Below are 72,089 nucleotides of genomic sequence, written 5' to 3'. Positions count from 1 at the left end.
TATTCTGATGCAGGCATAGGTATTTATCTGCCTTCAAAGGTGCCACTGTCATGGTGGTCAAGCATAATATTATGGGATATGCCTGATATCAGGACATCAACACTGCCTGATGATAATGGCACTCTGCACATGGCACATTCACCCAATGCAGTGACAGTGTTGACAATGGAGTGTGTACTACCAACAAAACAGTACAGTTGTGTAAATAAACTTAACATAACAGTAGATACTCTAGAAGATCAGTTTTGCAGTAGCCTATGCTATTTCAGTTATACCCTGCAAAGGATGCAACCACCAGGCAGCTTTTAAAACTTCAGGACACCTTCTACACACCATGACTGTCAGGAGCTCAAGCAAACCCCCATATAAAAGGTAGGTTGGGAGACAAAGCTTCAGAACTTTTCTGCCTAAAAATGGGAGTTTATAACCCTGAAAGGAAAAATGCAAGGAAAGGAAAACCCATGAGTAAAACTGCATACACAAGGGTATTTACATCCACACTCTGACAATACATCCAAAAACAAAACAAGGGGAATGGAGGACAGCTGCTGTAATAGTGAACTACTAGAACATCTACTTTTATGGTAAGTTTACTTATACAACTGTAATATGTTCATCAGTAGGTCAATGTTGTAGTAGCCAAAGCTATTTGTGTAGACTACAACACCTTAGGATTATATATGGAGGAAGAAGGAATTCAAGAATCCAGGGGCCCTGGAGAATTGTCCTAACAAAGGTAGTTATATACCTGCAAAAGTAATATAGTTTATAATGCTTTGTAAAAGTATGAACAGAGGACCCAACTGCTGCCCCTAGAATAGTTCTAGAGTACACACCTTTCCAAAAAGCCTTAAAATAATTCAAAGCCCTAGTACAATGAGCCCTGATCTGCCTGGAAGTGACTTGTTATGGTGAAAATTGCTCATAAACATAATATGAGACAACCATCTATAAACTTTATGCTTTAACACTGGTTGTACTTTCTTCTCAGTTCACAGGAAACAAACAACTGATTGGCTTTGCTGATGGATTTTCCCCTATCCAAGTAGTATCTAAGCTATAGGCGAACATCCAGAGTATGTAATAGTCTTTCTTGTAAGAGTACAGCGAGATTGATAAATTGGCTCAAGCTAAACACTGGAATCATTTTAGGCATAAAATAATGATTTGTTCTCAAGACACCCTGCCCTTGAGGTAAAATGAAATAAGCTTGACTCACCATAAAAGCTTGCAACTCAAATACCTTTCTGACAAAAGCCAGAACAATAAGTAATGCAGTTTTTCATGTTAAAACATTTTAATTCAACCTGGTGAGCTGATTCAGATGAAAGAAGCATTAACCTTTCAAGCACAAAGTTAAGATCCCAAGTAGAAGCCATCTGTTTTCAAGGGGTACAAACACATAAATCCCCTTTCAAGAACTGCATGACGAAGACAGGAAGAAAGAGGGATCCAAGGGCAGACAACCAGAAATGGCCAAAAGATGAACCTTTACAGAAGAGTAAAACAGGCCAGAGGATAGTAAGCCACACAAATATTGTAGAAGCAGAGACATCCTGGCCTTAAATGAGTCTGGGTTCTTAGTACTGCCAACATCTATTTGACTGTCCTGTTTATTCTACAGACATTGAACATTCTCAGTAATGGATACAGCCCTCCAAGCAAAGTCTGAGGCATCTGTTGTGACAGTCTGAAAAGGAGTCAGAAGAAAAAAAGCGATTAGGACTGAGAAATAACTGGTTCTCCCATCACAGTAACTCCCTTCTTACAAATTCCAGCAGTGGGATATGAAAATATATAGGGTGATAATGATGAAGAGACCAGAATGATCTGATGTACTACTGTATTTTTCTCATGTGAAGTCTAGCCAAGGGAATAATGATAATCATAAAAACCACGAAACACAGAATCCTGAGAAGTGCCACTGCAGAAATCATGGATTAGTTGAAGGTTAGAAGTTTTCTCTGTGGAGTTCTGCTCTGCTCTAGGGGAAAAAAGTCATCCAGAAGACATCCAAGAAAACAAATTCTATGAGATGGGATGAGACAAGATTTCTGTATGTTCAGCTGAAATCCCAGACTAAGGAGTTTCTTGACATACCTCAGAGAGTCTTGACAATTGAAATAAAAATCTGCAAAAATAAGAGAATAATCCTTATATGAAAAGATGCGCATTAGCTGAAATCTGCTGTTAACAATTACTAGTGCTAGACACTTTGTAAATACCTTTGGTACAGTAGATAGCCAAAGGTAACTGATAATGTAAGCCAGATACAGAGAATCTTTTAAATAAGTCTGAATTCCTTGCCTATATGAATCAACCTTTATATCTAATGTTATCATGAAACTGGGAGTGGAGTGGATGGAAGCTACCAAGGTTTGGAGGGATAACATTTTGAACTTTGGAACCTTGATTTAGAGATTCAGAGAGGAAAGGTCTTAAACTGTTCTCTAAATTCCCTCGTCCTTTGGCACCCAAAAAATCCTTGAATAAATGTATTTGCTTCTCTGACTCAGTGATGCCTCTGAAGAGAAAAGGTTAATGGTTAACTTTCTCATGTTCTCAAAAGAATCCAGTAAATCATTCAACAAATAAGCCCACTAATTCAAAACCCAGAAAGTTAAAGTATCAGAAGAATAAACTTTCTTTTTAAAGCTACCAAAAGCTTTCTCATCCTTATCAGAGGGAGAGTTGTTAGCATTTACCATCTGTCTAACAGCAGAGAGTTTAGATAAAGGCATGACTGCAGGGTCTGCTTTAGTATTAGGAAACAAATATTTGTAAGTTTGATGTAATTTGTATAACCTATTAGGCTTTTCAGGAGCAGGTAGTTGACTGCCAGACATGCTACAAGATGTCAATAAAACATCCTCTAAAACCGATTAAACAGGAGGGATGTCTGTAGGCTGTGGCATATTTAGTTGCGACAAATCATAATACTTTAGTGGGGAAATAGGGATTTCACCATGTTCCCACTGAAATAAATCTTTAATTTTTGGATAATGTCTCAGAAACAGACAAGCTGTTCTAGAAGCAGATTTGAAAAAAGAAAAAAGCAAAACGCTTTACTCAGAATCGCAGTCTTCACCTTGAGGAGAATTTACTGAAGGAAAACACTCTCTCTGTATTCCCTACACTTCTGATCGGGAATCGCTGTCAGAAAGTGAGTGATTCTTTTTTTCTTTTGCTATTGCTATTTCTAGTCAATGAAGAAACAAGATTTAAAACATTAAACGCATAAAGTAATTATTTAGCAAATCCCAGTTAGTCTCCCTGTCTATAGTTAAAGAAACAGGAAAAGAAACATTCTTAATTTTGGTTTTCTTTTCCTGGGAGACTCCCTGAATAAAGACCAACATATGGCAAAGGCACTGTCCCAAGAATCAAGCACCCTAGCCAAGCTCTGTGATAAACCTTCACCTGTTCCTTTTCCCAAGACTGACAAGAGTGGCTCTCACTTGCCTGGAGAGGATAACCCTATTGCTAGTCATTAGCGTTACCCCAAGGAACTACACTAGAGCACCAAAACACATTGATGAGAGGTCTGTTGAACCAAATCCAGTAACAGCAAAGTTACCCATTGATGGTAGTAATGAAGCCTGCCTGATACCAGAACATTTATTTTTCTTGCAGATAGGAGAAGGAAAATCAGAGAAGACCTAAAACTGAAGTTTAGCAGAAAAGGAAGCTTGAATAAAGGGTAATGGAAACCCTGAGAGCTGTAACCCTCATGATAGAAAAGTAATTCAAAGCGAAATTCACTCAATTCATAAAATGAATTTATTCAGCAAATGGATAAAAATGGCAAGCTCTTTCACCCGACTGGGCTTCAGGCCAATACAAAACTGCACTTTTAAAAAATACTATTTATACTCTGTAAAACTGATATCATATCCTGTGTTACAATAAATTAATGAGCAATTAAATAACAAATGATTCCTAACCATTGCATACTCATTAATTAACAGCATAAAAAAACAACATAAAAAAATATAAGTGATTTAAAACCTCTATTGTCATGTTAAAAGCATAACTATATTAAAGGTGCAAAACAATATTTCTGAGAAACATAAACAATATCGCACCTTAATGTATAGAAACAAAGTGTATGTGTATATTAACACTATACTAAATTTTTAATCGCCTGCCTTTTAACATAGGTCTGATTGGTACTCTGTCATTCAAATCAGTTTTGTATTGGCTTGAAGAAGCCCAGTCGGGTGAAAGCACTTGCCATTTTTATCCATTTGCTGAATAAATTCATTTTATGAATTGAGTGAATTTCGCTTTGTCTTTATACGAGAGACTGTATCTACTGACCGGTGAAGTGAAAACTGCCTGCCTTTTGCCTTGGTTTAGCATAGAGATCAGTCTATGTGGATTTTGTTCTGCCGATTTGTACTCCTGTTTTTTTATATTGTTTTATTCGTACCTTTATACAGGAGTCTTCACCTTTGGGTAGCAGTTTTTGACTTATAGAAAACTAATTTTTTTTTTTAAAAAAGAACCATCTTCATTAAATTATCATTTATGACATAGACAATTGTACATTTATATAAATAAAAACAAACCATATTAACACAATCTTAGCTGCAAGCATTTTACATCATAAACTATATTGACATTTGTAGTTGCAAACATTATACGTCACTTATAATCTACCCAATCATTGTCAGTCTAACATTACATAGCTCATTCAGATTCTGCCTTCTTTTAAACTTCATTCCTCCTCTATATGTATTGTCCCACAATTCCCATTTTTCCTATGTAATTTGCTCCCTCCCTTTTCTAAAAATCCAAATTCCATTTGTTTTATCTGTGTTACCATATTCACTACTTCTAGTACATTTGGTTTAGACTTTGATTTCCATATCCTAGTAATTGCTTTTTGGGCAGTCACCATAATTAGACTCAGCAAGGCCTTACTATGTCTAAGCAATTTTGACTCTGTATCATAGCTCAGGAAAAATCATTTCCCTAGTTACAGCAATTTGCTCACCCAGTATATCTGATATAGTTGTCTGCAGGAAATCTTTAAATTTTGCCAACTCATTGCACTCCCAGAAAATATGTTCCCAATTACCTCTTTCTTCCTCATGACACCTCCAACATTTGTTATCTACCTGAGGAAAAATTCTCTGGAGTATACTTGGGGTATAAAAATATATATGTAAATATTTCCAAGCAAAAATCTTAATCTTCTAGATTTTGTTGCATATTTGGGAGACAAACCTATATCTCAGCATTGTTTGTTTGTGAATTGCTTATCCAGTCTCTCTTACCATTCCTTTCTAACCTGCTCTGATTAATTATTATAGTTATGCAATATTTTATGTACTGTACTAATTATTCATTTTTAACAGTAGCTTCTGTTCTAGATTCTACTAAAAACTCTACCAATGCTGGTCTTTCATTTAGGACCCCCTATTTATTTCTCTTTGCCAATACTCTGATATGAACCCCTGATAGGGAAGGCAATCTCTAGCCTGCAGTCCAAATAAATTCTTGGCATCTTCCCATTCTATTTCCCTTCCCTCTCTAGTTATTTGCTCACAATACCTTGGTTCCTTTACCAGTTTTCTTCAATAACTTCCAGCCCTCTATTGGATATTGTCTGTATCCCTAATTGCAGTCATTCCTATCAGCACGGTTGCCTTTCTCCATTCCTGTGTTGGCTTAGTTCTTACAATACATTCTGCTACTTTATGAACATTTGAATACAATATTCTTTATGGTTATTGTTATTCTCCTTAAAGGTCTACATCCAAAATCTCAGTCTCTCCTTGTTTCTTGAGCGTCCTCTTTGTTTCATCATCATTATCACTTTCCACTTTGAATTGTAGGTTTCTGCTTGTGCTATGGGAGCCTTAACTGTGTAGCTCTGAAATGCTGCTTGGGTAATTGGGTAATCCCAATCTGCCCTGTTCTATTGGAAGAATCAACTTATCCCACTTGATTCTTGCCATCTTCCTCTCCCAGATAAAATCCTTCAGCTCTTTATTAATTGTTTTCCACAACTTCTCCTCTGGTTGATAAAAATATGCCTGACGTGTGTATAAGATTAAAAGGGATTAAAAACGTATTAACTACTTGTATATTATTATCCATATCCATTTTCTCAAATTTTGCATTATCTTTTGTTTAGTCTGTTCCCCATATTCTTAGCTGTCACGCCAGAATCATTTTTAATCCATACTCCTACATACTTTATTTTATTATGTCCCCATAAATATGGATATTGCTGAACCAATTTGTGCATGGGTACATAATTTACAGCTATTGCCTTTGTTTTAGCTTCATTCATTTTGTATCCCGAAAAGATCTGAAATAGTCTCAAAATGTTCCACAACACTGTAATGTCCTTTTTTGGTTTCATCAGGTATAACATAATATCATTTGCAAATAGAACTAGCTTTCCTTGATGACCATAGCAATTACATCCTTGAATTTCTGAGTCCCATATTTTCTTTGCCAATGGTTCTAAATATAATGCAAATAACAAAGGGGAAAGAGGACACCCCTGCCTGGTTCCTCTGCTCAAGCAGAAATTATCAGTGAGGAACCCACTCACTTTAATTTTCACCTCTGATCCCTCATATCTCCTCCTAATCACCCCTATAATTTTATCAGGGAATGCAAATGCTTCCACTGCCCTGCTCATAAAGTCACAGTTTACTCTGTCAAATGCTTCCTCTGCATCAAGACTCGAAGCATCAAGACTCACCAACAACAGTGGTATTTTCTTACATTCTGCTTCCTTCTGGATCATCAGTGCCCTGTTAATGTTGTTGAATGTTTGCCTTCCCTCCACCAAACCACATTAATGTCTATCAATTTTGGCATCACTTTTGCCATTCTTTTAGCCATTATAGACATAAACACTTTATAATAATCATGGTTTAGTACTGAAATGGACATGCAGAAAGCTGGATCTGATGGACCTTTACCTTCTTTAGGTATGACAGCTAGCACCGCTTTCTTCCAGAATGTTGGTAATTATCCTCCTCTTAAAATACTGTAAAACAAAACCTTCCAGAACTTTATCAGTTTTTTTCCCTCCTAGCTTCCAAACTTCTGTAAGAATACCATCTGTTCCTGGGGACTATCCTATAGATTTGTTATACATCACCATGTTTATCTCATCTCATTCTATCCTAACTGTTAGTAATTAAGCCTTGTCTACCTCTAACTTTGACATATTTAATTCTTTCTTTTTTTTCTTTTAATTTAATTTCTCTGCTTTATACAGACTTTCATAGACTTTCCAAAATATTTCTAATACTTCTTCAGGATCTCTTGTTATCTTCCTTGTTATAGGCTCCCTAAGTCTGTTGCCTGAGTTGTTATGCTAAAAGTTTTTGTGCTCTAGCGTTATCAAAAAACAGTTGCTTACCAGCAATCTTTCTAAACACAAGCATATTATGGAGGTAATCCCTTATTTTCTGTTTAGCATTCTGCAGTTGCTTCTCTTCTTGTTCTGTAAGATCCCCTCTATTTTGAAATACTTTAACATTTGTCAGTCCCTCTAAATAATTCTTGTTATTTCTAAACCATAGCTCCCTTTCTTTTATTTCCACTCTATTGTTAAACTCCACCTTAATTTTATCCCACTCCCTAGCTATATTTTCAGAAGAAATTTCTATCCTCTCTAACAGCTCCTGAATAATTTCCACTACCCATTCCTTAAATTCCTCTCTTTTCGACAACTAGGTGGGAAAATGCCAATGTATAATTTTTATTTCATTATCCTGTGCTTTTATTTTAGCCATTATTGGTGCATGATTTGAAATATTTATTGGGTGCATATCAAGTCCTTCAATTAAATGACTATGCAATGCATGCATGAAGGGGAATTAGCTCAAATGGTAACGCGCTTGCTTCTTATGCAAGAGGTAGAAGGATCAATACTCTCATTTCTGCTTTTAATTGCATATTAAACCTTAAAAAGAGACCACAGCTGTGTCTCTTGTTAGTCAGACAGAAATTAGAACAGGTCAATTAAGGAGTCACACAGAAGTTAGAACAGGTTAAGGTTAATCATTAACAACAAAATCTTAGACTTTCATGCATGGGTCACACACCAACAACCCGATATTATTGCTATTACTGAAACTTGGCTAAAACCACATGTCAAAGACACTGAACTCCTCCCTCCAGGTTATCAAACAATTAGGCTAGACAGGATCCACAAAAAAGGAGGCGGAATTGCTATCCTTTTCTCCAATTCATATAACCTTGTCTCTTTTACCAACCCCTTACCACATTTCTCCAATGCAGAACTTCTTATAACTTTCTTAGATATGAACAACAATAAAAAAACTCTGCATAGTTGCCCTATACATACCCCCTGGAAACAACATTCCTATACTGGAGAACATCCTAGCATGGATGTCATTCAATATTAAGAACAAAACCATCATACCTGACAACTTAAATATCAATTGGCTAGACCTCAACTCAGCACATCCTTCAAATATCAATCTCTTCAACTTCACCAGCTCATAAAAACCCCTACCAGACCCACCAAAATGAATGATATGGGATCCATTCTAGACTGGATCCTGGTCACTAACCCTAACAAGATATCCTCTGCAGGAAGTCTCCCCAATATGCTCCGAGACCACCTCCCAACCCTTCTCAACCGAGCCTCCTCCCCCTGTCACTATGAGCACATATGCAAGCAGACCAGGAATCTTACCTCTTTCAATCCTGCCACCTTTAACAATATCCTAAACTCTACAGACTGGCATTCACTAAAAACCATCCCACTAGATGATGCTGTTGTTTACTTCAGCACAACCTTTTTGAATGTACTAAATAGCTTAGCCTCACTCTGTGTAAAAAGGGTAAAAAATAACCACACCCCCTGGCTATCCAAACCCACCAAACTTCTCATACATGGCAGAGACAAAGCTTGGAAACTATGGCAGGAATATAAAAACTCCCATGACCTACAAAAATTGAAAGAACTTTGTAACCTGGTCATCAAAGACAAAAAACAACATTACCTTAGGCTCCAGTCTAATCACCAACAAAACCCCCCAAAAATTCTGGAGCTCCATTACATCATTACTTATCCAGGTAAAAAGAATAATCCCTGCCCCTTCCCTGAAAAATCCCCTGAAGAACTACATGTCCACTTTTAAACTGCAAACCTACCCCAACCTCCTACATAAGAAAACTAGTATCCCAGCTGAAACTCACAACACTAGGAGCAGATTCCCTCCCCAATGAATTTCTAAAACTGGCAGCAGCAGAAATAGCTGTACCAGTTTCTATACTAATCAATAGATCAATCGCTGAAGCTACAGTGCCCCTGATTTGGAACACTTCCTATATCATACCTCTTCACAGAGTCTATATTGCAACATCGAATGCTTAAAACAGCGAACGATGTTACATCGACACATTTTCAGCAAAAGTTGAAAATGTCGAATCCAAAGAACAGTGATTTCTTTCCTAGGGAAAGAAATCACTGCTCCAACCCCCGCAAAAAAAAAAAAAAAACACATTACACACTTCCAAACACATACACACATACCCAATCCTAATTATACCCCCCCAAAAAACAGTAAACAACTAAATACACATATGCACATAACCCAAACATACATTTAACGAAAAAAAAAACAGTAAACATTTTAAACCATATGCACTTACCTTAACCCGCACCCAAACCCTAAGGTCAGTAACTCTCGCACATTTACATAAACAGCTCCAAACACATACACACTTACCTTAACCCTAATTCTACCCCCCAAAACAAAAGTAAACAACTGAAAACACATACACATGTAACTCAACCATACATTTAACACAAAATATAAAACAGTAAACACTTTCATACATATGCACTTACCTTAACCCGCACCCTAACCCTAAGGTCAGTAACTGTTGCACAATCACGCTCGGAAGCTATACTGGGCAAGGGACCACACTGCACTTCAGAACACAGCAAAACAACAAAGTGGTCAAGTGACTTCTTTCCAGGGAAAGAATTTGCTGAACAGCCACTTTGCTGTTTTGCCTGTTCGCTCTACATGTGTCGACGAAAACGCATTTGACATAATGCATTTTCGTTGTACTCATAGGAACCCCTCTTCACAAAGGGGGCACTTCCTATGACATATCCAACTACCAACCAATCACAATTCTATCTCCATTGGCTAAAATATTAGAAAAATGCATCCACCATCAACTAATGTCCCACCTTATAAATCAGGAACTTGTATCTCCAGCTCAACATGGTTTCTATCCAGGTCATAGTACCACCACAGCTCTGTTAACATTCACAGATACCATAAACCATAACAGGAAAAATGGTAAATTTACTTCTGCCCTTTTCTTAGACCTACCAAAAGCCTTTGATATGGTTAGCCATGACAAACTCATCAGCCACCTCAAAAACCTAGGCTTAGACAACCAATCAATCTCCTGGTTCGAAAACTATCTTAGGAACAGGCGACAAGCAGTATGGTTGAACAATAACTTGTCTCCACTTTTACCAGTCACTCTTGGGGTATCTCAGGGATCAATACTTATTGGTCATCCCACTGTATTCCATAGTACTGCTTGATTTCTAACTTCAGAATATCTGCCTAAATACTTCATCCTTAAATTTTCAGGTTCTACGTATTAGTTTTGCCTCAAGTGTTTGGCAGTGCTCTGTGTAGACTCAGACACCTTAAGTGACATTTTTCCTGTAAAAGTACAATTGAAATTTCTCCAATACCTAGTTGCACTCAGGACAATTAGTTTGCAGTGACAAGCACTGTCCTCATAGTTGCAAACCAGATACTCCTGACAGTGATTGATATTCTCACTCCAACTGTCTAAGCAACAAAAAAAGGATCTGTTTCTGTGGATATGATCTTTTCTGCTGTCTCTGTTACTGGCTTGGTGGATATGGGCATCCTGAGGCAATGTAGAAATTGCCTCATGTTTACTGACAACCATTTAATTCTCAAACAAATGAATATGGTATGTGAGAGATGTTTTTATATGATGTCACTGGAGGCAAAGCTCTCACATAAAAGTACTCCTAATGTCAATAAGGTTGTCAGTAGTACACACGCTGCACCCATCATGCATAATTCAAAGCAGACATATTGACCCACATACGCTGAGGCACTTAAATGTAACCTTCCTAAACCAGAAAGATGAAGTACACATAGCAAATACCCTCACCAGCCCCCTCTACCTCTAAGCCCATAAGGCAAGCCACCACACAATCCAACATTTTAGTCATTGGAGACTCCATCATGAGGCACACCAATGTCTCTCTCACCAGGCTGAGCAAGGAGAAGTCATGGTCAGTTGCTTATCAGGGGCTAGTATCCACCACATTACGCAGGCACTCAGGTCATTGGACCACAATTACAATGTGACTCAGTCATAGTTCATGTAGGAGTAAATCACCTGAGATGTACCTCCCTAGACTATATGAAGAAAGGCATCATGGAGCTCTTGGAATGTGTCTCAAGCTGGTATGAGCCTAGCATTGAGCAGCATTTTACCTTCTCCAAGGATGATGCCACAATACGAACAAAAGATGATTGACTTTAACATTTGTCTTGGTTTCTGGTGTCATTCTAAGGGGGTGCAATATTTGTCAGCATGGAAGGAGATGGTCAACAGGCCATGCTGCTTTGCCAGGGATGGTCTGCACCTCTCCCCTCTAGGCTTTCGAATATTAGCTAAACAGTCCCCCATAGTGCCTTTTTAGGCAATGCCAAACTGAAAGTACTTCTGACATAGCAAATCAAAACCAAGAAAATCTAAAGGTATTACTGCTCAGTGCTGGGAGACTAAACAAAAAAACTCCACTACCTAGAAGCTCTCTTTACCCTGGAGAATGGTGATGTCTGTGCGGTCACTGAGACATGATTTAAAGCCGCAGAGAGCACACCAACAGTGCTAAGTTATAACTCCTTCCACACATTTAGGCCAACTACTTCACAGGCATGGACTAAAGGTGGAGGTGTCTCTATTTACATCAAAGATAAATATAGTTCAAGGCTGGTCAAATAGGACAATGGACTTGAGCTGCTCCATGTTCAAATCACCATAGGCAAAATTAAATACCACTTTCTTGCAAGCTCTAGGTCCCACTCTATGACCCAGGAAACCCATACCATATATTTAAACGTATTAGAAACACTAACCATCCAACCCAATACCATATTCATGGGTGTCTTTAATTACCCCACTATTAACTGGAAATCCTATACAACAGCACAGAGATTCCTGGATTTTGTAAACTCAAACTCCCTGGACCAGATAATCATTACACCAACCGGGGTGCAACCATACTGTATCTGGCCCTCACTAATATGGGAAAGTGCTGCACACCCCCTACTGTAATGCTGGACCCCCAGCTAAACCTGAAATATTCAGGAACTATTCTGCAGCTAACCAACCTCCTGCTATTAAGTGAGAACCTGGCAACATTTCAAGCCCACATAAACCCAGAGAACACTGCTGCCTATGCAGAACTGTTCACAGAAAACCTGTAGAAAGCATGTTAATAGCTGCATAGAGGTAGCTGTATCCACCAGGAAGAAGTACAGAACTAACTCAAAAAGCAAACCACCCTGGTGGAATCACAAAATCAATAGGCTGTATAACAGGAGGAAGAAAATCATGGCAAAAATTCGGAGGTGCAGCACCCAGCAGGATAAAAGCACTCTCATCAAACTAAAACAACTCAGAGGACAAATAAAGTCTACCAAAGCCAAATTTGAGGTAAGTTTGGCTTCCCAGGCCAAGGACAACCACAAAGCATTCTTTAGCTATGTCCACAGTCTGAAAGGCAATACACAATTGTGTGCAGAGCTTATTGTAAATGGAGCCACCTATACTGAGCCAGAAGACATAGCAAACCTCCTGGCTGATAAATTCATCTCCAATTTTACCCCTCTCTCCCCCTCAACTTTCCTTCAGGAAATATCATTAAATATAACTTCCCCTATTATCACTAGGGAACAGGACTTTAATGCTCCCAGAATGACTTCTAAATAGTGTGAAACATTATCTGTCAGGGCCTCTGGAATTACAATTTAACTGTAGCCTCCAAACAGGTTTCATGCCTCATGAATGGAGAAAGGCAACAGTCATCCCTCGGCACAAAGGTGGGCCATCTACAGACCTTGGAAACTACAGACCCATAAGTCTCACTAGTGTTATATGTAAAGTCATGGAAATAATTATCATGGAGATGATCAACAGAGGTAAGTAAACCTCCAGACACTGAACCCAACCCAATTTGGTTTTGTCAAGGGCAGATCATGCCTACTCAGCCTGGTGGACTTCTTTCAGAAAGTCACCAAAGCAATGGATGAGGGCAAAATCATTCACAAAAATTATTCACACTGCCTACCTTGACCTGGTCAAGGCATTTGACACAATACCTTACTCGGGCATTGTTGACAAACTCAAGGGGTTAGGTACAAACTCATATGTCACTTGGTGGATACCCAACTGGGTCACAGATAGGACCCAAGAAGTTAGAATGGGGGGTCCACCTTTACAAAGAGGCCAGTCACAAGTGGAGTCCCTCAGGGATCAGTCATTGGACTGTTCCTTTTTGGCATTTACTTCTCAGAAGTAAAGGCCAATGTCAGTGGTCTCTGGCTGACTAAATATTGCAAATTAGGAGCTGTCATTGAATCTCACACTGACACAAATGTTTTCTAGGAGGGTCTGACACAGACAAACAACTAGTGTCAGAGCTATGGACTAAAACTAAATTCCAAAAAATGCATACTGATATCCTTTTGGGAAGTCATCCATCCCTGGTAACTATCATATTGACAACAAGCCTCTTAGAGCTGACCCAGTAGCCAGGGACTTAGGGTCACAGATAGATAGTAATCTAGCCTTTGATCATCATGTGTCTACAGTGGTGAGGAAATCATTCTATGTTGTGCAACTTATAAACAAATGTATGGCATCTAAGTCCAAAGAAGTTATTGCCCCACTGTATTTAGCATTCCTCAGACCTGTCATTGAGTACAATGCCCCATTTGGTATGTACCTAAACAGGCATATCCAACAAATGGAATACCCACAAAGGTTTCTCACTAAAAGAATACAGGGCATAAGTAAAATGTCCTATGCAGACTGCCTCAAGACCTTATCCCTGTATTCTGCCTCCTAGAGGCTTTTGAAGGGAGATCTATGCCTGGCATGCAAGGCATTTTCAGACCCCAACTCTGATGGACCTTCTGCATATCCACAAAACAAATAGCACCAGAATTACCAGTTCTAAGCACATAAACCTTGCCTGTGATATAAATAGGACCTGCTGGAGAAATACGTATGCATCCCTGAGACTACTTTGTCTATGGAACAGGCTCCCCATCCATGTGAAGCAGAGTTCCTCCCTAATCCAATTCAAGTGCAACTTGGACAATTGGATGGTAAACTGGAAATTCATCCCTGGTTTGGCATCTGTGTTTCTAATGGACACAGGTAACCTGTAAATAGTTCATCTCCCCACCCCATGCTTACACTTATCAAGGGTATCAGAAATTGTCAGAGATTTGGGATGCATGGCTAGGCTTAAAAAGGTGCTTGTGGTCATTAGCCTAGTAAACAACTATGAACCTACAAACATGTTCCTGTGAAATGTAAACTCCATCTAGCCTGGCCCAGTTTTTGTATCTTGGGGAATAATATGTAAATTCACTCTGAACTCCTAAATTCACATCTTCCATGCCAAATATTTTCATAAATTTCTTCAAAAACCTACCCTATTTTGTTATATTTTTCCTTCTGGCCCTCCCAGTCACACCTATACGTAATATTTCTCACTGTAATCTGATTATTTCTCCCAGAATTTTCTTAAGCTCCATTATAACAGTTTTAGGTGGAAAATAAATATATGCCAGTGTAATCCCCCTCCCTTGCCAGTAGTCCCTAAGTACTACAAATCTACCATTATTATCTTTTTATCTTCTTCTATCACTATTGGAGCTCCACTTGCAATTAATATAAGTACTCCTCTTTTCCTTTGTCCCAAGTGTTCCACTAAATAACCACCCTAAAATTCTTTCTTTATCAAATTCACATAAACAGTTCTTTCCAAGTGTGAGTCCTGTAGCATAAGTATTTGCACACTACATTTTTTAATATAGTTTACTGCTCTTTCTTTTTGCATTTATCTGTGAGACCATTGACATTTAAAGACATTACAGATAGCATCATTGTATTAAAAAGTTATCATTCCCACCGTTTATGTATAGCAGTTTTTTGTTAAATGTCTGTTTCCTGCTTTTGTATTACATGCATACAGTATTTGGGAAGTTGATCTTTTATACAGTTGTTTCTTGTCATATCCATTTGAGTCTGTGACATCTTACAAAAGTGTTTTGTTTAATTGAAAGCCTGTATAAAACATATAATATTCAATATTCTTTTAATTTACTTGCTTTCTCTTAAACCTTGTTACAAGATTATGTTAAGAGCCTTAATACAGTCATTAATACAGTCATTAATACAGTCATTCCCCTATGCAAGAATAAGAAAAACACACTGTTTTCTTTTGTCATGCTCTTTTAACCAGACATTGCTCTTTTTTTTACATTTGTAGTGCCTGCATTTCTTAAAACTGGACAAGGAGAAAGAGATAATAAGGTAGAAAGAAAAAACAAAAGAGAAAAAAAATAGGCGCACCTATTTACATTAATATCTCCATTACACTTAAAAATAACTGAGAAAACGTTACTTTATAGCATGCAAAGAAAATCAGTCACTATAAATAGTACCATTAAGAAAAAAAAAAGTTTTACTTAGCTTACTTTCTCCTCCTCTTCTCCTTCCTAAGTATTGTTCTGAACATTAATGACATGAAGTAGAGCATATGCTTTTGAGTCAACTACAAGTTTAACAAAGTCCAAAAGAATGCATTATTTCCAGATTTTTATTTTCTGCCATGTTTCACAAATATAATTATTGCTTCATAATCCTACATTTGTCAGTTTCCAAATTACTGGTTTTATTTCTCCTCATCTCCATCTCCCAAATCCTGTCTCTGCTTCATTTCCAATGTAGTCTCGATTCTTCTATTCAGCTCTTGTGCTTTTTCCCTTCTCTCAAGCATTTTCTGTTAAAATACTGGAAAATGTTTCACTTGCACAGTCTCTCTGTGGTCATTATTACCAGAAAACAAGAAGCAGAATCCTTCTGTTTCACAGATCACATTTTGTTGGGCACTTTTGTGTTGTGTCTCCTCCTTAGCAAGTACTTCATCAAAAAAATGCTTTTGTCCCTCCAAGAAGGAAAATTCTGAAGATAGCTGGATACAGCAGTTTGAATCTCATGCCTGCTTCTTGACATTCCCTGAAAAGTGGAGTAAATATACTCCTCTTCTGCCTGGTGTACAATGAATAATAATTTTCCACAAATACTCTGCTGTCTCCCCCTTTTAATAATTTCTCTTTCTGCCACAGTTTTGTCAGAATCATCTCCTTCTGCTGGTAGGATTACGTTTTTACTATTAAACTTCTAGGCTGCTTTCTCATAGCCAGATTTGGAGCATACACATAATGTGTCCTTTCAATTAATAACTCCTGCTGTGGAATACCAGTCCAGTTGCTTATTTGTGCTTTCATAAAATTAATATAGTCTGCTCCTTCTACCTTCTCTGGTACAGCAGAAAATCTCAAGTTTTCCCAACATGCTCTGTCCTCTAATTCTATTATTTTTTTTTAAATCTTTTCTTTAGCAGTCTCATATTCAGCCAACCTTTTCTTCATTTCATCCTCTGATTTTTTTCAGTTTTATCACCTCATCTGAATATCTGTTTAGAGCTTTTTTCTAGCCTGTCATTGTTCAAGTTGATATACTCCATCAGTGTTTCATTTATTTTAATCAGGTCTGTGTGCATTTGTCTTATACTTTCCTCTAGGTTACTGGACATCATGTCTGGAGCTTGCACTGCTTTTTGCTGAATAGCTGCAGTACTTTTACCAGTCAGTGTTTTATCCTCATCTTTTGTAGCTGATTTTCTTTCAGGTTTTATGTATTTCTTTTCTTCCTGGCATCCAGGCAGTACACTTACTAGCCAGTTACTGAAATATACCCAGAAATATAAATCCGCTGACTTTCTCTGCTAAGTTTTTGTTTTCACACTGGGAGAGCTACAATTAAGCTATTACTCAATGTGCAGCCATCTTGGAAGTAAGAAAAGTAATGATTTCTTTAAAACCCAAATTACAGCTCTCAAAAGCACAATGGCCAATCTTTAACACAACAATTTTACATATGCAATTTGAAAAGAAGTAAAAAAAAAAAAAACAATTTTACACATTTTTTTTCACACAAGTGTTTACAAAGTAAAAAAATCCCTTGCAAATCATGACAGTTCATAAAATAATATTCCTGGCATAAAATTAATAACTTCAAAGAAAAAAAGCATATATTTCTTTCATTATAGAAATAAAAATGTGGGCATTTTCCTAAAGCACGGAGCTTATCTGCCCAGCCTTGAAGGAACACTGGTCAACCATCATTTCCACAAAGCCTGCAGAGGGAGCATACTTCAGCAGCAAGAAAGCTATGAAACTTTTGGCACCCAGACTGCCACTTTATGTGGTTCTGCTTGAGTCCCTAGCAATTAACAGTGTGTGGAAAGTTCACTGAAGTTTTGAAAGCTGGCCAGAGGTCATATCCTCCTCAGGATATACCCCAAGTAGCTTCAGCTACTGCAACAGTGACCTAATGTCACCCATCTTCAGATATTTCTGTGGTGGCCATTAATGGCCCCTGGTATCCTCTGAAAAGCCTTGTATCTCTATGTCAGCCCATCATCAGGTGACCGGTCCTCACCTGCACACATGATAGCAGGTGCCAGTACTTCAACTGCAGCGCACATAGACAGAATATGGAAAAGATGCGTAGGTGCAAGTGAATGATGGAGGCACAGTAAAATGTCACCAACACCCCCTCAGAGATGATCAGTGTTAGTCATGACATGCTTGGGGGCATATGTGAGAGTCTGCAAGACCTGCACAATGACAAGAAATATAGGAAACAGGAAAATACACACTTGCATTAGGGTTAGTGCCACTGCTCAGTATGACTATGCCAGAATTCACCTGTGTAGTGCACAGTCACGGGGGGGGGGGCTTCACAACTATTACACACCCTACCAGATCATGTGTCACCTATTAGTCTTACTATGGCTGTATCGTCAGCTCCACTGTGGGTAGATGTCACAGGGCAAGGCAGTCAGGATCACACAATTCCACACCATCCATGAAACCTGGTAGTGTTGAACATACAGTGCCACAACAGGGCCACATGCATGGCCCTGTGGCCATCACACATTCCACAGAGCAAAGTAAGTCTGTCACAGTTCAACACCATCTCTGTCATCTGGTAGTGTTGAGCGTAGAGCACCATGACAATGCCACCCATATGGAATACCCTTCCTTCTACCTATATTGGACTTGCCATTCCCTGTCACTGTACCCTACACTACATGTGCACATGATGACTGTGATCTACCCACCCCTAACACTTGTGTGTGTTAGGCAAAACAATGTACTGACTTGTTGAGGAAAGGTTGTATTCCACTGTGGGAGATGAAAACAAATTATATCCTAATTAGCTGTCTGTGCATCTGGCATAGAAGATGTGAATTCAGTAGTAGGAGTTTGGAGTGAATTTACATATTATTCCCCCAAGATATAAAAACCTGGCTAGGCTAGATAAAACTTATATTTCACAGGAACATGTGCATTTAATTGAAAGTTTTGACATGCATCCTATAACTATTTCAAATCAAGCGACAATCATAACTAAAATAAAAACACAGGGTAATAAAATAAAAATGAGACACTGGTGCTTTTCCACCTATCTGTTGAAACCAGAAGAATTTAAGGAAAGGGTAGTGGAAATTATTTGGGAGTTATTAGAGAAGACAGAAATTTCTTCTGAAAATATAGCTAGGGAGTGGTATAAAATTAAAGTGGAGTTTAAAATAGGATGGAAATAAAAGAAAGAGATATATGGTTAAGAAGCAAAAATAAGTATTTAGAGGGACTGATGGATGTTGAAGTATTGCAGAATACAGGGAATCTCATTGGTCAAGAAGAGGAGCAATTGCATAGTACTAAGCAGAACATAAAGGATTACTTTGGGAGCCTATAACAAAGAAGATAACAAGATCTTGTAGAGGTACTATACAGACAGAGAAATATGGAGATCAGTAAAAGGTACAAATGGAAATGTTTATGGAAGAATTAAATATGCCATGGTTAGAGGTAGATGATGCCTAATTACTAATAGTTAGGATAAGAATAGATGAGATAAAATAGTGATGTATAATCAATTAATAGAAAAGTCCCCAGGAACAGATGGTATTCCTGTAGAAGTTTGGAAGTTAGGAGGAAAAAAAATTATAAAGATCTGGAAGGTTTTGTTTAACAGTATTTAAAGAGGACGAGAAGCATCAACTTCCTGGAAGAAAGTGATGGTGGCTGTAATACCTAAAAAGGGTAAAAACCCATCAAATCAAGCTTTATACAGGCCTATTTCAATATTAAACCATGATTATAAAGTGTTTATGTTTATAACAGCCAAAGGAATGGCAAACGTGATGCCAGAATTGATAGACATGGATCAATGTGGTTTTGTGGTGTGGAGGCAAACATTTGACAACATTAATAGAACAATGATGATCCAGAAGGAAACAGAACATAAGAAAACACCACTGCTGTCAGTGGGTCTTGATGCAGAAAAAACATTTGACAGAATAAGCTGAGAGTTTATGAGCAGGGCAATGAAAACATTTGCCTTCCCTGACAAAAGTGTAAAGTTGATTAGGAGGACATATGAGGGATCAGCAGCAAAAATTAAAGTGGGTGGGTGCCTCTCTGATAATTTCTGTTTGAGCAGAGGAAACAGGAGGGTTGTCCTCTTTCCCCTTTATTTGCACTATATTTAGAACCATTGGCAAAGAAAATAATAGACTCAGAAATTCAAGGATATAATTGGTATGGTAGTCAAGAAAAGCTAGCTCTATTTGCAGATGATATTATTTTATACCTGATAAAACCAGAAAATGACATTTCAGTGTTATGGAACATTTTGAGGCAGTTTCAAATCTTTTCAGGATACAAACTGAATGAAGCTAAAACAAAGTCAATAGCTGTAAATTATGAACCTATACACAATTTGGTTCAGCAATATCCATATTTATGGGAACATGATAAAATGAAGTAATTAGGAGTATGGATTAAAAAGTATTCTGGTGTGGCAGCTAAAGATATGTGGGAGGAGACTAAACAAAACCTGTGAAATTGGAGTCTCTGTTATTTGGATATGGATAGCAAGATATAAGCAGTTAGAATATGTTTAGTCCCTTTAGTTTTATACATAGGTCAGACATGTTTTTATCAACTAGAGGAAAAGCTGTGGATAGCAATGAATAAAGAGCTGAAGGATTTTACCTGAGAGGGGAAGACGGCAAGTGTCAAGTGGGATAAAGTAATTCTTCCAACTGAATAAGTCAGTATGGGATTACCTAATTTGAAGGGGTATTTCAGAGGTACACAGTTAAGGCTCCTATGCATAGCACAAGCAGAAATGTATAATTCAAAGTGGAAAAGGATGATGGTGAAACAGGGGAAGCTCAAGAAACAAACAGAGACTGGGATTTTGGATGCAGATCCTTAAAGAGAATAGTAAAAACCATGTAGAATATTATATTTATAAAGTAGCAGAAAGTATTCTAGGAACTAAGCAATCACGGGAATGGAGAAAGGAGATTCTGCCGATATGGATGCCTGCAATTGGGGATACAGACAATAGGCAAGAGGGGGCTGAAATTTATTGGAGAAACCTGGTAAAAGAACCAAGGTATTGGGAGCAAATAATTAGAGAGGGAAAGGTAATAGAATGGAAAGAGGCCAAGAATTTATTTGGACTGCAGGTTAAAGATTGCCTTCCCTATCAAGAATTGATATCAAAGTATAGGCAAAGAGAAAGAAATAGGGGGATCCAAAGCAAAAAAAAAAGAAAACAGTACTGGTAGAGTTTTAGTAGAACCTAGAACAGAAGCTGCTGTTAAAAAAGGAATAATTAGTAGAGCATGCAAAATATTGCATGATTGCTATAAGAATCAATCAGAGGAGGTTAGAAACAATTGGGAAGAGAGATCCATTAAGTAATTCACAAGAAAAAGCAATGGGGGATATATGTATGTCTCCCAAATATGCAACAAAGTCTGGAAAATTTAGGATCTTTGCTTGGAAGTGTTTACAAAGGTATTTTATACCCCAAGTAGACTCTAAAGAAGTTTTCCTCATGTAGACAGCAAATGTTGGAGGTGTGCTAGGGAAGAAAGAGGTAACTGGCAACATATTTTCCGGGAGTGTAAAGAGTTGGCAGGCTTTAAAGATTCCCTGCAGACTGATCTGTCAGAGATACTGGGTGAGCAAATTGCTGTAACTAAATGACATTATTTTTTGAGCTATGATACAGAATCAGAATTGTCTAAACATAGTAAGGCCTTGTTGAGATTAATTATGGTGGTTGCCAAAAAAAGCAATTACTAGAAAATGGAAATCAAAGTCTAAACCAGCTTTATTAGAAGTAGTGAATATAGCAACAGAGATAAAACAACTGGAATTGGGATCTTTAGAAAAGGGTAGGAGCAAATTGCATAGGAAAAAATGGTAACTGTGGGAACAATACATGCAGAGGAGTAATGAGGTTTAAAAGAAGACAGGATTTGAATGAACTATGTAATGTTTGACTGACAATGACTGGATAGATTATAAATGATATATAATGTTTTCAACTACAATTATGTCAACATGGTTTGTGACGTATAATGTTTGCAAATAACATTATGTCAAAATGGTTTGTTTTCATTTATATAAATGTATGATTGCTTATGTCATAAGTGATAATTTAATAAAGATGTTCCTTGTTTAAAAAATAAGCTGTCTTTGGTGATGCTATACTATATGCATGCAGCAGGTGTCTCACTGGCAATAAGTTTATAAAGTAAATTAAGTCACTGTTACGATCATAGCGTCAAAAACGATAACCTTCTGAAATTTTGTTAAATCTAGCAATGTACAGTATGTATCCATTTATTTCAGCCATAAATGCTTCAAAGTGCAATTGACAACTTTCATTGAAAATCTCGTCAATACAAACACAATACTAAACCGGATGATTAAACAACAGCTATTCGATGATGTGGTCTTAACAATGACATGTTCAACAGCATTTGAAAGTGACACTAAAACTTAACCTGTAACAACAAATAAGAACATATTTCCAATAATTACATACTTCCTTATAAAGTCTTTCCATTTTCAGTTAAATACATTCCTTAGATATTGGACCCCAACAGTTGCTCACAAACCTATCCGCTATAGCAATAAAGACATTTTGCTTAAAACATTCAACAACAAAAATAGCATCAGCGGCAATAATGAATGAAACATGCACACAATAGGATTTTCTCTGTTTAATTTTCCACCTGTGCACAGAGACTGTACTACTAAAGAAAGAAATGCATTGACATGGATACAGTGCAAACAACTAAGCAGTGTTACAATCTTTATGTATTAGAAGTTTGTAGGGGACAGCATGAGAATTAACACAAAGTAGGTTCTGGGCACTGCTGGAAAATACTGAGCAGCAAAGGAAGTATGGAGGTAGTTGGCAAATGCAACTGATAAGCTGTTCAGCCCAGACAATATGCGAGTATTGACCACATTACTGCTTGCCAAAAATGGTAGAAATACCCTGTGTCACACTCACCTATTTTTACTGGTCCAATGTACTCTTCCAGTAGTCTTCAAATGTTAGTTTTGTGCAAGTAAATGTTAATTTCTGTTTCTTTTGTCTCCTTGTGTCCACTAGTAGGTTTGCGAGAACATGGTTGTGGTCCAGGTACTTTAAATTATTAATGACCAGTTCAGAAGGGTTTGCAAGGTAAGATAAAAGTGTAACGTATTTTATAGAGGAATATGTGTATAACCGTTTATTGTCAGATGTTGATTGTCCATTCTCAAATGGCAGTCCAGGTGATGAGTACCTGGTAGCCACCATGAAAACCAAGCTGTGTTTAAAATTTAGTAAATATGGGCTGGTATGCATAGTATACCTGTGATATTTTTAATTCATGTTATCAAGAATTACGTATTGAATCGTATTTGTGGTTTGACACAGCATTTCATTCACTGAGGTCTTCTATAAACCCTGTACTGAAACAAAACCATGTCAAGCACTGCTGTATTTCACATGGGGTGTACATAAAACAATCATAATCATGCGTTCACACAGGAATACATCACTTAAACCATGATACTGCAATATTTTTAGGTCTGGATTTTTTCAAAGGTCACAGTCAATATCTATTATACTTTCAGAGACTTAATGGAATAAACAGGTTGCAAGAGAGCCAACAAAGAAAGTAACTGTGCCCAGACTGGTGTATGTTTATTACAGCACCATGTTCATAAGTTCATTGGTGTATATTAGGCTAATGACCCCTAGGGTTTTTATAAGCCTAGATGTGAAACCCAAATGTTACTGTGTTTTATACATTTATATAGTGGGTGTTTGTTAGTTAGGGCATGATTTACTGACTGCCTTTGGCCATCAGAGGCATGGGCACCAGGCCAGGGGTGAATTTCTGATTTCTCATCCACTGGAACAGGTTATGCTTAAATAGGGTTAGGGAAGAACTTTGTTTCATATAGATGGGGAACCTATTCCAGAAATGTGAATTTCCTCAGATACATATTTGTTTCTCCATGTCCTATGTATGTTACAAGCAAAATGTAGGCCCTTAGAGCTAGTAGTTTTGATTACGTTTGTTTTTATGGCTTTGAAAAGAGGTCCAGCAGAACGTGGTCCAAGGATGCCTTTTATGCCAGATATAAATCGCTTCTCAGTAGTCTGTAGGTGACTGAGTATAGAGAAATGACTTTGAGGTGGGTCAGGTACATACTGAAGAGGGCAATTTACTTAATGATGGGTCTAATGAAGGCCAAGTACAGTGGTATCATGACTTCCCTGGACATAAGTGTCATGCCCTTACTCATAAAAGTTGAGCAACACAGAAGGATTTCCTTACTACCTTGAACGCATGTTGGTCAAAGGCTAGTTTAATATCTACATGTGTTCCTAAATCCCTAACTAATGATTCAACTCTTAGGGGGTGGGGTGTCTTAATGATGATGTAGTTTCCTGGAATGGATAACTTCCAAATGGTGCTATTATGCATTTCTTGTTATTGAGTTTTAAGCCATGGCTTTGGCACCAGTCATTTGTGTTAGACCCTCTTGTAAGATGTTAGCATCTTAGGGAAATTCTATAACTCCTCTCAGTTTGCAATCATCTAAAATTTGGTCAGCCAGAGGCCTTTGACATTGGCCTTGACTACCAAGAAGCAGATGCTGTGACACCCCTGCCCTGGCCCATTAATCAGGGAGCCTCAGTCCTCACCACTAATGCTGGTGAGGGACGTGCACATTGGGAGGGTGACAAATATACATATAGTAAAGTACAATTTCCCTTAAGAGCACACAGAGATCACAGTCAGTCTGGGGCTGGTTTCTCCCTCTCCCTCTCTCTCCAGATCACCAATAAGACTCCCCACTGGCACAGCTATAGGGTTAAGATTTCAGCCGAATGGTCAAGCCAAAACCTCCAGCACCCTCTCTGGCCAACCAGTGCTTCGTATTCCTGGCCAAGTAGTTGATAGACACACACACACACACACACTTTGAGATTTGATTTATATAAAAACACACAGACACTCCTGGGGAAGGTTGGCACAGGTTCACTAGCTATGCCTCCTTCTGCCCAGACTATAAGGTAGAAATCACTGCCACCAACCACCCTTTATCAGCTACTTAAGGCCCTTCCCAAACAGTGACCAATTCTACTGTGTAATGTTGCTATTATCCAAATGGTAAGTGTGTCCAAGACTAAATCTGTTTAAGAGTGGCCTGTACAGTGTTACCAAATACATAGAAGTACTGTAAGAGCTTAAATATGTCTAAACAAAACCAACCACAATTAAAAGGTTTAAATATATTTAATAATAAATAATAACAGAACAAGACAATACTCAATAACCCAATACAGTGACAACAGAATTCAGAATCACAGGAAATACTTTAAAACAAGATTGTAGGACAGTCTTGCATAAATACAGAAAACATCTAGACTGATCTTACTATATTCCTATCTATCTCTAAGAGATATACTATGATCTAAGTCTTACCTACAGAGCAAGGCAAGTGTTGGTGAGATGTTTACAGGTCCAGAGACAAATACAAAATGCACTGACTTTCTCTCTCAGATAGTTCTTAAGTTACTATCAAACATTTCTGCCTGGTTATCTCAGATTACATCATTCTTGTCACCTCTGCCTTAGTTTCCAAGCCAACAGGAACTTAAAATTTAACATGTGTCTGTGAAAAATACTTCTCTCAGATGTACAGCTGCTAGGAAGCCACAGAGCAATACAAAAACACTTTACATGTGAAGCCTAGTAATTTTCTCTGTCTCAAGACAATAGAAAGAAACCCCTAACACTAGACATCCTGTCTCTTAGCTGTGATAAACTAACTTTATAGCACATTGTAAAACTCTTTACTTATTTTCTTAGTTTGCAAGCTAACTGTGTATATTCCAGCCTTTACCAGCAACAAATACATTTATGCTCTTTTCCAGTAGGGTGCACTGTGGTTACATTTTTGAAGCTCAGCACATAACATACAGGTTACTTACATTTGTAGACAAGCCTATGTATCATATTAATATTTACAATGACATAGAATTATTTACAAAATTCTAGCTAGCTGAGCCGGTAGCCTTCACAGATGCCAAAGAAGAGCAGTCCCAGCATGGAGCTTTGAGGGACTCCACTGGTGACTGGCTTTTTTGTAGAAGTGATCTCACCAATCCTAACTTCCTGGGTCCTGTTTGCGAGGCATCTAGCTATTCAGCACATTATATACAGATTTATGTCTAATTCCATAAGTTTGTTAACCATGCTTGAGTGGTGTACAGTATCAAATGCCTTAGCCAGGTCAACGTAGAAAGTATGCACTGTTTTACCTTCCTCCAACGCCTCGGTAACCTTCTCAAAGAAGTCCACCAAGTTCAGTAAGCATGACCTTCCTTTGACAAAGCCAAACTGGAATGGATCCAGTGTTTGAAGGTCTCCTCTGTCTTTGCTGATCATTTCCATGACAATTCCTTCTATGGCTTTGCATATAAGACTAGTCAGACTAACGGGTCTGTACTTTCTGATGTCTGTTGATGGTCCCCCCTTATAAAGAGGGATGACCAATGTAGTCCTCCATTCTTGGGGCACAAAGCCTGTTCTGAGACAATAGTTCAGCTGAGAATCCAGTGGCCCTGAGGGTTCATATTTTAGGCTGCTAAGGAGGCATCCCAGTATATTACTGGGTCCCATTATGGCTGTGATATTGATCTTAGCAAGTGCAGCCAGGAAATGCTCTGCCTTTAAATGTTTTATTGAAATTTAATATGTGACTTTTAATTATTTAGTATTTAAACATTTTTATTTGTATTTGAAAATGGTTCTGATGAAGTTCTATATTACAGGGACGAAAGTGCTTAACCAGTTAATTTTATTTGCACTCAAAAATAAATGTTGTTATAATGGATTTACTGGATTTTTTATTTATTTGTAATGGATTTTATTACAAACTTGCTGAAGTATATCCTGGTGAAGCTGATTCTGGCACTATGTGAGCCTTTTGTTTTTTGTTTGGAGTTTTTTATACTGGGCTGCCTGTTCACACACTGCTTTTCTTTGTTTCCCAAGTCAGATAGACCAGGAAAACTCCTACTGCCACTAGATGAATAGTCCCAGTCCTCCTAATGTGTAAATAGAGAAAAAGTGCCACAAGTGCAACTCTACCACAAACAAACTTAAACTACCTAGATAGCCCCTTTACAAGGCAATTTCAAGGCAAACAGTCTAACAGCAACAACAATGGAAGGAAATGCACCTTTTTAAGTAAAATAGATAAATGCACAAATAAATCAAGAAAGCAGCAGTGATTTGTTTAAATAAATTGAAGAAGTGCAATTTTTGTGATCAAAACTACTTGGCTTTGCCTGGATGGCAATGGATCCAAGTAAAACTCTTCAGGAACACAAGCTATAACATGAAGCTTTGCTGAGCTCTGTGTAAATAAGCAGTGTGTTTCAGTGTGCACTAAATGAATGTGGAGATGTGCATAACGACATCCTTCAGACATACGAAAGGTATTGTATATGCTTCATATTTTTATATTAATGGGATATACACCATTCTGAAATGTGCACCTTGTTTAAGGTATGTTTCATAATGGAAATTTGGTGTATGAATTTCTAGCTACAGCTATGCTCACAGGGACAGTTTGTTACCAGTTTTAGTTACTGTTCAGTGTATAATACAACAGCACAAAACAATGTTATGATCACATGTAATGTTTTAAAGATGAGGTATTTTACACACTCACCAAAATCAATTGTGTACAAGTTCACTGAGAGAAAGAATTTGATAATGATACATAGTGTTGTCTTGACGATGATCAATATTGTGCCTAAATAAATGAGAGGGAAACTTGATGGATGAAGGAGGAGCATATATTAAAGTCCCAAAACAGTATATTCTGTTTGTAGTACTAAAGTATATTATGATAAATGAAATAGGAAATGACATAATGAGTATCTTGCAATGCAATACATAGGCCCTATATAGATCTGACAATTAATTAGTAGACCAGAGGCTTAAAAATGTTGAGTTCACTTAGGAGTCGTCATTTCTTAAACAATATAGAACATACATTTCCAGTGGAGAGCCGATTATCCAAACTAATTGGGACCTAGGATAGTTTGGAAAATCAAACTGTTCGGATGATCAAACATACATTGACCCAGATAAAAACATCTAAAATCTTGTTTTTTCTGCATGCAGGGAATGCACTTTTCAACCATTCAGTGATTCCAGTGGGCAGGATACAAACTCAAAAAAACACACAAAAGAATATGTATAACATTTACATATTCAGACTTTATTATTTTTTTCTACTCAAAAATTTTGGAAGGCTGCATTAAGATAACTGATGTTTCGGATAATTGATGTTCAGATAATTGACTGTCTACTGTATATTACAGATGAATTACACAGTGATTAAAATTAGTGTAAGTGATCATCATTGTTTTTTAAATGGGTCTATATCACGTCAATGAACACTAAAAATAGCGAATGCTGATATACTGAACTTCAAAGTCCAAAAGCTGAAAACAGCGAAGGAACGGATCAGCGAATTTTTTCCCAGGGAAAAAATTTGCTGGGCCGTTCTCCGGGCTTTGCTGTTTTCTCCATTGTGGTGCGATCTCGGAGTTGGTATATTTAAGTTGGGGGTGTGGGGGGGCACAGCCCCCCCATATGGTTGGGTATTGGGGGGAAGCCCCCCACTTAATTTTGACTGAAAACTCTTTTTTTTTTTTTTTTTGGATCAGTGAATTTTTTCCCTGAGAAAAAAATTTGCTGATCCATTCCTTCACATTTTTCAGCTTTCGAACATACACAGGTAATCATGACACATTAATGTAACTGTGCAAAGTCTCAGTTTAGCCAGAGTATAAATGTTTTTTCCTATAAATGCAAGAAAGTGACATTTGCACTATAATTGTTATTGCAATAGCTTAATAAGATAGGAAGAAATGGCTGATAAAAGTTAACAGCATGTTCATTACCTGTTTTATGTGTCTGTGTTCTACATACATCCTTTTTTGGCACCTGTCAAATCTTTTTCTAAGTGACAAATCAGAACTTTTCACCCAACACCAACAGTCACATATGGAACATCACAGAATGCAGTCATGGTTACACTTTGTACTACCTGGTATAGCATGTGAATTTTTGTCTTCAGATGTGGCCAGAAATGTATATAAAGAAAAAAATAAAAGCAGCAAACATATGACAGGAATTCTTCTTACTTGTCAGATTTTTGATTTACCAACTAAGTTATCACTAGGTACAGAATTGCGTGTGTTCCTCCTTGACATTGGTGTGTGTCAAAAATGTATACCATATATCTATCTCTATATGTATAAGTGCATCTATCTAAATATACAGCTGAAGCCCCACCTCATACATACACACACACACACATTTTTTATTTATTTATTTATTTATTTATTTTACATTTGTTAACCGGGAAAGTCCGACTGGACGGAGGTCCATTTACAGCGGAGTCCCGGGGAGAAAAGCTCCACTAATACAGCTACATGTTTGGAGGTAATATATTATTTATAATACAAGATATAAAAAACAATATGAAGAAGTGATTTGTATATATATATATCAAATGACAAATCAAAGATGTGGATAGTTATTGCTGTATAACCCTTGCTACCAACTTTAACTGCTTGTATATTAACCCTTTCTGTTTGCATGCCGTAGTTTTCCGAGTTCACTCTGTAAGATTTGAAAGCATGATGGTTTTATTTAAGAGGTCATATTCATGACACTACCAAGAGTATGTCAGGCTGTATTACAGATGAGTATATTTATACCTTCTGCACAAGAGACAACAAATACATACAGTAATTTCCATGCTGCACTTCTGAAATAGCAGTTACAATGCTCATTGTCTAAGAAAGGTAAATATTCACACAAATGAGACATAAAGATAACAAAGCCATGTAATGATCATCGTAATGCGTTGTCTGTACTGATATATGACCACTAAAGAAACGGGATCGGCATCCACAAATCTTTTGTAGGAAATTGTTAAGACTTAAGAAATTGAGACATATGTGCGCTCCAAGTTCTGTGTAAGATATATCAGTTCAAGCGTCAGATGCCCGAAATGACCAGGTGTGTATGTCTATGTTCTGTGGAAATATGTGGTACTAACACTGTACCACTTTTGAGGTTTATGTAAATGCAGCTCATCACCATCTGACCAACTATTTAATGTACAAGACAATAACAAGCTTTTTTCAGTCTTGTAGTCCTATGAAAAGATGTGTTCTCTTGACTGAAATCCAGCATGCCTGCAATATGCTTAAGCTATGTGTTATGCTTTTAAAAAAGATGTACCTATGACTTCCTAAAGTGCTGCAAGAAGTGGTGGCAAGTTTTATACTGCACTCTTCATAAGCAAAGGAAACAGAATGGAAAAAAATGATCATTATTCATAAAAAAAAATCATTCCAGACACATAGCTAATGATAAACTGTTGGATTGTCATTTCTACTGAAATGCTGATGTTCCCAGTGCTGTATGTCGCAACATAAATGCTATACAGTTCTTACTTTCATTTGCAAAGTGTTTGTTCTGTTCCAAAATAATGAAGTTGGATTTTGTGTTTTCCTCAAATTCACTAACAACTTTTCTTCACTTCTAGGGAGTTAAAGGACCACTACGGGCAAATGATGAAGAAAACATATATTTTTTATCTTGCCATGGTTTACTACACCTCCCAAAGCTGCCTTCAGCAAAATAAGTACTCATTCCTAATTTTATTTTGTTTTTACTCTTGTCTGCCCTCATGGGGGCAGACATGGTGATTCCTTTGGAAAGCTAAATCTGTCCTATAATGCAGACTGTGAGGACAAATAGCCCTACCATTTGTTGCCAGACTAGACTTCCATTCACTTACAATGGAACTCCTGAAAAAACTGCCAAGTTTGAGAGTCTGCAGCTCGTGTGTCATTGACTGGTATGCGCTGAGTTTTACAAATGTTGTTCCTACTGATGTACTACACATTCACTGAAAGAAACTTGCAAAAGTGTCAACAAATTACTGAGATAAAAAAGACTTTTCACAAGGAGCAGTTTTGCAAGTTTCAGTTCCTGGCCAGGTTACTCCTCCCATCTCCCCTCCTTCAGTGGGCTATAGTCTCACATTTCCAGCTTTGCTAGATTCAACTATTTAGTCAGCTTTGCATGACAATAGAAGTAAAAAAATAGTCTGGTGTGCCACTAAAACTGTTCCCTTGTATGTCTCTTTACTTCTGAATAGCAATTCCCAAGAATAAAAAAAAAAAAGCAAACTCGTCAGTCCAGAGTTTAGGCTAGTCTATCCATTTTTTTAAAATGTGCACAGTAAAATATTCAACTTGTAATGCATTTTGGCTGCTGACATGATTATCTTTACATAGTTATTCTCTTATAGTATAACCTGAACTTATGGTATTTAATGATAAATTTTACAACAATTCTCAGTTTCTTAACATTGACCTCCCAAGCCTCTGATGTGACCTAGTACTTTCTTACTATTGCTTTATGTAGTTTGTCTTAGTTGTATATTTGTAGTGTGTTTCTCATCTTCTCAGCAACAGACTCCTGGAGAAGCATATACTTTTATTGAAAGAGTACCAGCAGCTGTAGCAGTGATACCACACTCCAAAACAATGCACTCAAACATTGTACTGACAAACACAAGGGAATGTATATGTCTGAATCAAGCAGTGATGAAATTGCTAGGTTCTTCACTGAGCAAAATTTTACTCTTAATTTCTCCATTTCATAATGCATAACATTCGCACCACACTTACAAAGGCACACCTCCACCTTCCACTAACACAGCAACCCACACCCACACAACTGCTACGGTGTCTCCCTTCAGTTACTGCAAGCCAAGAATAACACTTTTTAATAAGGATACCTACCAGACAAGTCTGCATAGCACACTTGGTCTACCTGCATCATCGCAGCTTGCCCCCCCCCCCCCAGCAACTGCAACATTGCCAGATAAAACCACTGCTACGGTCCGGTTTCTCCCTACAGTTATTGCAAGCCAAGAATAAAGTACAGTTGTGTACTCTTACCATAAATGTAGATGTTCGAGTATGTTCACTGTTACAGTCATTACTGTAGGGTTCTTCCTGCTGGCAGCAGCCCTAGATCGGCCAGAGTCCCAAAGTCGGGTCCGACGTCGGCTGAAGTCAGTGTGCAGGGGTATAAAGACCTCAGCCGATGCCATTTTCCCCAGTTTTTCTTGCCCCAGATGTCAGGTGCCCAAAAATAAAAGCCAAAAGCTTAATCAAAAAGAATAAGCAAACATAAACCAGAACATTCCCAAATATCACCAGCAAAAATACCTCAGAGAAAAAAGAAATGTCAAGGAGACACAGACAGCACTCAAAGAACAACAAAAGAGGGGACAGGAGGGAGGGTAACCCAGACTGTAACAGTGAACATACTCGAACATCTACATTTATGGTAAGAGTACACAACTGTACTATGTTCTTCATGGTTCACTGTTACAGTCATTACTGTAGGGTTGAATCCCAAAGCTAAGAAAGGGTGGATGGAGAAGGAACAGAAGGAGCGGCCACAAAACCCTGCAGGACTGCAGAGGCAAAGCCTGCCCTAGATTTAGAATAGAGAGGGAGATTGTAGTGCTTAGAAAAAGTATGCACAGAACTCCAAGTTGCAGCTTCTAAGATCTCCTTGGTAGGAACTCCACTGAGAAAAGCTGCCAAAGTGGCAGTAGCTCTGGTAGAATGTGTTCTGACATTAACAGGAACAGGCTTACCATGATGAGAGTAACAGAACTTGATGCAGTGGGCAATCCACTTAGAAATAGTCTGCTTAGTGATTGCTCTCCCCTGTGAGGTAGAAGCATTAAGCCACAAACAATTGGTCCGATTTCCTGAAAATCTTGGTCCTGTCCAGGTAAAAACGAAGCTGCCTGTGTATATCTAAAGAATGCAAAATACTTTCCTCTTCACTTTGAGGATTAGGATAAAAGGTAGGCAAATGAATAGTCTGATTCAAGGCTACTTTCGAAACCATAAAGGTGGGATTAGTCCTCAGGGACACCCTGTCCTGATGAAAAATAATAAAGGGTTCTATAGCCATGAGAGCTTGCAATTCTGAAACTCTTCTGGCAGAGGTAATGGCTAAAAGAAAAGCAGTTTTCCATGATAAAAACTTTAAATTTGTGGAAGCTGCAGTTTCAAAAGGAGAAAGTTAACTTTTCCAAAACAAAGTTGAGATCCCAAGTGGGAACTGGTGCTCTTAAGGGAGGCCTTGTATTCTTCACCCCTCTCATATATTGCTTAAGTAAGGGATGAGAAAAGATTGGGGGATCCGTATTGTAATGTGCAGAAATAGCAGAAGCATGAATTTTGATAGATGAAAAAGATAGGCCCTTATGTAACATCTCTGTTAGGTATTGTAAAATCAGAGGAATGTTTGAAACTGCAGAATCAAAACCCTGGGCCTGAGTCCAGGAGCAAAATCTTTTCCATTTACCTGCATAAGATTTCCTGGTGCTGGGCCATCTAGCTTCAAGAATTACATCCAGTACCTATTTGGTAAGGGTAGAACTGTTTAAAGACCCTGGATCCGCCAGGCTGCTAGATTCAGAGTTTTAACATGGCTGTGCAGGATCAGGCCGTCTCGTTGAGACAGTAGATGTGGAAGTTGTGGCAAAATCCAGGGTGGACCCTGAGCCAGGTTTATCAGGGAGGAATACCAGAATTGCCGAGGCCAGTTGGGAGCCAGTAAAATCATTTGCGGTCTGTCCTGTTTGATTTTCAGAAGTACCCGAGGAAGAAGAGGCAAAGGAGGAAAAGCATATACTGAGAGGTGCTTCCAACTGAATGAAAGAGCATCCACTTTCCATGCTAGCTTGTGGTAGGTCCTCGTGCAGAACATTTGAAGTTGATGGTTTTGGGGAGATGCAAAAAGATCTATGTCCGGGCACCCCCACGCCTCCATTATCATCCTGAACATCCGAACATCCAACATCCATTCGTGTGGATCCAAAAGAGTTCTGCTTAGACTGTCCGCCAGAGTGTTGTCCTTTCCTGGCAGGAATTGAGCTAGTAAGTCCACCTTGTTGGCTAGTGCTGTGTTTCACAGAGCCATGGCCAAACTGCACAGGGGGTAAGAATGAGAGCCTCCCTGCTTGTTTATGTACCACATCACCGTAGTGTTGTCCGTCTTTATCAGTAATTGCCCTGGTAGAATAAGATCTTTGAAGGCTGTCAGGGCATTCTGTACAGCTAGCATCTCCTTCAAATTTATGTGCAGATGCATTTGGTCCTCTGTCCAGGCACCCTGAAGACATTTCCCTTGCATGTGGGCTCCCCGTGCATGATCCGAAGCATCCGTCATTATGACTTGATTGGCTGGAATGGGACAGAAAGGCCTCCCCTTGTTTTGGAGACAGGCCTCGGCCCACCAAAGAAACTCCTGCCGGAGACAAGGCAAAATTGCAATCACTGTTTCCAGACTGTGGCAATGCTGAGACTATACACTCTTGAGGTACCACTGTATCTTCCACATATGCAGCCTTGCATATGATATTAACAGAATGCAGGATGCCATGTAACCCAGAACCTGCAGAACTTTTCTTGCAGACAGCTGACTCATTAAAGCCAGATTTTTGAAATAAGAAGCCAGTTGCACTTTTTTGTCTGGTGTCAAATAAGCCATCTGGGTTTTAGTGCTCAGAAGTGCACCCAGGAAAGTAATTTGCTGCGTGGGTACCAGGTTTGATTTCTTTAGGTTCACTGTGAACCCTAGGCACAAGAGAAGATGCTGCACAAATGTTAGATGCTGAAGTAAAGTCTCCTTGTCATCTGCTTGAATGAGACAATCGTCCCGATAAGGGTATATTTGAATTCCCTTCTGTCTGCAAAATGCCATTACTGGTGCCAGGCACTTTGTAAAGACCCTGGGCGCAGTAGATAAGCCAAAGGGCAGCACAGAGAACTGGTAATGCCTCGAGCCCGCTTTGAATCTCTGGTACCTTCTGCACTCTTAAGTCACCATCCAAGCGTTCTTGCTCAGCATAGGCAGCAGCTGCTGCAGAGTGAGCATCTTGAATTTTGGAATTTCTAGGAAGGTGTTCAATACAGCAAGGTCCAGGATTGGTCTCCATGCATTTTCCTTCCTGGGAACCAGGAAAAGTCTTGAATAAAACCCTTGCCCCATTTCTGAATCTGCTACCAAACCTATGGCCCTCATATCCATGAGGGGCCGAACATGCCGTTGTGCCACTGCCCATTGATGCTTTGGCAGATCTGGCCATCCGTTTGATCTTGGCAAGGTATGGAAATGAAACCTGTAACCCCTTGAAACTATGTCCAGAACCCATTTGTCTTGGGTTATGCGGCTCCAATTGTGATAAAAAAAGAGAGATTTTTCCTCCCAAAGGCGCATCCAGGAGGGATGCCCCTGGAGCTAGTAAGGGAGAGTCATAATGACTGTTTCCTGTAAGGTTGTGACCTATCTTCCCTTCCCTTGGGAGAGGGGGCACTCCACTGCTTATTTCTGAAAGGGGGTTGTGCCTGACCCCTACCTCTGGAACACCTGTATCTGCCCCTCTGAGGTCTGTCCGAGCTCAGAAAGGACCAAGGTTTAGCTGGCCAATTCCTGCTAAATCTAGGGGGTTGTACCTGAACTAAATCTTTAACCGTCTGCATAGATTTGGCTTTGTCTTCCATTTTCTTCAATACTTCCTCAGCTTTGGCCCCAAACAAAACATTGTGTTGCAAAGGGGCATCTAAAAGCTTTGCATTAACCTGCTCAGGCAAACTTTGCTCATTTAACCAAGCATGCCATCTAATAACTGTGCCAGTTGCTGTAGCCCTGCAAGAAGCCTCCAAAGAATCAAAACCACAGTGCAGGGTATGTTTACCCACCTGCTCAGTAGCATGCAATAAATCCTGTAATTCCTTATTGTCTGCACCACCAGAAACAGCAGACATCTTTTGCTTTAACACAGACAAAAGGTATTGCTGATATTTTAACATATGAAATTGACAATTCAAAGCTCTAATAGACAATGTAGCAGAAGTATAAACTTTTTTGCTCCATCTTTCCAAGGCTCTGGACTCTCGGTCAGAGGGAATAGGATTCTTAGCAGAGGCTGCTTTAACACCCTTAGGGCCCTGAGAAATAGTTTCTGGATCAGCTGAAGGATTCTTAAAAAGATATTTGTGGGAATCTTGAACCCTACAATACCTGTCTGGTTTGACAGGAGCAGGAGGAAAAGAATCAGGAGAGAGAGATGCCTATGTAAAAACATCATCCACAATGTCCAGTACAGGGGGAATAGCCAGGGGTCTATGCTGTGGAAGCAGAAGAAAATCCCTAAGCCTTTTCTTAGATTCAGAGTATTCCTGCCCTTCCCAGTGAAAATGCTCTCTCATATCATGCAAGGTTTCCCCAAATGAATAATCCTCATGAGCAGAGGCTGAAGGAAGGGATTCTTCAGCATCAGAATCATCATAAGGAGGGAAGGAATAATCCTGCTCAGAAGAAGAAGCAGAAGAAATCAAAACTTGATCTGAGGAATCATAATCTGGCTCTAGCCTAGGTCTCTTGTCAGGAGGGGGATGAGAACCCCTGATCATAGTTAACAGGTCTTCATCCATTCTAAGCATCTGTCTTTGAGGTGTAGGGCCCTGAACAGAAGGTGCCTGTGCATGCTGCTTTGTCTTTGCCGGAGCCTTAGTCTTTGCCTTTGTCCTTGACTGCAAAACTGGAGTCATCTGTACATGAAGCTGTGTAGGCCTAAAAACTCCCTCAGAAGCCGGTGCCTGCACAGCGGCTCCGGACCCATCTGAGGGGGCAATATCCGGAGGTCCAATCTCTGAAAAGTCTGAAGGCCCCATTGGCTCCTCACGGGAGTCAGTACAGGCAACCGGTTCAAAAGTGGCAGACAACAGGGGCTGCGAAAGCACCTCACTGACGACAGCCGAACCGGCAACTGGCTCTGGTTGAATAAAGTCGTCCACTTTGGACCTCGAAGGCCTGTCTTTATCCTTGCGCCTCTTATGCACTGCAGTAGCCAGATAAGAATCCGACGACATATTGTAATTAAATCTTTTTCCAAAATAATGGAAGGCAAAATCGTACCTACGCCTAATAGTGCATTGATTAAACTTAGCACAAAACCTACAATTAGCTACATTGTGGTCAGGACCTAAGCAAGGTATACAGTAAGAGTGAAAATCCTTATGACGTATTTGCTTCCCACAAGAAATACAGTTATTAACTTTTTCTGACATCGGACTGGAGCAAGAAGAAGGTTTCCCCAATGGGGTACTTAGCTCAAAAGAAGAAGTCTTCAATTCAAAAGCCATCAAAAACAAACAGGAGTTGGCCAACCTGCACTTGCGAACTGCTTTGCAACGGGCACCGCATGGCAAGAAAGACTGGGGAAAATGGCGTCGGCTGAGGTCTTTATACCCCTGGCGCACTGATGTCAGGGCAGGAGCGACTTCAGCCGACGTCGGACCCGACTTTGGGACTCTGGCCGATCTAGGGCTGCTGCCAGCAGGAAGAACCCTACAGTAATGACTGTAACAGTGAACCACTAAAAACATCACTTTTTAATAAGGATACCTACCAGACAATTCTGCATAGGTGACTGGATATTTACAGTTCTTGTTATTAGCAGATGTGGTCCTTAACAGTTATGTTTTAACCATTGTGACTGATTATTTACATTTCCTTTTACAGCACATTTGTTACTTTTTAAGCATTGTTTTGGCCGGCATGCACACTTGCAAGCCCCCCCCCCAGGCAACTATAGCTTTGTCTATTGCCACTGGGTGGCATAACTTAACAATATACTTGCTGTATCTTGTCCCAAATAGATCTGCCTCCACACTAAATACTTGTAAAGTAAGGCAAGTACCATTTACTTAGTGTATTTTGTCCCCAGATAGATTTACCTTCCTTTGTATTACTTGCACACCAAGGCCTTAAAGTAGTGTTTCTGCAACTAACTGCTTACACTCCTAATTTCCTGCTTCGACCTCTTCCTTGCTTACACTTATATTACAGCTCCAAGGCTTCCACTTCTTATGCTGATTACTTTTCTTTACAGTTTTCTGTGAGGGGGCGGGTCAGATCTCTACCGGCTTTTTCTGGTTATACCTTCCCCCATTTTGTATCTCCCTCCTCTAACTTCCTCCTCCCCCATGCACATTAACTAGTCTATATTAGTGGATCTCCTTGAGCGGCACCCTTTTGAAAGTTATCTTTTGGCCTGCTTATGGTGAGGAAGCTTCCCCAGACCTTTTTCAGTGTGACTGCATCAATGTAAGTAAATTTAACTAGTACAATACAGCCAAACAGACACATTTGGTGTAAACAGAAACAAGTGGAACGATACATTTGCTGTACAAAGAAAAGAAACAAGTAAGCCCATTAATATAATTGGAGTTAGTGTTAGCCCCGCTGCGCCCGGGCTCACTCCGCTCCCCTCCCTGCTTCCTATTCCCACCTGCCCCCACTAGTGCTACATTTCAACTGAACTTAGCCACGCCCATCATGCTAACCACCAATCACTGAATCTGCCCCACCCCTGTACCCATTTTCTTCTCTTCCAATATTCCACATCCTGTAAAGCACAGTCTTCCATCTAACTACCTTACAATCACAAACAACATCTCTCATCATCCACCACACCCACCCCATCCCAAGCAGATCTCTAACTCATGACCAAACCATGCTCAAACTACCCAAACCCACATACACCTCTTACTATTGCAACTAGGTGTATCCACACTCCCACTGCTAACTTCTATCACCAACCACCAAAAACAACTTAATTTTATCCATACACCAAGAAAAACTACTTCCACTGACATAACTACAACATACCCTTTTACTCAACTAGTCCCACATCACTACCAAACCTTCATTCACCACTATGCACACAGATCACAGCCATCACACTACCAGTCTCAAACTATAAAAAACTTTAAGACCCTAAGCAAACTACTCAATCTCTATTTTTACCTCAGAACCTAACTCATTAGCTGCAGTGATATACACCCAAACCCAGGCCCTGAAAATCTAGGAGCCCCAACCCTCAACCTAAATGATACCCTACTCCACCGAGACAAATCCACACTCCTCATTTTAAATTTAAATGTTAGGTATACTAAAAGTCCACGACCTTCATGCACTACTCTCCTTTTATCAACCTGAGATAGTCATACTAACAGAAACTTGGCTTAAACCAGGCAACCACAACAATGAAATCACTCCACCAGGTTACAATACTAACTCCAATTATATCTATGGGCTTACTTGTTTATTTTCTTTGTACACCAAATGTATCATTCCACTTGTTTCTGTTTACACCAAATGTGTTTGTTTGGCTGTATTGTACTAGTTTAATTTACTTATACTGATGCAGCCAAACTGAAAAACGTCTGGGGAAGCTTCCTCACCACAAGCAGGCCAAAAGATAACTTTCAAAAGGGCGCCGCTCAAGGAGACCCACTAATATAGACGAGTTAATGTGCATGGGGGAGAAGGAAGTTAGAGGAGGGAGACACAAAATGGGGGAAGGTATAACCAGAAAAAGCCGGTAGAGATCTGTCCCGCCCCCTCGCAGAAGACTGCAAAGGAAAGTAATCAGCATAAGAAGTGGAAGCCTTGGAGCTGTAATGTAATTGTAAGCAAGGAAGAGGTCGAAGCAGGAAATTAGGAGTGTAAGCAGTTAGTTGCAGAAACACTACTTTAAGGCCTTGGTGTGCATGTAATACAAAGGAAGGTAAATCTATCTGGGGGACAAAGTACACCAAGTAAATGGTACTTGTCTTACTTTACAAGTATTCAGTGTGGAGGCAGATCTATTTGGGACAAGATACAGCAAGTATATTGTTAAGTTATGCCACCCAGTGGCAATAGACAAAGGAATAGTTGCCTGGGGGGGGGGGGCCTTGCAGGTGTGCATGCCAGCCAAAACAATGTTTAAAAAATAATTAGTAAAAGTAACAAATGTGCTGTAAAAGGAAATGTAAATAGTCAGTCACAATGTTTAAAACATAACTGATAAGGACCACATCTGCTTATAACAAGAACTGTAAATATCCAGCCACCTATGCAGACTTGCCTGGTAGGTATCTTTATCTTGGCTTGCAATAACTGTAGGGAGAAACCGGACCGTAGCAGTGGTTTTATATGGCAATGTTGCAGTTGCTGGGGGGGGGGGGACCCGAGCTGCGATGATGCAGGTAGACAAAGTGTGCTATGCAGACTTGACTGGTAGGTATCCTTATTAAAAAGTGTTATTCTTGACTTGCAGTAACTGTAAGGAGAAACCGGACTGTAGCAGTGATTTTATCTGGCAATGTTGCAGTTGCTGGGGGGGCACGAGCTGCGATGATGCAGGTAGACCAAGTGTGCTATGCAGACTTTTCTGGTAGGTATCCTTATTAAATAGTGTTATTCTTGGCTTGCAATAACTGAAGGGAGAAACCGTAGCAGTTGTGTGGGTGTGGGTTGCTGTGTTTGTGGAAGGTGGGGATGTGCCTTTGTAAGTGTGGTGCGAATGTTATGCATTATGAAATGGAGAAATTAAGAGTAAAATTTTGCTCAGTGAAGTCCCTAGCAATTTCATCACTGCTTGATTCAGACATATACATTCCCTTGTCATTGTCAGTACTATGTCTGAGTGCATTGTTTTGGAGTGTGGTATCACTGCTACAGCTGCTGGTACTCTTTCTATACAAGTATATGCTTCTCCAGGAGTCTGTTGCTGAGAGGATGAGAAACACACTACAAATATACAACTAAGACAAACTACATAAAGCAATAGTAAGAAAGTACTAGGTCACATCAGAGTCTTGGGAGGTCACTGAGAATTGTTGTAAAATTTATCATTAAATACCATAAGTTCAGATTATACTATAAGATAATAACTATGTAAAGATAACCATGTCAGCAGCCAAAATGCATTACAAGTTGAATATTTTACTGTGCACATTTTAAAAAATGGATAGATTAGCCTAAACTCTGGACTGATGAGTTTGCTTTTTTTTATTCTTGGGAATTGCTATTCAGAAGTGAAGAGGCATACAAGGGAACAGTTTTAGTGGCACACCAGGCTATTTTTTTTTATTTCTATTGTCATGCAAAACTGACTAAATAGTTGAATCTAGCAAAGCTGGAAATGTGAGACTGTAGCCCACTGAAGGAGGGGAGATGGGAGGAGTAACCTGGCCAGGAACTGAAACTTGCAAAACTGCTCCTTGTGAAAAGTCTTTTTTATCTCAGTAATTTGTTGACACTTTTGGAAGTTTCTTTCAGTGAAAGTGTAGTACATCAGTAGGAGCAACATTTGTAAAACTCAGCGCATACCAGTCAATGACACATGAGCCGCAGACTCTCAAACTTGGAAGTTTTTTTCAGGAGTTCCATTGTAAGTGAATGGAAGTCGAGTCTGGCAACAAATGGTAGGGCTATTTGTCCTCACAGTCTGCATTATAGGACAGATTTAGCTTTCCAAAGGAATCACCATGTCTGCCCCCATGAGGGCAGACAATAGTAAAAACAAAATAAAATTAGGAATGAGTACTTATTTTGCTGAAGGCAACTTTGGGAGGTGTAGTAAATCATGGCAAGATAAAAAATATATGTTTTTTTCATCATTTGCCCGTAGTGGTCCTTTAAATGATTCTGCTTGAGATTTCTCACACATTTGCTGTTCCCTAACAAAAACACAAAGTCAGTTATAGTCTGACATACATTTTGTTGGAAAAAATGTGATTTTATATTTTACAGTTATGATAATACATTTACATTCACATCAACATTATAATGAGTTATCACAAATTTTCTTCCTCACACAACATATGCACAGAGGGGAAGAAATATAAATTGGTACACTGTACACATAGAAGCAGACAAATTTAAACAGACTAATTACATACGAATCCATCATAACAGTGGATTTTTATATTAATGCCTATAATATTTTGTACTGAATTAACACTATTTTATAATTATCAAGCCGCATTATGCAAATGCAAGGTGAATCCAGGAAAGAGAAGGGAAGTTATGATGTAAAAAAAAGAGCTGATGATATAATGAACGTACTGTAGATGAGAAATCATATTTCTCCAGTAAGGTTCATTGTTCCATTTCTCCAGTCCTGACTTGTTGAAATGAGACAGACCTGAATGACATTTAATTTTGGACTGTAGAAAAAGTAAATCAATTGCTGTAAAAGTACATGCTTAAAACAATACATCTTTTAAGTACTGCAATCATTACATCAATAGATGAGACTCACATCAGACTTGAATTTTCCTGTACTGTACTTGTACTCTTTTTAATGCATGGACTTTGCTCATAATGGGGCTGTGTAACTGTGCATAATGTGAGATGTAACATATGAAGCTTTTCTTCTTGGGCTTCCTGAGGAAAGGTGCTTATAGTCCAATTCAACTATCTTGTTCAACAGATTGACAAAAATAAATAAGGAAGCAAACATCTTTCCTGACTTCATGATGGAGAAAGTGGCCAATACTCCTACAACCTTTTAGCTGTTTTCTTGTTTTAACCTGTAATGCATTTATGCATTTTACAAGGCTATGAAGGATTAATAAATAAAAAAACGTACCTAGGGTATCTATATATGTTAACACTGGAATCTTCTTAGTTCAGAATTTCTTTTTTTTTTTTTTTATTTTGACATGAAGTCATATTATGGGTGGTGTGCCAAGTAATATTGCCTCATTTATGTCTAGATGGAGTTTAAACATTGTAGGGAGAAAACAAAAGGCTAATCTATTGAATTACTGAAAATAACTTCATTACATTTGTGGATGATGAGAGAAGTACAGTTGTATAAGTTCACTTACCATAACAGTAGATGTTAGATTAACCCACTGCTGCAGTAGCCTTATATATATGAATTATATCCTACCAAAGAAGTATCAGCCAACCGATCTTTCAACTTGAGCTTCAACTCCTAAGGGAGAAAACAGCAGCCTAGGTGCCAAAATACTTTAGGACTTTCTTACCAATGGAAAAGAGGGAGGCAAGTGTCCTGATAAGGGAGCAAATTTAGGGAGAACTTTTACCACAGCAAAAACAATACAGAGAAAAGGGAATGGAGAGAAGGCATGGCTACTGCAGCAGTGATTTAATCAACATGTACTGTTGTGGTAGGTGCACTTACACAATTGTACTATTTTTACCATAAATCACTGCAGTAGCCTTAGCTATACAGGTAAATTACAAATGCTTACACAGCCTGGGAGGTAGAAGGATGAGGATCCAGGAGCCCTTGGAGAATGGTCCTAGCAAGATCTGTTCAGGACCTGGGAAAGGAATCCAGTTTGTAGAGCTTTCTGAAAGTATGTACAGAGGAACATGCAACTGTCTCTAGAATACTTCTGGAATCCACCCCTTTCCAATATGCCATCAAAGAAAGCAAGTCTAAATCAGAATGTCACTTAATCCCACCTAGAATTGTTTTTATCATGGTAGAAGAAACAAGTGAAGCTAAAGCAAGAAACAGCCAACAAGAACTGTTTGAATTGACATATGCTGTCCTTTTTCAGGCCCATATTAGGAGTCTATCTGAGTTGGCTGTCAATCGATTTCTGAAAGAAATTACGGAGGTTGACGGCTAGATTGAAAGTATGCTCTGAAAGAAGTAATGGCATGAATGGGAGATTTGTTATACAAATAACCCTATATGCGTGGAATCAAGAGGGTTAACCCACCATTAATTGTTGCAAGTTGGATACTCTCTTGCAGGTGTCAGACCCATAAAAAAATTAATCTACCAAAAACAAACCCAGAACAGCCAGAATAGCTGATTCAAATGTAGACAGAAAAAAATTCCAGTAAAAAGTTAAGATCCCAATTTTCACCTGTATAAGAAGTGATATTACATTTAAACAGAGCAAACCTCTTTGTAGAATAGTTAGGACAAAATCTGAAAAAAAGAGAAGGAACCACGGGCAGGTATGCTGAAATGGCTGATAAATGGCCCTTGCTATAGGAGTAAACAGGCTAAAGGTAGTAACTCACAAATGTTTAAGAAGAATTAATAATCCCAGATAGGGCCCTGATTATAGGTGAGACACCAACTAGAAAATCTATTCCAATGGTTAATATAAGATTTCCTAGTAGCAGGATTTCTTGCCTCCTTTAGTACCTGCTGCACATCTTCATTAAAATGGTACCCAAAACTTGTCAAAATTGAATAATTCAGACAATCAGTTGTATTTGTTTCAGATCATGATGTATCAAACTCCTATCACCTTGTGTGAGTAGATCCAATCTGTGCGGAAGGCTGTGGTAATTGCCTCTGGCCAGTTCCATAACAAGGGATAACCAATGTTGCCTGTGGCAGGAAGGATTCACACCATAATGATTTTTGTAGTGTCCTTTTCAATCTTCAGAGTTATCCTGGATAAAAGTGGAAAGGGTGGAAATGTCTAAATGAACATCCCCAATGACAGGAATGAAAATTTATCCATTTCCCAGGCCTGCCTGCAAGGAATCCTGGTAGAGAAATTGTTTAGTTGTCTTGTTTTAAAAGTAGGCAAGCAGATCTATTTGAGATGTTTCCCACAAGTGGATCAATTCTTAGAAACCCCCCTCATTCAATTTCCATTCTTAAGGGTTTGTTCTGGTCCTGCTCTATTTGTCTGTCATTACATTTTGCGCTGATGGAATGTAAGATGCTTGTAAGGTAAACAATACTGAAAAACTACCTCCCAAGCCATCACATTCCAGTCTTCACAGGGGTTAAGACATGGTGCCCATGTTTATTTACCATATCACTGTGGTGTTGTTTGTAATCACCTGTAAAGGCTCAGGGGAATCACAGATAATGGAAAGATTTTATAGTATGGAGCACAGCTAACATCTCTTTGACATTTATGTGCTTTGGTCTGCCTCAACTGTTCCACATGATTTGCACTTTTACCCCATAGAAACTGATCCCCAAGCAAAATCTGAGGCATCTATAGTTACAGATAGAGTTGGGATAGGAGGAGAAAAAATGGGACATGGATTCTGATTCACTTTCAGTGTAAAACAATGCCAAAACTAGAATCTGAAATTCCAGAGATGAGAGGAATCATTAGAATCATGGAAGTCATGAACCCCAGAATGCTGAGATATTCCTTAGATGAAGTGTGAAACTGACTGGAGAAACTCACCAAAGTTTTTAGATAGAAATCCACCTTTGTTGGAGCTAAGAGAGACTTTTGCAGAGAAATATTTATAAGGCAGCCTTAAAAACACAATCCTGTGTGATGAAGTTAAGAAGGATTTTTGAACATTTATATGGAACATCAGACTGTTAAGGAATGGAGAAACCCATATTAAGGACTCCTGACATTTATGCATTTTACAAGGCTATGAAGGATTAATAAATAAAAAATGTATCCTAGGGTATCTAAATATGTTAACACTGGCAAAAAATAAATAAATCTGCAAAGATTAGCAAGTCATCTAAATACGGGAATATGTGAATGTCCTGCAGTCTGCAATAAGCTATCACTGTAAACACCCTTGTAACTGTGGATGGCCCAAAGGGTAATCCAGGCAACTAATAATGTGACCCAGATGCAGAAAATCTGAGAAATTTTCTGAAGCCTGTGGGTATGGAAATGTCATGATAAGCATATTTTAAGCCTAATCTTGCTGCAATAATGTAATAATAGTGCTATCATCTGCCCAAACTACAAAGGCCTCCTAAATGTAATCTAAGAAACAAGTATCCTCAATAACCTCACAAATACTCAACTCAGGCAGCACCCACCATGAAACATACATCCAAGACTCTCAATGACTCGTATCACAAGCCCACAAGACAAAACTCCACACAATCCAGGGAGATGACCATTGCAGCTCTCCATTTATTTCATGTGAACCTCATTTGGAGGCTAATACTAAAAAACATCTTTAGGAGGTTATGCTTCAGACTGACCAATAGCCATTCTGGTAAGCTATCTGTCCCCCCATAAGCAGAGATCTTGGCCTTGGATAGTACATTTAAGACTTTTTCTTGGGATATTTGAGGGGGAGGTGTGGACACAGACAAGAGGTCTGGACAAGAGACAGGAGTGATATTACAGCTAAGTTTATCCACTAGCAGGTTGGCTATGTTTTCAGGTTTAGAGTATGTGATGTTTACTATTAGCCTGATGCAATTTTGAACATTATTTCTGAGGTTTTTGACATAGGCCTGGGTTGCTATTTATACCTCATGTCTAGCTTTGGTTGATTTAGTCATGGGTAGAAGTTCTCTGGTAGCCTTAGAAAGATTGTTATTGGCATTTGCAGAATCAGATTTGCTTTTACCTGCAATTAACTTTTTTGTATAGCCTGTTTATATTAGGGTTCCACCATAAAAGTTTAATTTTACACTTGGCATTGTAAAAACTGTTTTAGAGGGGTGTGAAATGCTTCTATGCAATTATTTACTTATTCATTGAATTTGGTGGTGAAGTTCCACATTTTTAGTGGAGTCCTCAGGATTGAAGGGAAAGTTGAAAATTTCCAGCTCATCACTCAGCTTTAATAGATATTCTTTGGCATAATCTGAATAACAAGTTACTAGATGATACTTCTTGCTTCAGTCTTAGGGTGAATATGACTGATTTATGGTTTGATTTGACTAGGAGGGGTGCTACATGTGGAGGGAACAGAGCTGTCTCATATCGGTAAGAACCAAATTCAAGATTATGCAGCCCTTCTTTGGGGTACAGACTAGCTGGTCCAGTGAGTTTGAAGTCAAGAAATTTCTAGGCATTTAGGCATAATAAATTCATCCAGTTAATTGTAAATGCCTATGTACTTCACTGGATAGCAAACTGGCCCAAAATATTAAGATGGGTGGATCTACTTCCAACAAGAAACCAGTGACTAATAAAGCACACCATGACTCCATACTTAGCCCACTCCCTTTTGGCATCTCCTTCTCAGAGGTCAAGGCAAACACTGAGGACTTATGGCTGACGTTTGCTCATTTTTCTGAACTCGGTACCATCATAAACTCTCCAGAAAAAAAATAAGATCCTTCTGGAAGGCCTGTCACAAACAAATATCTAGTGTCAAAACCATGGCCTAAAACTAAATGCCATGAAGTGGATAACTATCCTTCTGAAAGCAACTATCACATCAACAGCACTCCCTTGGAAACTGACCCAGTTGTAAGGGACCTGGGAATATATATAGACAATGTGCTATCTGTTGACCACCATGTGTTGACTACTGTTACAGATTCCTTCCTAATAGTACAAATCATTAGCAAGGGTATGGCATCCAAACCTAGGGGATTTGATTGTTTCATTGTAAACTGTACACACTACACTAATCATTGAATATAATGCCTTATTTGGCATGTAGTTGTCCAAGCACCTAATTCAATTTGAGTGACAATGTTTTCTCACAAATAAAATCAAGGGACTAAATCACAAAAGTTACTCATGACAACTTTACAGGACTGTCTCTCTTGTCATACAGAGCCTCCACTGACCCCATCCTTGCAGACCTGTACACATCCATAAGTCGAATAGTGGCAGAAACAAGTGCTCTACAAACCTCAGTCTATACTGCAACTTAAAAAGAATGTGCTGGAGGGATAAATATGTGTTACAGAGAATGACAATTTTCTGGAACTCTGCTCTTCTTCATATGAAAGTAAGTGCACTTATTAGATGCACTGATGAAAAACCATAAGCTCAACCCTGATTTGGTACCCTTGTCCCTAGGAAAGATGTAAATACCTGCTCCAGGCTTATGGCTATTTGTAATGACTATACAAAGGGTGCTTGCACAATACTAAAATGACTATGTCACACAGGGTTATACAATACTTCCACAAAACACAGGTGCCTTGGCAGTAAACTACTAAATCTAGAAACTCAGTAGAACTGCATGACTAGGCTGCTAAAGATCCTCACAGAACCTATAAAACCCAGGGTCCCAGACTCTGTAGGGTCAACATTTTGAATTTTGGTACTTTCATAAACAGGCTGAAAAAAGGAACCATCTAGAACCTGTCTCCAGGAAAGCTCTTTCTTTGGTACTAGATATATTCTGAAGTATAAGCCTTTTCACCTTTGGTATAAAGGCAATGGTTCTATGATTCCTAGGCTCAGCATGTGCTGAAGAACTTGAAGAAATAACTCTGGTTAGGATGAATTTCCCTAAAAGGAGATATGTGTATGCAGTGCCAACTGTAACCCTCCCAGAACACTTTTAGTACTCATGAATATGAAACAATCTGTTGCCCAAGGGAAGACAGAGCCGGCTTTTGGGATAAATTTACAGACATGGGGCAGGAAGGAGGGGTAAGAATTCTGGCATAGTCATTCTGAAGGTGTTGTCTGTCTCTTGAAAAAAATCCTTGTTTTTTATTGTCCCTCTCCTACATCTCCTTTTGGTTCCCTGTTTATCAGCAGATGGCAGTGATTGTCTATTTTGTCTTTTGAAGGAAGCAAATGTTTTATCAGATTTATTAAGGGGGGGGGGGGTTGAAAAATCTTAAGAACTCCTTGAATTAGTTTACCTTTTTCAAACTGGTTGAGAATCTGAGTAGCAGAAGGGTGAACAAAACCTTCTTATCTAATGTAGAGTTTAAAATGTCAGCTATTACCTTATCAGAAAACTTTTGATTATATATACAGGCATGTCTTCTCAAAAAACAGTATCAGTAACAGTGGCCCTAGACTCAGTATCTGCACAATCATATACTCTCTTCAAAACATGTTTAGACACCTGTGACAGATTAGAAAGAATAGGATTCAGACAAAACCTACCTTCTGAAGGAAGTGAGGCAGAACAATCCTTCAAACTGTCGACATAGTTAAGAATGCGTTAGTTTGAGATACGTTATAAAATCTATCTGCCTTTTTAGAGATTGAAAACCAGTGTTAATGTACGCAACATTTAAAACATCCTACGAGGCTGGCATGCTAGGGGGACTGGGTGTATGTATCATGTAGTATTTAACATATCATAACATCTCCACAGTTCAGGGAGAACATCCACTTGTGCTCACAGAAATACTTAGTTCATCCTGGAAATAGTCTCAAAAAAGGGAAACTTATTTAATAGAGTTGGAGAGTTTTTGCTGCTACTGAATAAACTATTTGGAATTTCATACATTGCGGTCTTGGCACCCTTATTTGGTTCTCCAAGCGAACTTTTGCTTTTGGTTGTAGTCTTGTTTTGTTCGCTTTCATCTCCTTTGCTGGTTACAGAGTTGGAGAGGACCAACTTTCCTCTGAATCAGAGCCTTAGGTTTGAAAATCTGCAAGAGAAAAGGCTCTCTGTCTGTCAGACTCCTCTGCAAATTTTCTGTAGGAATTTCTTAACAATAAAGAAAGTTTTATTAACTAGTCTACCATTTCAATATTTTACAAACAGTGAAATCCTCATGCATGTTGCATAACAATTATGCCAGAGACTGATCCATACACTAAATTACTCCATTTACATTTAAACATGTACTGTGTCTCATCTGGCAACTTACAGTTCTGGTTAAACACATAGATAAAATAAACATTAACAACTATTTACAGTTCCTCTCCCTGACCATTCCTGCAACAATTTTCTTATCACCCAAGACAGTGAGTGTGCTGCTAGTCTAACAATTCATTTTAACTTACCACTCTACTAGTATGACCTGCATTTCTCATCACTTCTCATATGTTCCCTCCAGGGGTTGGCAGTAACTATTTTCTGCCTCTCATTCCTTATGGGCTCAATTTGCTTCTTTTCTTCTTCCTAAAATTCTATCTCATCTTTCCCATATTGCATCTTTTCTTCTGTTTGCCAGACTGACCCCTCTTTTATTTGTTCTTAATTTCATTCATCATCTCTATAACCTCTTATATTTCTCTTTTCTTTCATCTCTTTCTAACAACCTTTTTGTATACTATAAGTAATATTGTCAATGTCTTTGCATTCCCCTTTAGCTTAAGGATAGGGTCCCAGATCAACAAAATGCTTATCTGATACTTGTCTCCTCTCTACCTCTTATGATGCACACTAGCCCAATAAGTGCTTCCTTAAAATCTTTTAGGGCTTCACAGTCCCAGAAGATGTGAAACTCCTCTGTGTACTTTCAGGATAGAGCATATAAAAGCATTTGTGGAGGCTTTTTCATCCAAACAAACAGAATTGTCTTGCTTTTGTATGTGTTCTTGGCACTACATACATTTCTTCTCACAGTCTGCTCCATACTTCTCTTGTGCTGTCTGATTGTGCCCTTAATCTCTTTAACACCTTATAGGCCCTCCCTGGTATCCTTTGGTTCAGTGCATTCTCCCTCATGTTAATTATCAACAAATCAATTAACTCTGGGTTCTCCCCTTTCCATGCTTTTTTTTCATTTAGTATATTCCTAAGATCTCCTCTGAAACCCTCAAACTGCTGTCTTTGCCCTTGTTGTAATGCAAACTTATCTATCCCTTCTTCTCATGTTAGAATTTTTCCTTCTTACATCAACTATCCCCAGAATCTAGGTTTCTTGTTTCTGTTTCTACACTCTTCTGTGGCTCCTCCTACTTCCCTTCTCAACCACTTACAATATCTTATTGGCAGGAAGTATTTCCACCAAGCCTGAAGTATCAATACAGTCCAAACCAAGCCTGAAGTATCAATACAGTCCAAAACAAACCTGTTAGCAGCTAAAGGTGTTCTGTGAAAGAAAAGGCAATGTTGTGAATAAATCACGAACAAACCACCATGGACATCCAAAAACTCTTGAAATACTTTATTAAAATGAACCTCCGATAAAAATCCTTTTCCTTGTAGAAAATATATAAAAACACAAAAAGGTGCACCATTGAGGATGGATAAGCACTTTTGGGATTTCCCTTCCTCAGATCCTGTTGCAACTGAAAAAAAATGTTCCATTTAAGGAAGGCTTAACCAATCAAGAAGTTCACACAAACTGACACCCCCAGTGTAAGCCAGAGGTAAAACATCCTATCAGGACAGCATGGTAAAGCCCTCCCTAGAATCCAGTCAGTGGAAAAACTTCAAGTGTAAGTTAAAACATCAGTCCATTAGGTGTGCATTTGCTTTCAAATTAAACACTGCTCTTCTAGAGCAGATACCAGTCCTCTTTCTTCAGATGGATTCAAAAAATAATAAGAAAACATGATGTGGTGAATTGACACTCTGTTTCAATGAGATTAATCTTGTCACATAAAAGGGCTGTTATTCACAGTGCATGAACCATAATGGAACAACCTAAAGCAATCAAAGTGCATATATGAGCCAATTCCTCCAGTTCATGCCAATAAAATTAGTGAAGGGGGGGCAGTGGGGGAGGTGCATGATTTTCCTTGACTCAAAGCTAGCTGAGAAAATCAGTGACAGGTTTTAAAACGTTTGGTCTTTAGAATAGGCTTTGATAGTACCACACCATTAAGTCCAGGTTCACAATCAGCTCGTAAGTTGATGATGCAATCAATTTTAGAAACTTCAGTGTGATTCTGCTCATCACCTCCCCTTATGTTTTCAGGAATCAACTATAGCACCATAAACTTAAAGGAGTATGCAAGATGCATTTTAACATGTTGTGCTAAAGCATTGGTCTTGTCAGAATGGGCAATGTCATGTATATGGCGAAGAATTCTTTCTTTAAATTGGTGATCTGTCTTCCCTGTATAGAAGGCATTGCAATCCTGGCACTCATCCACATATATTAAATGCTTGCTGCTGCAGTCGGCTCGCACCTTTAGGGAAAAAGTCTGGCCAGAAACTAGATGGCGAAACAAATTGGAATCATTGATGTACTGACAAGTCTTGCATTTTCCACATTTAATAGTCCCTTTTCTACCTTCAGTGTGTTGAGATCTCCTAGTAGTTCCATCTTTATGACACAAGAGTCGCTTGATGTTCTTTTTATTTTTGAAGGTAAATCTGGGTGCCTCTCCCACTATTTTCCTTAGACTCTGATCTTCTGTCAGCACTGGCCAACATTTCCTGATGATGTCACATACTTGTCGAACATCTGTAGAATAGGTTAAGACGCACCTTAATGGTGGAAAATGGTTATTGTGCTTAGTAACTTTCTCATCTTGAGCAAATTGACTGGAAAAATAGGGTTGACCCTTCCTCTTTTTGATGTTCTATACGTCACAATTCTTCTGATTCACATCCCTATTGGAATAACCTCTTCTTTGCAAATGTATTTTAAGTTGCTGAAACTCTTTTTCAAATTTATCGTCAGCTGTGCATAGCCTAGAAATTCTACTGGCTTAATTTTCAAATCTATTGCGGAAGACATGCCTCGGATGCATACTATCTTTGTGCAGGTAATGATTCCTCCAAGTTCTCTTCCTGTAAATACTGGTGTCTAGTCCTCCATCCAGATGTAGAAATAACTTTACATCGAGAAACTCAATGGCTGTCTTAGAGGACTGTGCTTCAACAAACAGGAAGGTGGTCATGCTGTTCAAATATTCTATGAATAATTTCAGTTGAATGTCATCCCCTTCCTAGATGAAAAGAATATCATCCACAAACCGACCATAATAAATTAGGTGGGTGGCCTATGGGTTGGATTCATTTAAGACATGTTCTTTCTCCCATTGGGCAATCACAATGTTAGAGTAACTATTGGCACATGGGGTGCCCATAAAAACACCCCAACGTTGCCAATAGTACTTGTCACCATAAATAAAAAGATTATTCTCTAGGATGATTTCTAATAATAAACAGATTTGTTCCGCACATGTCAATCTAGAGTGTACAAACCATTTAACAGCTGCAATACCATATGAGTGATTTTACTCCCCATTACATGAATATTCTCTTTTCCTAATCTTTTGCATTGCTCCACACAATGCTTTCTTCTTATAGTTCTAACAGAATGAGCAATCTGAGTTGCTTAATTTCCCCTTAAGACTATGTTTCTAAACTTGCCCGCATCCGTTTTTATTTACTGTTTCCACTTTCCTTGTTTAAGCCCTTCTTTTCTATAACTTGTTCCACCTCCCACCTTATTATTTTAAACTATAACCATTTTAAAGAATCATATTCTTGAATAGTCATCTCCACAGCACTCTAGGGACATCTGTAATCCGCATTACAGGGTGTAGTGCAAACTAACCAAAAACATACCCCAAAACCTGCAGTCATTTGTATATGGAACAAGAGCTTTTGCCACCTCTCTGCTCCTGTATCTGTGATTTGTGTTCATGACTACTCATGCCAACTATCTGAACAAGTGTGGTGTCTGGGCCCCTTTATTTTGAGTCTGGTTAAGTTTATGAAATAAGTGCTTTTAATATCTTTATGTACCTATCTGTGTTTTGCTTCCATGACTGCCCTTGCTGACCACACATGAAAGTACACTGTCTGGGCTCTTTTATTTTGAGTGAGGTTCAGCTTATAATCCACCAAAATTATATAAAATAAAACTAAGAAAATAAGGGGAGATGTCTTTGCTGGAGGATCTCTTTGTACATCCATTATGAGAGCGAGTAATTCACTTAAATATCTACAAGAGCCCGTACATGTGAATGATAAGCTTAGAGTATTGTCATTTAATAGGCTTTTATTCTGAATATTTAACTGATGACAAAGGATTTTCTACTTGTCAATCCTTATCTGACAGTTTTTCCTCAATTCTCCCATGTGCTGCACCATCCTTTTTTTTGTTTGGTTTTGTTTTTCTCAATCATTTTGATAGAAGACTGGGAAGGGTTTTATAGGCAACCTTATGTTCTTCATCTGCTATTTCTTTTCCTTGGGGCTGCCTCTTCTCCTATTGTTCCCATCTCTGCTCTTTATTTAAACTCTCTCAGATGCTGTGATGTTCAGTCATGGAAAAGATATTTCTTCACTCCCTGGGCATAAAAAAATCTTTAGTAGTGCTGAGTAATGGAGACTTACTATCATGCCAAGTTGCTAACACAGTCTAATTGCTGGGAAGTACTCATTCCTTTTCTGGCATTTAGCCATCAAGTAATCATTGTCCATGAACGTCCTAATGGACCCAATTTTTAGATATCTCCCTTTCCTCCATAGTGCTCCCAGTAGCCATTGTTTGTGCTTATAAGACAGGAATTTAAACAAAAGTTATGTAGTTACCATAATGATAGATCATTTCATTCCAGTGCATCAGATACAACATGTGGGTCATCAAGCTGCTTGTCGGATCTGACTTGGCAGTTTCAGTGCTCCAGCCTCAAGCACCTTTAAGATTTTCCTTTCCCATAATGCACATCTCTCCTAGTTACCTCAGATCGTTTGACACCTTAAGACCAAGAAACAAATAATCTATGATGCAATGAACCCAATGAACTTTAACTGGAGGATCCTTCATGCCTTACAGGAGGGAAGGGGGAAAGGTGGGAAGGTTATTGTATTGGACTGAGTGAAATGAAAGGATCTATCATTATGCTAGTAAATAACTTTTGTATCCTATTCATTCAGTCCATCCGATCTGACATATGAGTAAGAATCTCATTCAAAGGAGACACTGGAGGGCTTTGTGAAAAGAGACCCTTCAGGATGGTAGCACAGGTGGATGCTCTAGTTCTGGAGATACATTCCACCTTTTAATATTTGATAAAGGTATGCAAGGATGAGCAAGTGGCATCCTCACAAGTGTCCTCTAGTGAATAGACTCTGTAAAAGGCTGTACAAGTTGTCATGGCTTTAGTAGAATGAGCTCTTGGTTTTACCAGAAAGAGGTTTGTTAAGTGTATAAATAAACATTATGAAGTCTGATAGCCACCTTGAAACTGATACTTTGAGTAACCTTCTTCCCACAGTTTGTTTTGAGCAAATGAAGCAAAAAGCTGTCCATCCTTTCTGAATGATTGTGTTCTGTGAAGGCAATAATGTAACAATCTATGTACATCCAAGGTATGCATAACTCTCATTTGTTTTGGTACTTTGGAAAGAAAATTGGCAGATGTACAGGTTGTGAAATATTTAACTCAGAAGTCATTCTCAGAATAAAGGAAGATTTTTTTCTTAGAGATAGCATGTCCTAATGGAAAACCATATAAGGAAAATAGGGGAATAGGCAGTGAATTTCTGAAATCCTTCATACTGAAGTAAAACATAGTTTTCAAAGATAGGAATTTAAGCTCTGCCATGGATGTTGCCTCAAAGGCTGGTTTTGTGATAACTTCCAAAAGGAAATTCAGATTCCAAGGAGGAACTGGATCTCTAATTGGTGATCTTAATAAAAAGGTGCCTTTTATAGAAATGCCTTGCATAGTTTGTGAGAGGCTAGAGAATGCTCCTGAAACCCAATATGAAGCCTAGAAATTGAACACAAATTGATCTTGATAGTGGAAAAACGGGTTCATATTATATGATTGAATGCTAGAAATAGTGAACGATCCATTATCGAACCAAAATACACGAAACCACAAAATTTTGAAGGAATGGATCAGCAAATTTTTTTTCCCAGGGAAAAAATTCGCTGATCCAAAAAAAAAAAAAAAAGAATATACAGGCAACATAAAGTGGGGGGCTTTTCCCCCTACACTCTCCACCTTAAATATACCAACTCTGAGATCGCACCACAGTGAAGAAAGCAGCAAAGTTTGGAGAACGGCCCAGCAATTTTTTTCCCTGGGAAAAAAATTCACTGATCTGTTCCTTTGATATTCTGTGGTTTCATGCATTTGGGTTTGACAAATGAGCATTCGCTATTTATAGCATTTGCTCATGTAATAGGAACCCTGGAAAAACTAGTACCTGAATCTAAAAGAGATGCAAGAAAGCTAGGATGTCTGCTATAGGGGCTGAGAAAGGATCAACGTTTTGTGAGCAAGCCCAAGAAATGCACCCTTTCACCTTAGCCTCTCTGATACCATTCAATTCCTTCCATATGAGGTACAGATGTGTATAAATCTTCTACATTGATAGTTAAAAAGTTATATTCATCCTTATACTCTAAATTGTTTATATTTTGTAGACAAGTCCAAGAGTACTTGCGTATCTGAGGCTCTTGTTTAATGTATTTTTTAAGGATGGTGTCTACATATTTCATGCATGCGTAAGTTACTGAATTTCTAGCACCTACCAGTGAACACATTGGGGGGGGGTCACCTATACATTTGTTTGGGTGCATTAAACAGTGAAATTTCCTTAACTGAAGAACTCCTTGATATTATTTTGACTAACAATCTTGTTTGACCAAACAATGTACCTACAACGTGTAGGCATTGCAATGGGCTCACCTTGTGGTGGTAGTTTTTCAAATCTCATTATGGCCCATTGAGAGAATGAATATACTGAGAAAAATACTCTGGTTAAGGAATTAATTCATTACTATGCGAGATTTTTAGATGACATCTTGATTGTTATAAAAGGAGATAAAAATTCGGCACAACAACTGGTTAATTATCTTAACAACACAACTGACTTTTTAAGTTTTACATTTAATTACAATGAAGAATGTATAACATACCTAGATATACAGCTAAGCAAAGATAAAGACATGGGAAGATATGCTGCAAAAATACACAGGAAGGAAACATATTCGAATATACTCTTGCATTTTCTCAAGCTGCCACCCATTACACCAAAAGAGCTTGGTGATAAAAGGTTAGTTAGCCCGAGCGGCAAGAATGGTGACTAGAGGTAATGACTTTCTAGAAGAATGTCAAAATGTACATAAGATGTTCTTAAGCAGGGGTTATCCAAATAATTTATTAACTGAAATTATCGAAGTACAGTGTAAAAGGAGTAGGGGAATATATACAATTATCCTTGACCAATTGAACCCCCCCTGGCACCAATGGTGCACACGATGGAGTGGACATAAATCAGTCAGTACATGGTGACCTAGAATTCCAACATAGGTTTATTACCACATACAACCTGGATGCTGTGGAATTTAAGAAAATAATATTTAAAAACTGGAATTTATTAACAGGACAAACTTCAATTAATGATACATTTACTAAAATGTCGCAAGTTATATTCAAAAGAGGGAAGAACTTAAAATGCCTTCTGGAAAATAGCAACACACAATAAAAAACAAATGGTGAAAAATACTGGTATGTACATTTGCGGCATGTGTAATTATTGTAAAAACATGGAGATAGGTAAGACATTTAAAGTTGAGAATAAGAATTACATTATTAATAAAAGATTTTCATGTAATTCGAAATCCATAGTATACATAGCCTTATGCCAATCCTGCTCCTGTTTTTATATGGGAAAGTTGGATCACAAGTTAAAAAAAAGGGCATATGAACACCTATACAGTATAAGGAAAAGTAAAATAGAGAATGCATTGGCCAAGCACACAGTAGAATATCCAACTTACACTTTTAAATTTAAAGCAATTGATCAAACTACGCAGGATGGAAGGAGTGGCCCTGCGTCACTTTTATTAGAGAGACTATAGTTGTCATGGCAACTAAGATTGAACGCAGGGGTACATCTGGGTTTAAATTAAATGTCTTTGATTTTGTGTATTTTGAAATTGAAAAGTTTAACTAGATAGTCTTAAATTGACATTTTTAATTTTTAATTTAGAAGTTTTCATTGAACACATACGTTGTATTGTATTAAGAAAGCTAGAACAGCTAGTTTTTGTCAATAAATTTTGTGAGGATTTTTAAATGAACAACATGTTGTGAGTAATGTACATTACAGCCTTTTAGGAATTTAAAGGGTTAATATGTCAGTGGGGGAATTGTTATTGGTGGAATAGTCACATGACATGTTTTTACCGTATTTAAGTAGTAGAGTTAAATGTGTGAACATTTTATCTGATGAAGTTCTAATACCTGGTGGAATGAAAAGCACTTAATAAACACTGTGTTCATGGATACTTTGCTGCCTTGGACTATTTTCTTCTGCATTTGTAATTTTTGAAACACTCATAGCTTGTTTGTTGATGTACCAAACTACCTTCATGTTGTCAGTTTGTTTGGATATCATTCCCTGATGAAGGCAGTCCTGAATTTCCAGCAACACTAGGAGACCTGCTCTCAATTCCATGACATTTATGTGAAGATTGGTTGAAGGTCTATAGATGGCAACAAGTTCAAATGCCCTTCATAATGCCCCCTAATCCAATTGATCCGTGGTTACTGTTACTGGGAGTGGAGTGTAAAATTGGCTTCTTGCCAGAACAATTGGGGATTGTAACCACCACTGAAGATGCCTTTTTCAGGATTCTGTAATTATTATGACCTTAGAAAGAGGATGAAATTTATCTGACCACTGAGCTTGAATAAGCCACTGTAATATTCTCACGTGGAAGCAGACAAATTCTACTATCAGAATTGAAGATGCCCTTAGACCTAAAATTGTGAGCACCAAGGGTGCTGGTGGAGGGTTGCTGAGTAACAGATGCTCAGCTGCAGATTTTAAGGTCTGAATTCTCTCCTGAGGAAGGAAATAGTGAGAGAGAGAGAGAGAGAGAGAGAGAGAGGGTGGAATCCAAGTGACACCCCAATGAATATTATTTTCTTACTTGGGATCAGATTAGACATTTTCAGGTTTACAGCTATGTCCAGGAACTTGCAAAAATAAAGAAGACAATCCCTGGCTTACTGAAGAGACTCAGTTGAGAAGACAGCCAGGAGACAGTCATCTGGATATGGGAAAATATTGTATATCTGAAGTCACAGATGACTGCTACTATAGCAACACATTTGCTGAACACCCTAAGGGCTGAGATAAGACCAAATGGCAGCTCTCTGAATTGGTAATAACCTATTCCTGTTCAGAAGTGTACAAATCTCCTAACTCTGTTGGTATGTTTATATGAAGGTAAGCATTCTTTAGATCAACAGAGTACATCCATCCATTAACCCTGATGCACGGTAGAATTGATTGCACCATGACCATGCTGAATTAGGTCTTTTTCACATGTATATATTCAGGAGGCCGAGGTCAAAAATGGGTCCGAGGTCCTTGGCTTTTCTTCAAAACCAGAAATAACTTGGTATAAAATCATGACCCAGTCTGGAGGGACCTCTTCAATGGCTCTTTTGGTGAAAAGATAAGCAATCTCTTATAGCGCAGCCTTTACCTTGTTTGGTGGAACATCTGGCAATTGACTGTGGGGCTGAAAAAAATAGTATGTAATAGCCTGTGGATATTATCCCTGTTATCCAATTGTTTCAGATATTGGCATGCCACAGGGCTAGCTAGAGGGACAGACAGTGAAGCAGTCGGTCAGACCTTCAGGGATTCTGGGGTCTCATGTTAGAAAAGGTCCTGTGATACCCCTGATTCTGCAGACTTTCTCAGCCTCTTTCTCTGCTTCTGTTGAAGGGGGCCACCTCTGCCATGATTGCCCCTGTCTGAGGGTGACTCAAAATGGGTCTATATTAGAACATCGAAGTTTCAGAACTTTGAATGTTCTAATATCGACACCTACTAACCGAAAGCTGAAAATAGCGAAAATTAAGATAACCGAATTCTTTCTTAGGGAAAGAATTTGGTTGGCCGTTCCTGTCGCTTCACTATTTTCAGTTCTGCAGTGGAAAGTTACGGTCGGGTTCAGGTAAGTATCCGACTGTGTGGACGTGAGGGTTAGGGTGGGATAGGTGAGTTAGGGTTAGGGCGTGGATCAGGTAAGTGTACGAATGTGTGGACGTGAGGGTTAGGGTGGGATAGGTGAGTTAGGGTTAGGGTGTGGGTGAGGGGTGTGTGTGTGATAGTGGCGGACCTTAGGGTTAGGGTTTGGTTTAAGGTAAGTGGGTAGATAGTGGTATATGTACAGTTTAGTGTAGGTTTAGATGTAAAATTTTAGGTGTATGTGTGTGGATTGCTGTTTGTTTGGTGTGTTTGTGTTGTGTGTATGTGTTTTGGATCAGCACATTTTTTCCCTAGTAAATAATTTGCTGTTTTCAATTTTCGGTCTTATCAGTTTTCTGTTAGTAGGTGTCGATATTAGAACATTCGAGGGACAGAATGAAGCCATTTTTCTTTCTGTTATAAGATCATTGGTGGGCCTCAAACTTGACTTAAACAACATAGAGTCTGACCATCTTGCTCACTCTTTCCACAATTACAGATTCTACCACAGATGATTTGGCCTAGTACTATTTCTCTTTTGAGGAGAAGGATCTTGAATGGTTTTTGGGCAACTGTCTTGCAGGTGTCAGGCTCCTACCAAGATCTCCTAGTCACCAAGTCAATTAACTTGTTGGCTGGAGAGACCACCCAGGATGAAGACTGTATCATTCTATAGGTTTCAAATATTCCTTGACTTGAGAGGGGATTAATGGGCCAAACTTCCTTCTGGTGCATCTGTTCTAAAACTTTGCCAAATGAGGCATGTTCTGGAAGGTACCGTGGGGATCCTTTTCAAGTCAGGATCTGAGATGGGGGACTCTGATGGAGAGTCTATGTGATTCTTCTTATACATCCTCTTTTTTGGAAGATCAGGGGATGTGTCACCTGACTCCTCAAAGGACTCTGTTTTTGAGCAGCTGGTATGAGACCAATGGCATGACACTGATCGGTGGATGTCCAATCTCAGACTTAGTATATGCAATTCCATTTTTTTCAACCATTCAGTCTCCATGTTTTGGGATTCGCTCTTGCAAGTCCTGACATTTCAAATGGTTACCAATTGAAAACTTCTCTCACAAACAACACATTAAATATGTATTAAATCTAAGTGTCGACTTATCTGAATATCTAAGTATCTAATATCTACATATCTAAATATGCTTATCAAAATCTAAACACAATACATCAAATACTTAACAAACCTAACTACCTCCTATGAAAAACTTGTATAAATATGCATGTAATGTGAAAATGAGGTGTGGCACTTAGCTGTGAGTGATCACACTTCTTATTGCAAAGGAAGCAAACACGATTTGAGGTAACTAGGGAAAGGTGCATTATGGGAAAGGAAATTCTTTCAGGGGCTCAAGCCTGGAGCACTGATCCTGACAAGCTGGATCTGACAAGTGGCTTGAGGCTCCACATGCCAAATCAAATGAACTGAATGAAAAAGATTAGTATAAGTCATGGCCTAGCTTCATGAGGGCTCCCAATAAATAAACTCTATTTGCTTTAGATCACAATGTCCTGAGCCCGTAGTCTAGTACATTCACCCATCATCTTTCTCATAAATTTCTCACAATTAGTGCCTTTACCATTTCAGGGATCACAGTGAATCTCAAGTTATCCTTTGGATTAGTCCTCCAGTTCTATTATTTTTAGTTTTGAGTTCTTGTTGCAGTTTTTTTTTTTAATTACTTGGCTTTCTTTTAGACGTTTGTTGATCTCCACCTCATGGCGATTACCCACTTCTTCCAGTTCTTTAACTTTCTTCTTCTTTATGTAGTCTTTCAGTGTATTGCTCATCCAGAAGATTTCAGAATAAATTTAATCAGTCTTTTATTCTGACATTGGACCTGACATGTTCACCTTTTCCTGCTATTTTTGTTATGATTGCTGATATTGTTTTGCTTGGCCACTTCACTGGAGTGTACTATAGATAATTCTTTTAACTTCATTGCTGTGATTATTGACTCTCCTTTGACTTCCACCTTTTCTTGAGCTCATGTGAATGATTTTCTAGCTTTGAGGGTTCTTATTTTTATAGATTCATCTAATTACTTCAGTCTGCTGCTGGAATGAGGGAATCCCACAACTACTCACTGTGCCACAATACCAGAAGTCCCCTTTCCTCAGGATCATCTTTACACAGTATACTGTCTGGTAAGGGTTTCTGCTCCCTGAGAATGAAAAAAACTGCAATAAACTCATGCGCAAGGTAAGAAGATCATCCATATGAACAGATAACATGACCTTACATGAGCAATGTTTAATTTTTGTTTCTTTTTTCTAGGGACATCTCTGAAAGAAGACTGACTAGAAGACAGCACTTGATCCTGGGCAACAGGTCACTTTCCCTGGCCACTCATGAAAAACCTCCCAGAGCAACTCACAGACACAAAGAACATGTCTCTCTCATGCCCAGATTGGGCATTGGAACAGCCTCAGACGACATGGCTAACCTTCAATCCATGGTGACAGAAGGCACTAAACCAGAGGAACCCAAAGGAACCAATATGTGGTCTGAGGAACAATGAATAGCCACTACTGAATCACCAACCAGTGGCTGAGGCACAGGCTGAGCCTGCAGTGTAGACAAAGGTTTCTTCTTCTGTTGCTTTTTCTTTTTCAGTACAGAGGAAGAGGAAAGAGTAAGACCAGCGTAAGTATCCACACTGTAGACATGGAAGAAGTCTGATTGCTGGTAAGTGCTGCTGGAAAGAGTTATTCAGAAGGTAAGTTGTCAGAGAATTGTTCACAAGCAGCACAGGCAGTTACACCACTTTACACAGTCCCACTTCAAAAGTTAAAGCACAAGCAGTACACAAAAATTCTTGTCAGAACTTAAAGTTCCTTTCTCTAAATGTGCTCTGACAGAAATCAAGTAATAAAGGTAAGTTTCATGGTGTGCGCAAACACATAAACACAAAATAAGTTTCCAGCCCTGAAAATCACTTCCTCACACTTAAATTCAACACCTTCTAATAAAATGTCTCAAAAGCAGTAAATTTTAATAACAAAAAACGGCCCCAATAGTCAATAATAAGCCCCTTTCTAAAATTAAGCAGTTCCTGACAAGAAACATCCAATATTAGTAAAATTGCCAGTATTTTAAAGGGAAAACACCACTTTATGTTAAAAAATAAAATACAATAAAATTCTCTTAAAAAAGGCAATGATTCCTGTGAGAAAAGGTTCACCTATGGGGACCTATCTGCCAAAAATGAAGCCTGAAACTGATTTCTGCTGATGTGATTCATCAGAGCTGCTTTCTCTTAAGGCGGTTAAGAAAGTCCTGAAGTTGTCTACACTCTGACTGGGGGTTTTCTCTCCAAGGGCTTGTCCGATCAGCACTCAGAGTGTAGGTGGGGAAGGAAGCAGAGCTTTTGAAAACTGGCCAGCTGTTGTATTGTAGACAGGGTACAACCCCAAATAAGCAATGGCTACTGCAGCAGTAAGAATGATGAACATCTGCATATTCTGTACTCTTAGTGGTGCATGGCGCAAGGTTTAAGACAGTCTGAAACCACAACACTGTATGTGGGCGGATCAAATTCGTACTCTGTCCTTTATCCCTGCTACATGTGGACCACATATAATGCTAAATCTACATCACTTTGCCAGAGTTTGAAATGGTCTAACACCACCGTCACTAACATGATAGTGAGGAAAAGCAAGATTCATATACCACCTCACCACCACCTCCTCTGACAGGACTATACAGACTGCAAACCCACACCTGCAGTAATGTTTCAGATGACTTGGTTTTGATGTATATGAGGCAGAAGCTATCAGGTGTGCAAGTCCTAGATTAACACCATAGCTCCCTGACATCTTCATAAAAAGAAAGCATATACTACTACTGAGTCCATATTAGATTTCCAGTTTACGACTGTACATCACTCTTAACAAAACTGTAGGGGTGGGAGGTACAGGTTTGCATGTTGGCAAAGTCATAAGGAATAATAAATATATAGTCGCACATACTATGTCTGGCTTTCAGATTGAGAAAGCTTAATGTTATTCTTCAGAGCAAGACTTTGGATATCAGTGTAAAGAAATGCATTCTAACTGTGCATCATTATCACTGTGAAAACAGCATATACAGCTGTCTTTTAACCCCCAGCCTGAGGAATGATGTGGGCAGACTTCACTATTGGCAAGACCACAGGATGTGGAAAGCTAGGGTGACCACTGGCTTCTTGATGCCATCTGTAAGAGAAACTACAATGTCACCCTTGTGCTTGACACCTGAATTCTAGAGAATCTAACAGTTATCCAGGGAAGACTGAGGCCATCAAATATGCAAGCCCAAAAAGTTCAGCCTGATTTACAAGCACCACATCAGACATAAATGCATACAATTCTTACTTTCAAGTACAGTCCATCCCATGATGTGCCTGACTTCAGGTCAGAAATGGTAAAATACTGCTCTGAGACCAAGACATTATTCAGGGGAGTAAACATCATATCTTGGCACCATGTAATCAGCCATGGAATGAATACATATATTACCAAATTTGTAATCATAAGCTAGAGATGCAAAGACTACACCATCATCATGACCAAATAGTCTGGAGAACTAAATCCACTAAAAGGACTGCATATCATGCCACTGTTCCACAGCATCCAGTCTTCTTCTTCTTCCGGCTTTTCCCGGTTAGGGGTCACCACAGCAGAACTCTGGTCCGCTAATGATTGGCAGTAGATTTTTTACGGGTGCCAAGGTGCCAGCTCAACACCCAACCTTCAACGAAGACACGCCCATTCTATGCATGTCTTTCGAATGCCACTCAACCACGGGGAGGACATGCAGACTCCACACAGAAGGCGCTCCCGCCGAGAATCGAATGGGAGAACCTCTTGCTGTGAGGCAACAATGCTACCGCTGCACCACCGCCGCTTCCACAGCATCCAGACAAAAATTCTAAATTCTCTGATTTTTCTGTTGCCTCTAAAAACAGGGCCACAGTGTTTGGAAGATGCAGGTTAAGATCCTCCGTCCACACATATTCTCCAGGTACCATCTGGAAGTTGCAGATAACAATACAACTCTTACTGAAACCTTTACAGCCTGTGATATACAAACTCTCACACTGCTTCTCCACGCACCGTTTGGAGAACATAGGAGACTACATACTATACTGCAACCCTTGACTTAGACCCAGGTTCCACATGTATTCCACCAGTTTTCACAACACAATATCATATGGCTGGTCAGACTTTGCATCCTAACTCTTCACCACTGCCTTCAGGGAGAAGATACATATTGTCATCTCCCAAGTCCCCAGTTACAAATTTAAAAGCCACCACTCATGAAAGAAAGCCTAAAACAATCCAATGACACTGTCAGCGAAACAGTAGGGCCTGGCAAGCCAAGATTCACACCATGCCGCCCTTCCATAGCAGAAACTCATAAAAGCATTCCCCACACACCTGGCCTAATGTTTGACAGTCTCTTATGACAACGCTATCAAGAAAGTAGAGTAGATCCCACCTATCCTGTGGCAATGCTGTAAAGAAAGAAGTGTACAAATCACCCATCTTACCACTTTCTCATGTGTCTGCTGTCTTCTACAAATTATTCTGAATACATGCATTCTACTATCCTTCATGTTACTCTTGCAGTTTCTTGCCATTTCCAACCATGGGCATTTTGCTATCCTCTATCATTTTCCTCTCTAGCCTTTCTTGCTGAACTAGAGAAACTACTAAAACTTGTATCTCTTACATCTTCCATGAAGTTCACTTAATATCCTCTAGACCCTATACAATTTTCAACTCCTACAATGCCAAAACCAAGCTTCAACCTTACACTCTGACCACTAAATTCACCTGTCAGTCTCCCTCATCTTCCAGTCTCTGCTGCAGCCTTACTCCTGTTTCAGTGCTTCCCTTCCTGATTCTCCCGTACTTTTCCCAGCCTACACCCTTTTCCCTACTTATGACATAGGCATTTTTCTCTATCCACCACCCCTGTGCTGTCCTACTCCTCTGCCTGCCTATTCCTCAGTCTGTCCCTATTCCCATCCTTCATCCTCCCTATTTTCAAGTGGTTAATTCACTTCTGATTTTCCCTATTGGATCATTTCCTTTACTCCTCTAGTATGTATTTTGTTTATTTTCACTAGTTGTATGCTTAATGTGTTTACCTATCTTCCTGCTCAGATTTGCCTTCTTTTATTGGCTCTGTCATTCAGAGGAATAAATGCCAATTCCCTAATCATTGTTATTACAGTTTTTGACCCAGTTTATTTTGGTGGCAAGTTCTTTGAACACCTTTAGAGGCTTTGAACTTGTATAAGGAGCAGTGAACAATTAATTTGTAATAAATGCATTTTAAGTGGCAGTTCTGTCGAAATGCTTGCTTCAAACTGCAAGTGTCTGCTCTCAAACACCCAGTGTCTCTGTCTCTCATATCCCTGTCAGCAAGTCATTTGTATTCCTTTACAAAAAAGAGACTAGCAACTGTGGCACAGTCCTATTTAGTGTTTTTCTTTCACCCACTCTCTGTACTGCTTGTATTGCACAGCCCACTCCTTGGTAACAATATACACAATTAATCTCTCAACAGCTGTTGTGAATACTGCCCGTGTCTGTCCCCCTAACCTTTACTGCCTTCCTACAACCACATCAGTATTGTATCACCTTCATCAGCATCATTACTTTCTCTCCATCTTCAAAGAGCATCTCTACAGCTCTTGTTAGATCTGCCCATTAGATTCTCCCCTCTGGTCAGCATTACCCTTGAAGATGGCAATCCTAGTCCCTATCAACATCATCATTCACGTGTCCCCCAAATCCATCAAGTCACTCATGTCAGGGTCCACTCAGTCCCTGTCAATTACACCTCTGTGTATTTCCAGGACCTGCCGGTATCAATCTTCACTGCACTTCAAGCTTATAACATGTCTGTCACCTCCTCTGCAGCTTAAGACAGTTCTCACCTCTTCACACCAAAAGTGGCTCTAACCGGTTTGTCTTTTACATCTTTATCTGAACCTATACCTCATTTAGTATCCACAATTCGCAGTATCTTCCCATTACGTCAGCCATTACCAAGCTAAAATAGACTCCAAAATACTGATTCCTTGTCACTGCAGCACACTGCCAAAATGCCTCCACAGGTTCTGTATGCATTTATTTACTTTCATCTCCCTAGCTCAACCCATAGTCTATCAAAATTTGCACTTGAATTCTCATCACCTGTAACTGTTGCACATTGATGTCTCTTTTTAACATCAATGCCAGCTGTCAGGGCCTCCAAAGATTACACTAGTAACCATTTGGTGAATAGCTCCAATTTAACTATATTAGCATTATTTCTACTACTGATATGAATCCTCTCTTTGAAAGGGACACTATGACAGTGTTTTACAACCCCCGTCAGAGTATCCCTCCAGCTACTGTCAACATCCAATGAACCCACGTGAGCATAATTCAGTCTTCCAATAAATGAGAAAAAAATTAGCATTTAAATACTGAAAAAATGGGCTCTGTGGTACAAAGGAATAAAACCCTGACTACAGCTCAGATGACGAGAGATTGCTTATCAGCTTGGGTGATGGAACAGCCATGCAGGGAAGAATTGGGAATGAGCATGTATGACATACTAATCTTGGGACAAATGTATAGTTTTTTCCAGCCAACAACAACAGTGGAAGCTCAGAACACGGAAAACAGATACCAATACCAGGTTAGGCATGTACTCTCTGGCTACCAAAGCTGTGATGTAAACCCATGCCCTTGTACATGAAGAACTGTGCACGTGCAGAATAGAGGGGCATAGTCTTTGCTGTGATGCAGGTACATGCAGCCAGTAGAAGTAATCTCCAACGTGTTACCTAGCAAGCATGGGACACACACACACATCTTTACACACTCACTTAAAGAAACTAAAAGAAAAAGGACACAATTTCAATCAGTTAAAGAACTATGCTCCAAATGCCACATTTTTTTTCAACAGAGTGGATTTCCATCTGTGTAGCATCATTCCCATACTTTCCCATATTAAAAAGGTATGACTTTGCAGTTTGTCAAATTCTGTAGCATTTCTATTGTTGCCAACTTCCACAGTGCATACCATGCTGGGGCTAAATGAAATCATGATAGCTTTCAGTAGGAATTTTGTCTCCTTTTCAGTTATATCACAGTGCATATCACATCTCAAAGAATATGCCAAGGAAAACAAACACAGCAAGGTACCCATAGTTCTTTTTTTATTTCTCACCCAACGAGGTCATAAAACTATTCAGGCTCAAAATTCAGAATGTTGCATCAGCTTCTTCAGTCTCATCATCCTTGTACATTGGTTGGACTGAGCTTGGGGAGGCAATGGTGGGTCCAGTGGACACTGTGAACAAGGAGAGGAGCTGATGGCAGATGATAGTGAGCTGTGGGGAAGAGGAGAAAAAAAATTCCAACTCTTTCACTCTATGCGTCTGTATAAAGCTGCATTCTTTCCCTTTCCAGGGTCATAAATATGTTCAAACGTTTATCATCTGAACATGAATAAACCTAATAAAACACTGAGATTAGCTCTACTAATTAATTCAGCTTTGCAATTCAAAATATAATGCACTCTGGCTTACTCGTGAAAGGAAAACATCACAATATATTATTTCTTAAAAATGTTTAAATTATCTCATTTATGTAACCCTTTACAAAAATTTTCAGAGAAAGCATTAACACATATATAGCAAATATACTCAACAGTTACTGCAAAACTGACATTTTCACTGAGGATTCTCAAACTTGACATTATTTCTCACCACTTCCATTCTAAGTCAATAGGACTAGAATCAATACAGCATTGTAATCTCATCAACTGCTCCCTCATGCTGTATTATGGTAAAAAAACAGCTTTCCAAGAAATAACATTGGGTCTGAATGCCTGACCTCCTGGAGGGCATTTGGGGTTAGGGAAAATTAAAATAAGCAATAGGTACTTACTATAGTCCTAACATATTTGGATTGTAAAAAAATCTGCGGTAGGATATATATATATATATATATATATATATATATATATGTATGTATTTCAGTTTTTACCCTCAATGTTTTTAGCAGGTATTTCACTCCCACAAACAAAATAAGTTAAAATTTGAAATGTTGGCAGTTTTATATTCACCATTAATGATTACTAATGCCGCCCCCCCAAATAAAGTGTGAGAATCCAACCCAAAGGAAAAAATACATATACCCTGGGATTCAATAAACCTATGTAGCCTTCACACGAAGATTACACAGAATTTACATGCGTGAGTGGTGATGTGTGGTGCGCAGCAGCATACATTGCATATTCATGCCACTCACTAAGTTTAAACATAAATAAGCATGGTTTCATGGCCAGACAGGAAACCATGTAAGCCAACATGCATATCAATCCTGTTCAGAGCAAAGAGGGTCTTGTGCAGTATGCCACAATAATCACCAGGGCTTAACAGATAATAGTTGTCATAGTTCTCAATTTCTTAGTGCAAGACATCTGGACAAAGCCCAACATAATGGGGGGAAATGAGCCAGAAATAGAGACAGATTTGACATATTTGCTCTTTAGAAATGTGCTAAAATAACAAGGGGTTTGTGTTGATACATTTTCTGAAAGATATGAAGTCTGAAACTCAAATGTATGTAATTAGTGAGTCACATCAGCTCTGAGATCATCCAAGTGATATGGCAGAAAACCACAAATCTGATAGGGAACACACCAAAAGATATAAAGACAAACATCTGGACATTTCTGTGAAAATGTGGACAGTTAAGAAATATGATAGTTATGTATATGGTCATATGGTCCAAACACTTACAGGACAGTGTATACAGTGAAGAGTATTGTGTAATCCCATTCCTGACATTCTGTACTGAAGTTGTGTAAATGATCTGTAAGGGTACATGGACTGCCATGCAAAATAAACACTCAGGAAAAGTGTGTGCATTGAATAGGGACACACAGATGAATTGTAAGAATGAACACAGGGAAAGAGGACAGGTGAAACAACCTAATGTACAGCAGATGAGGGCATGTTAATGGAAGACAGTTGTAGCAGCAACACTAATCACATATCAATATGGTACAGTAAGGAGTGAACAGTGAAAATGTGTATTACGTGACTGTCATACAAGGTGACATAACAATGAGGAAGATATCTGTGTGAGATAAGCATCCTTACATGAACAATGCAGAGGACATCTATCAGGGATGTTGTATACAATTGGGGTAGGGTGCATATTGTGAAGCTATGCAAACTGATTTGCCTGAATATGAGTGTAATCTCAGCGGAAGTCTCCATAATGTTAAGACACACATTCTACATTGCCCACCTCATAACTAAGGGCATTGCATCCAAGACCAGGGAGGTCATAGCCCTGCTTTACTCAACCCTTATCAGACCACTCATTGAGTACAATGCTCCCTTATCTATGTACCTCGCCAGACACCTGGAGTAACTGGTGAGCAGCAATGCTAAAATTCTGAGAGTTAGTACTGAGTGTATGAAACACACCTGCTGCTTAGGTGAATGTGTGGCAGCAGATGTAAATGCATTGACACATTTCTTTTTGAGCCCAGATGCTACTGGGTTTGAATCCAGGTGTATTTTATTTATTTATTTATTTTACATTTGTTAACCGGGAGAGTCCAACTGGATACATGTCCATTTTCAGCGGAGGCCCGGGGAGAAAAGCTCCACATGTACATAACAAGTATAAATTCACAGGCATGCTATATTGAAGTATAACAACATTGTTACTTGTTTAATGATGTATTCAAACATTTTGTTTTCAAGAGGTCAAACAGGAAAGGTTGGAAGTTGATAGTTGATAAGGCAAATAGTTAGAGATTACATATTGAAAGGGGAACAAATAGCCTCAAAGTGGCTAGCACACACGATATCATCTTTATTTCAAATCTTACCAGTAGATGAGAAACATATTAATTCTGAATAGTTAAAGGTTCAGAGTTTTATTTTTCTAGGATGGTTCTCCTATATGATTTGTGCTTTGAATGGGGTTAGTCAGGGTTTAAACACGTACAAAGCCAATGTGTTTTTAGGTGTTTCTTTAGGGATATTTTGAATTGGGATAAGGAGGATAAAGTAGTAAGTTCAGCAGGAAGTAAGTTCCAGTTTTTACCATCAGTGTTGGTGAACAGTGATTCACCAGCTGAATTGTTGGCTTTAGCAGTTTGTACTAGCATTCTGTTGGAGGAGTGGAGGGGTTTTAGGTTACTGTAGGGGGTGATAATATTTTTCAGAATGGGTGTACTGCTAGGTTGGTAGAGGATTTTGTGAATGACTGTGAGTTGGTTATATTGAAGTTGATAGGGTAGTTCTAGCCAGTATAGTGACTGAAGATTTAGACAGTGATGGGCTCTGAGGAAAATCTAGCTATATTATTGTATCAGCTAGTAAATTTGTTAAGGCTTGACTTGCTTAGGTTTACGAGGATGGGTGAGGCGTAAAGAAGGGTTGATAGGAAGTGTGTTCGGGCAATAGCAGTTCCGGAAGTTGGGGTTAGGAATTGTTTAATCCTGTATAAAGAGCCTAGTTTTTTAACTGTTTTGATAATTTTGTCTATATGAGCATCAAACTTCAGATTGTTATCGATGATTACCACTAGTAGTTTAGTACAAGGTTCTGGGGAAATTATGGTGCCATTGTTAGATGTAATGGTGAGAGGTGGTGATGGGACCTTATGGGTAGGGAAGAAAAGTAATAGTTTGGTTTTATTTGGGTTCAATAGGAGACGGCGACTGGTGAGCCAGTTCTCTACTTTGTTGAAAGTGATTTGGGATAGGGATTGTAATTCTGTGGGTGAGGTGGCAGAGCAGATTAGGGTGGAGTCATCTGCATACTGAATACATGTTGCATCTGGGATAACTTTGTGTAGGTCATTAATGAATATGGAGAATAGGAGTGGGCCTAATATAGATCCTTGAGGGACTCCAAGGGTGACTGGTAGAAGGTGAGATAGGGTGAATTTCCATAGTACAGCTTGTCTGCCATTCGGGTAAGAATGGAACTAGTTGATTGCTGGGTTATCTATGGAAAGTGATTTTAGTGTGTCTAGGAGTAGGTGGTGATTCACCATATCAAATTCCTTGGATAGGTCTAGAAAGAGAGCTGAGGAGAGCTTGCTGTCATTACAGTTTTGATTTATAGTGTGAGCAAAGGAGATAAATGCTGAGGTTGTAATATGGGCAGGTCTACATCCGTGTTGGGAGGGGGCTAGGAGAGTGTTCTGAATTAGGTAGGCTAGAAGTTGCTTATGAATGCATTTTTCCATTATTTTGGCCAAGGGAGATAGGATGGCTATAGGTCAATAATTTGAGAGTTCAGTGGAGTTTCCCCCTTGGTGAAACAGAATAATGTGGGAGATTTTCCAGATGGAGGGGATGTAGGATTTGAGGATTGTTCAATTGATTGAAATAGAGATTGGATATTCTATTTCATTAGCGGCTTTTTGGAGAACCTCTGTGGGTAGTAGGTCTGCTGAAAGGGTGGTGGGTTTCAGTTTCTTAAGTAAGGACTTAATAAAAGCTGTAGGTATTGGATCAAACCGGAAGGGGAGTCTATTTTCTTGTGTGGGCATGGTAGTACTAGAGGTATTGGGAGATAGATTGTTGGCTAGGGACTGCACAGTTTCTGTAAAGAAAGTATTAAAGGTCTTTGCAACACATTTAGGAGGTAGATGTAGGGTAGTTAAGGGGTGGGGGTAGATGATTTTCCTGGGTGGAGCAGTTTATTTAAGCCTGACCAGAATTTTTGTGGTTGATTTTGGTGCTTTTGCTGTAGATTACAGTAGTATT

The sequence above is a fragment of the Protopterus annectens genome, chromosome 8.part1 (genome assembly GCF_019279795.1).
Source record: "Protopterus annectens isolate FY-2018-M chromosome 8.part1, PAN1.0, whole genome shotgun sequence".
NCBI lineage: Eukaryota > Metazoa > Chordata > Ceratodontiformes > Protopteridae > Protopterus > Protopterus annectens.
The sequence above is the reverse complement of the archived record's forward strand: the minus strand, read 5'-3'. Positions refer to the sequence as shown.